At 42.9% G+C, this 67218-nt stretch overlaps 1 protein-coding gene and 1 long non-coding RNA gene across 11 annotated transcripts in view; both read right to left on the minus strand.

Moving 5' to 3' along the window:
• Positions 1-17271, minus strand: part of LOC137301207 (eukaryotic translation initiation factor 4 gamma 3-like) — a 284740-nt gene extending 267469 nt beyond the window's left edge. For 7 of the 10 annotated variants that reach the window (XM_067970674.1, XM_067970671.1, XM_067970673.1 and 4 more), the window contains exon 1: positions 16938-17271. In XM_067970674.1, coding sequence (XP_067826775.1) covers positions 16938-16999 — 62 coding nt within the window. In that variant the 5' untranslated portion in view covers positions 17000-17271. Of the gene's footprint in view, positions 1-14712; positions 14760-15951; positions 16047-16937 lie in introns of those variants that run through there. The other 3 variants (XM_067970666.1, XM_067970668.1, XM_067970670.1) reach the window with 3 other exon arrangements.
• Positions 17272-33091: 15820 nt separating this feature from the next.
• LOC137300867 (uncharacterized) lies at positions 33092-60421 on the minus strand. Its single transcript, XR_010958172.1, has 2 exons — positions 60119-60421; positions 33092-37195 (listed from the first exon to the last, which is right to left on the minus strand). It is a non-coding gene; the product is annotated as an uncharacterized lncRNA (long non-coding RNA).
• Between the last annotated feature and the right edge of the window lie 6797 nt (positions 60422-67218).

Below are 67218 nucleotides of genomic sequence, written 5' to 3' on the forward strand. Positions count from 1 at the left end.
TGAACAGGGGTGTAACATTTGCAATCTTCCAGTCTAAGGGGGATTGGAAGATTGTGGCCAAAGCCTCCACAATTTCCATCCTTACTTCCCTCAGTAATCTAGGATGCATGCCATCTGAACTGGGTGACTTCTACTTTGAGTACTGCCAATCTTTGAAGTACCTCTTTATCTATTTTTATCCTATCCAATAACGCTATGACAATGGCAGCATCCTCTTCTCTAGTGAAGACAGGTACAAAGTACTCATTTAGTGGCACAGCCATGCCCCCTACCGCTACAAGATGATCTTTTTTGTCTCTGATCCATCGCTCACTTCCTTTGACTGCTCTTTTTCTATTTATATGTTTATAAAAGACTTTTGGGTTCCCTTTTATGTTAGCCGCTAATCTATTCCCATACTGTCTCTTTATCCCTCTTATTCCCTTTTTTAGATCTGTTCTGTACATTCTGTATTCAGCCAGTTCTCTACAGTATTTTGAACCTTACATTCGTCATAGGCCACCTTTTTCTGTTTCATTTTAATCTCGAGTCATCCAGGGAGCTCTAGCTTTGGATGCCCTTCCTTTCCCCCTCATAGGGATGTGTCTATTCTGTGCCCGAACCAACTCCTCCCTAAAGGCCTCCCATTGTTCAATTACTGTTTTGCCTACCAATTTTTGATTCCAATCCACCTGAACAAGATTCCTTTTTAACTCAATGAAATTTGCCCTCCTCCAGTTAAGCATTTCCACATTTGATTGTTCTTTGTCCTTTTCCATCCATATTCTAAACCTAACGATATTATGATCGCTGTTCCCCAAATGCTCCTCCACTGCAACATGCTCCACCTACCCCACTTCATTCCCCAGAACTAGATCCAGCACTGTTTCCTTCCTCGTTGGGCTGGAAAAACACTGTTCCAGGAAGTTCTCGAACATATTTCAGGAATTCCTCCTCCTCTTTGCTCTTTACACTGTTACAGTCGCAGTCTGTATTGGGATAATTGAAGTCCCCCATTATCACTACTCTATAGTTCTTGCATCTTTCTGTAATTTTCCTGCAAATGTTCCCCTCTATCTCCTTCCCACTATTTGGTGGTGTATAGTATACAACCAGTAGCGTAATATCTCTATTGTTCCTTAATTCTAACCAAATAAATTCTGTCTTTGACCCCTCAACTACATCAACCCTTTCCAGTGCTATAATAGTTTCTTTGATCAATACTACCACCCACTCCTCCTTTCTTTCCTTCCCTATCTTTCCTGAATATCCTGCAGCCAGGAATATTAAGTTCCTAATTCTCCCCTACTTTGAGCCAGTTCTCTGTTATTGCCACTATACCATAGTCCCATGTGGCAACTTGAAACAAAAGCAATAAAAGCTGGAACACACAAGTCAGTCACCATATGCGGAGCACAGGGTTGTCATTGCCTGCAGCTCACCAACCTTCTTTACCGTGCTATGTGCATTTATGCACATGCACTCCAATCCCATTTTAGACCACCTCGCAATTCCCCGCTGTCTTATCCCTCCTATTTCTGAACTATTCTTTACTCTAGTGCTACTTGTTCCTCTCAGTCCTCTGTGCACTTCGTTTCTCCTCTCTAATGTCTCACCCTGGTGCCCATCCCACTGCCAAATTAGTTTAAACCTTCCCCCACAACATTAGTTAACCTCCCCACAAGGATATTGATCCCAGCTCTGTTGAGGTGCAACCCGTCCACCTTGAACAGATCCCTCCTGCCCCAGAACTGGTCCCAGTGCCCCTGGAATCTGAAGCCCTCCCCCCCGCACCATTGCTCCAGCCACCTGGCTTATCCTACTATCCCTATACTCACTAGCGCATGGCACCACGAGTAATCCACAGATTACTATCTTTGAGGTCCTACTTTTTAAACTTGCTCCCTAGCTCCTGAAACTCCGCCTGCAGGACCTCAACTCTTTTCCTTCCTATGTCATTGGTTCCCACATGAACCACGACTTTTGGCCGTTCCCCTTCCCCCCTCAAAACATTATGCACCCTCTCAGCGATGTCCTTTATCCTGGCACCAGAAAGGCAACACACCATGCGGGATTCACGTCAGCAGTTGCAGAAACACCTGTCTATTCCCTGACTATCGAATCCCCTATAGCAACTGCATTTCTTTTGACCCCATGCAGCCGAGTTTCCCACAGTGCTGTGGATTTGCTCCTGACCGCACTCCTCCGAGGTGTCAACACCCTCACTTGTATTCAACACTGAACACTGGTTTGTGAGTGCCACACTCCCAGGAGACTCCTGCACTGCCTGCCTGTTCCTCCTAGTCTGTCTGGTGGTCACCCACTCCATCTGATCTCTCTATAGCTGCAGGGGGTGACCACCTCCTGAAACGTGCTATCCACAAAACTCTTAGCTTCCCGTATGCACTTTAGTGACGCCAGCCGCTCCCAAAGCTCAGAAACTCTTAGGTCGAGCTCCAGCAGTTGGCGGCACATCCTGCACTTTTTTTTAAACCAAACAATAGAAGTCAATTTACAACTCCTCCCTTCCTCAATAATTGGGGATAACCCTAGGTTCCCTCAGGACAACTTCCATTCAGTCATTGTAAGCTAGTCCACTCCATGGTTTCTGCAGTATCCCATTCCATAATCAACAGTTGCAGTTGGGTCACGGTCTTGAGATGGTCTGCAAAGTCAATTTACAAGGAATATTGAAACTATCTAGACAGCTAATCAGCAAAAGTACTTACAACTATACAAACGAAAGATTCAATGCAGTGCTGCTGCACTCTCCGAGACAGGAGTCAAATCCCAAGAAGAAAGTCAGTATCTCGGCCAAAACTAATCCAGACTATACTCCTGACAACAGATAAGAGAAGCTGTATATCAAACTAGAACTTTCCATGTACTTGGTTTTAACCTCTGCACACACCATGTGCATGGCAGACAAACCTATGCATTAGCCTTAACAAAACATTCTCCTGCTGCTTGTCATGTAAATGATTCAAGGTCAAGATTCATGGAATGACTAGGGAGTGCTTGTGATCAGAGCTCCCGAAAAATGCTTCAGCTTCACTCAGTCCCTTTCAACTTGTTCAGCTGGCTGTTTTTGGTTCTCCCCTGAAAATCAATGCATAATAAGAAGTTGTGGTGGACCATATGTACCAAGCATAGCCATCTGTGACAGGACAGGCCTTCCTACAGGGTTTGCAAACAGGATATGGCATAATTGAAAGATGGATTTTTTTTAAATGAAGTACTTAAAACACTGATAGCTGTTTCTGAGGACGAGAAAGCTAAGCCTATTTATCTAGGGATGACATAAGGTTGGGAGGGGGAGAAACTGACGTGACTGGATTCAACAGTACTCCACCCATTGGTCTACAGTCTAAATTTTTCTTTGCGAACCAGGATTTATCGAGCCTTGCACACATTTAACGTTTGTACTTCGGCTTAAAAAATGGAAATTTCAACATAAGGATTTATCTTTGCGGCCTTAAACATTTTATGGATATTTATTTATCTATCTCACACACAAGACAAAGTATTGACCAGGGGTTAACTAATTATCACACGGTCTTTATCAATTGTTCCAATGGGATGTTTAACAAGTCCAAACTTCAATGTTACTTCAGGTCCACTTTTTACAAAATCCAAAACTTCCAGTGCAGATATGGAATTTTTACTTTAGATAAAAACTATGAAGAATACAGATCCTGTTTTTCCATCAACTTCAATGTGTACAACTACAGAACTATATTTGCTCTTTAAGCTCTGAAATCAAAATATTTACCAACACTGCAATTAGCCATTTTTCATGTAAAATCAAAAAGAAAATCCAAATGGTCAAAGTACTCTGGCACAGATCTGCTGTAAACAACCATATTCTAAAGTCGTAGCATAAAACACTGGTTTTAATTGAACCTTTGGCAGTTGTTTCAGTTCACAGACATTTCCAAACTTCAAGAGGAAACAAACAAACAGACTGTCTGGCTAATATGGCCACAGCAAGGATTGTTTTCCTCACAATTGTGCTTTTTAAAAAAATAAATTCAACTTTTTGCACTCATCATGGCATGCAAGAAAAAAAAATGAACTTGCATGTATGTAGCACTTGCATGTCCTCAGTTTGTCCCAATAAATTGAAAGCCAATAAATTACTTTTGAAGTGTCATCACTGTTGTAATGTAGGCAAACGTAATAGGCAATTTGCACACAGCAAGGATCCACAAACATCAATGAAATAGATAACCAGTTAATCTGTTTAAGTGATGTTAATTGAGGGATAAGTATTGGCCATGACACCAGAACGCCCCTGCTCTTCTTCGAATGGCGCCAAAAGATCTCTTACATCCACCTGAGAGGACAGTTTCTCATCCGAAAGATGAAACCTCTGACAATGCAACATTCCCTCCGTACTGCACTGAAGTGTTAATCTAGATTATGTGCTCAATTCTCCAGAGTGGAGCTTCAACTCAGAGGCGAGAGTACTACATTGAGCCAAGGCCGACCATTAAGATGTGTTCTAGAAAACGGTACTTTTCCAATGAATAACTTGGAAGTGCTGTCAATTTCTATAAAGGCAGATTTGGAGGAGTCTCTTTCCATATTGCTCAAACGCAGTAAGCACTCAAATGTTAGGTCAGCCAAGGACCAGCATTGGTATGATTCATTGATGAACTGTGTGGGGATAGCCCTCTATCATACCAATCTCCTGAACATGAATTGCTGGGGGAAGAGAGACTATCAGGAGCTTTCCCATAAATACAAAAGCTCGGGCAAAAGAAACCAGCACAAACTTAGCACTTTACCTTTAAAGAGGAATAAAAGTTGTGTGTGGAGGTGGGGGAAAAGGAGCAGTTTTTGTTCAAACTACTTCCTCCTTGTTGAAAGAAAAACTTGTATTTATATGGCGCTTTTCACAACCTCAGGACATCCCAAAGCACTTTACAGCTTATGAATTACTTTTTGAAGTGTTGTCACTATTGTAATGTAGGAAGCCCGGCAGCCACTTTGCACACAGCAAGGTCCCACAAACAGCAATGAGATAATGACCAGATAATCTGTTTTGATGTTGGTTAACGGATAAATATCGGCCAGGACACAGGGAATAACTCCACTGCTCCTCTTCGAAATAGTGTTATGGGATCTTTTAGGTCATCTCATTTAAAAATGGGACCTCTCACGGTGCAGCGCTCCCTCAGTACTGCACTGGAGTGTCAGCCTGTATTTTATGTTCAAATCTCTGGACTGGGGCTTCAACCCATAACCTTCTGACTCAGAGGTGAGACTGCTACCAACTGAGCCAAGGCTGACACCTGATTCAAAATATACATTAACATCAAACTTGTCACCTCAATGGAGACCCATCATGTTGGGTCTCCTTAAGTCTCAGCTATTATAAATCAGATAGCCAGGTGGTGAAGGATAGAATACTCGAGACTGGTCTTCAGTTGTTTCCAAACCTTTATTCATAGATGTGGAGATGCCGGTGATGGACTGAGGTTGACAATTGTAAACAATTTTACAACACCAAGTTATAGTCCAGCAATTTTATTTTAAATTCACAAGCTTTCGGAGGCTTCCTCCTTCGTCAGGTGAAGCCTCCGAAAGCTTGTGAATTTTCACATCGTTCACCTGACGAAGGAGGAAGCCTCCGAAAGCTTGTGAATTTAAAATAAAATTGCTGGACTATAACTTGGTGTTGTAAAATTGTTTACAATTTATTCATAGAGATCCCCTTACACACACACCACACCCTAGATAAGTTCTCATATAAAAAGGATAAGAGTCCCTGATTGACACCACCTGAATACAATTAACACTAATTGATATAAATCACAATAGAATTAACATCAGCTGCTCCAGTGGCATCACTGAAGGAGGAACCATGTGCCCTGGAGCAGCTCTACTGATTATAGAGTCACAACTGGACCAGGTGATCCGGATACCAAACTTTGGAAAACACTCCACCAGCTGAACACGCTACACAATTCCAATATTCCCACCAGTACCGAAGCTGCCTGACAGTACCAACAAGGAAAAGTCAGAACACAGGAACCACTTCTAATGAGCATTAAGTAATCCACGTGAAGTGTACAAATAAGGTACATCACTTCCAGGTGAGCTTTCAGACAGATCATTTCACTTCAGACCACAAATGCATGATGCAATAGCACTGCTCACGAACAGCAAGAAAGGATTTTGTTGCATAAAGAAAAAAAATGTATACTACACAGTTAAATATCCAACTCAATAATAGTAAATAATGTGGAGGACAGTAACAGACTTAGGAGGACAGACAGACTGGTGAAATGGGCAGACACATGGCAGATGAAATTTAATACAGAGAAGTGTGAAGTGATGCATTTTGGTAGGAAGAATGAAGCGAGGCAATATAAACTAAACGGTACAATTTTAAAGGGGGTGCAGGAACACAAATCTTTTGACGGTGGCAGGACAAGTTGAGAAAGCTGTTAAAAAAGCATGAGATCCTTGGCTTTACTAACAGAGGCACAGAGTACAAAAGCAAGGAAATTATGCTAAACTTTTATAAAACGCTGATTAGGCCTCAGCTGAAGTATTATGTTCAATTCTGGGCACCACACTTTAGGAAGGATGTCAAAATCTTAGAGAGAGTGCAGAAGAGATTTACTAGAATGGTACTAGGGATGAGGGACTTCAGTTATGTGGAGAAACTGGGGTTGTTCTCCTTCGAGCAGAGAAGGTTAAAGGGAGATTTGATAGAGGTGTTCAAAATCATGAAGGGTTTTGATAAGAGTAAATAAGGAGAAACAGTTTCCAGTGGCAGAAGGGTCGGTAACTTGAAGACACAGATTTAAGATGATTGGCAGAACCAGAGTGAAAATGAGGAAACTTTTTTTTTTAAACACAGCGAGTTATGATGATCTGGAATGCATTGCCTGAAAGGGTAGTGGAAGCAGGTTCAATAATAATTTTCAAAAGGGAATTGGATTATCACTTGAAGGGAAAAAAAATTACAGGACTATGGGGAAAGAGCAGGGGAGTGGGACTAATTGGATAGCTTTACCAAACAGCCGGCTCAAGCACATTGTTCCGAATGGCCTCCGTCTGTGCTGTATCATATTACTATGATAAGGGCCGTGCTGAAGAATACACCATTCATTAGAGGCCTAATGTGATGGTCACTTCATGCATATTGCTCCCCATCACACACACCAGAAATGGCATTAGATTTAAGATAATTTAATGTAAAGGCTTCCTTCTTGCCACAATCATATTCAGCTTGAATTCCAAATTTACATCCAGAAGATTCACATAGGTTAAGAAAATTAAATGTTTCATTTCGATCCTAAACCTTCAGTTTTAAAATGCTCTCCTCAGTCAAACTTCACGATCGGTACTATACTTTAATAGGTCAAACAAACTTTTGACATTTTCTTGGCAAAAATCTATTTGTTCTAAAAGGTAGTGGACAAGCAATCATCACATTCGGTCTTCATTCACAGAAATATGTGCCAAACCTATGTTTAGCAATGGTCTTACTTCTCAACTTTTCCAATTTCTGGATTATCTACAACTGTTAGAAGGAAAATAAAACAATGCAATCTGACCTGCTGCATCCATTGCCATCCAGTTAAAAAATAACAATCGTAACCAGCATTGACTAATTCAATTTTCCCAAGTAATTAGATGTTTTACTACTAATCCCTGGCGCTCCATTTGCCACAATAAGCTGGAGCATCAAAACCTTCATTTCCTGCTATGTCAATTGAAGGGAGTTAAAATTGGGATTCAGAAGTATTACCAACTTTTAACAGAATAGGATGCATAGCTGCAATCTCATTTATACGTCATTGTCAGGATCCAGATTAAATCCATAACCTTAACTGATCTGGGGAGGTGTTTCCTTACTGAGAAAGAAAAGAATCTTAGAATCATACAGCACAGGAGGCGGCCATTTGGCCCATCGTGCCTTTGCCGATTCTTTGAAAGAGCTATCCAATTAGTCCCACTCCCCTGCTCTTTTCCTTTTCAAGTACATATCCAATTCCCTTTTGAAAGTTACTATCGAATCTTCTTCCATCACCCTTTCAGGCAGTGCATTCCATAGCATAACCCGCTGCATAATTTTTTTTTCTCATCTCCCTCGTTTCTTTTGCCAATTATCTTAAATCTGTGTTCTCTGGCTACCAACCCTCCTGCCAATGGAAACAGTTTCACCTGATCTACTCCATCAAAACCCTTTATAAGTTTGAACACCTCTATTAAATCTCCACTTAACCTTCTCTGCTCTAAGGAGAACAATCCCAGCTTCTCTAGTCTCTCCACATAACTGAAGTCCCTCATCCCTAATATCATTCTGGTAATTCCCATTTGCACCCTCACCAAGGCCTTGACATCTAAAAGCTATCAGCAACTGTGCTATTCTCTTGAATCAGGTTAGAGCATAGCAAAGGATTGGAAGGAGATCTCCTACCCATCCCTCCTTCCCCTTAATCCAAGAATGGCACACGAAGGGAATTTAAAAGGATGAGCCTACGCAATACCGTGGTCAATAAATGGTCACCTATTAAAGCAGCCTCAAGATTTAGTGCAAAATTCTGTAAAAAGAATTAAGTAGTTTTCTGTAGACATTATCTGAAAGTTTTTAATTTGCATTTAAATGTACACTATTCACACAACTCAAAGAACAGTACACACGCAAATGAATTTAAAAATCAAAGTACCAACTGAGCATGAGCATACTGATGTTGATCAGAGAAACATTCAGCTGTATACTACAACAAACAACTTGCATTTATATAGCACCTTTAAGGTAGTCCCATGGCGCTTCAAACGAGCGTTATCAAACAAAATTTTTGACACCGAGCCACATAAGCAGATATTACAACAGGTGACCAAAAGGTTTTAAGAAGTGTCTTAAAGGAGGGAGACGCAGCAAGGTTTAGGGAGGGAATTCCAGAGCTTAGGGCCTAAGCAGCTAAAGCAAGAAAGCCTTGCATTTATATAGCACCTTTCACTACTTCAGGACATCCCAAAGCACTTTACAACCAATGAAGTACTTTTAAAGTGTAGTCACTGTTGTAATGGAGGATGGAGCGATTAAAATCGGGGATGCGCAAGAGGCAAGAATTGGAGGAGCGCAGAGATCTCGGAGGGTTGTAGGGCTGGAGGAGGATAGAGGTAGGGAGGGGGGAGGCCATGGAGGAATTTGAAACCAAGGATGAGAATTTTAAAATCGAGGCGTTCCTGGACCGGGATGCAACATAGGTCAGCGAGCACAGGGATGATGGGTGAACAGGACTTGGTGCGAGTTAGGATACGGGCAGTAGAGTTATGGATGAGCTCAAGTTTATCGAGGGTGGGAGATGGGAGGCCGGCCAGGAGAGTATTGGAATAGTCAAGTCCAGAGGTAACAACGGCATGGATGAGGATTTCAGCGGATGAGCTGAGGCAGGGGCGGAGACAGATGATGTTACGGAGGTGGAAGAAGGCAGTCTTGGTGATGGAACAAATGTGTGGTGGGACTCATCTTAGGGTAAAATAAGATGCCAAGTTTGCGAGCAGTCTGGTTCAGCCTCAGACAGTGGTTAGGAAGAGGGATGGAGTCAGTGGCTAGGGTACGGAGTTTGTGGCGGGGACCAAAAACAATGGCTTCGGTCTTCCCAATATTTAGTCGGAGGAAATTTTTGCTGTCGGACAAGCAGTGTGACAAATCAGAGACAGTGGAGGGGTCAACAGAGCTGGATGTTGTCAGCGTACATGTGGAACCTGACGTGTTTTCGGATGACGTCGCCAAGAGGCAGCATATAGATAAGAAATAGGAGGGGGCCAAGGATAGATCCTTGGGGGACTCCAAAGATAACTGTGCTGGAGTGGGAAGAGAAGCCATTGCAGGTGATTCTCTGGCTACAAATGGTTAGATAAGAATGGAATCAGGCGAGCGCCAGTCCCACCCAGCTGGACGCCAGAGAGGCATCATGGTCAACCGTGTCAAAGGCTGCAGAAGGGTGAAGAGGGTTACTTTACCATGGTAAGAGGGTACGGTAGCATAGTGGTTATGTTACTGGACTAGTAATCCAGAGGCTTGGACTAAAATCCAGAGTCATGAGTTCAAATCCCGCCATGGCAGCTGGCGAATTTAAATTCAATTAATAAAATTCAATTAATTAAAATAAAAATCTGGAATTAAAATACTAGTATCGGTAATGGTGGCTATGAAACTACCAGATTGTCGTAAAAACCCATCTGGTTCACTAATGTCCTTTAGGGAAGGAAACCTGCCGTCCTTACCCGGTCTGGCCTATAGAGGCAAGAATTGGAGGAGCGCAGAGATCTCGGAGGGTTGTAGACTCCAGACCCACAGCAATGTGGTTGATACTTAATTGCCCTCTGAAATGGCCTAGCAAGCCACTCAGTTGTAAAATCTCGCTACGAAAAGACATAACAAGCACCATACGGACTGCAGCGGTTCAAGAAGGCGGCTCACCACCACCTTCTCAAGGGCAATTAGGGATGGGCAATAAATGCCGGCCTCGCCACATCCCATGAACGAATAAAAATGGTCAGGATCACAATGGCCACTCACCAATTCAGTACTGAGTTCATATGCTGAAATAAGTTTTTGTTGAGCTAATTAACTGGCCAAAATAGTATAACAGTTTAACTGTATTTAGGGAGTCCAAAAGTCTTGTGTAGACATATAAATAGTAAACAGGTAGTAAGAGGAGGGGTGGGGCAGATTAGAAACCAAAAAGGAGATCTACGCTCAAAGGCAAAAGGGCATAGCTGAGGTACTAAATGAATACTTTGCATCGATCTTTATCAATGAAGATGCTGCTGCCAAAGTCACAGTAAAAGAGGAGGTAGTTGAGATACTGGATGGGCTAAAAATTGAGTTACTAGAAAGGTAGGCTGTACTTAAAGTAGGTAAGTCGTCAGGTCCGGATGGGCTGCTGAGGGAGGTACGGGCGGAAATTGCAGAGGTGCTGGCCAAAATCTTCCAATCCTTAGATATGAGGGTGGTGCCAGTGGACTGGAGAATTGCAAATGTTACACCCTTGTTCAAAAAAAGGGTGTAAGGATAAACCCTGCAACTACAGGCCAGTTAGTCTAACCTCGGTGGTGGGGAAGTTTTTAGAAACGATAATCCGAGACGAAATTAATAGTCACTTGGACAAGTGTGCATTAATAAAGGAAAGCCAGCACGGATTTGTTAAAGGCAAATCGTGTTTAACTAACTTGATTGAGTTTTTTAAAGAGGTAACAGAGAGGGCTGATGATGCTGTGTATGTGGACTTTCAAAAGGTGTTTGATAAAGTGCCACATAATAAGCTTGTCAGCAAAATTAAAGCCCATGGAATAAAAGGAGCAGTGGCAGCATGGATACGAAATTGGCTAAGTGACAGGAAACAGAGAGTAGTGGTGAACAGTTGTTTTTCAGACTGGTGGAAGGTACACAGTGGTGTTCCCCAGGGGTCGGTACTAGGACCACTGCTTTTTTTTGATATATATTAATGACTTGGACTTGGGTTAGGGTTACAGGGCACAATTTCAACATTTTCAGATGACACAAAGCTTGGAAGTGTAGTTAACAGTGAAGAGGATAGTAATAGACTTCAAGTGGACATAGACAGGCTGGTAGAATGGGCAGACACATGGCAGATGAAATTTAACACACAGAAGTGCGAAGTGATCATTTTTCCTGCCAAAATGTTAAGAGAGGCAATATAAACTAAATGGTACAATTCTAAAGGAAGCGCAGGAACAGAGAGACCTGTGGATATATGTGCACAAGTCTTTGAAAGTGGCAGGACAGGTTGAGAAAGCAGCTAAAAAAGCATATGGGATCCTGGGCTTTATAAATATAAAGGCAGAGAGTACAGAAGCAAGGAGGTTATGTTGAACCTTTATAAAACACTGGTTCGGCCACGGCTGGAGTGTTGTGTCCAATTGAGGGCACTGCACTTTAGGAAAGATGTGATGGTCTTAGAGAGGGTGCAGAAAAGATTTACTAGAATGGTTCCAGGGATGAGGGACTTCAGTTACATGAATAGACCGGAGAAGCTGGGGTTGTTCTCCTTACAACAGAGAAGGTTAAGTGATTTGATAGAAGTGTTCAAAGTCATGATGGGTTTAGATTAAGTAATTAAAGAGAAACTGTTCCCACTGGCGGAAGGGTCAAGAACCAGAGGACATAGATTGAAGTTGATTGTCGTCTTTGGTTCTTCTGCCATAAGGAAAAACCTTTTTGCGCGAGTGGTTATGATCTGGAATGCGCTGCCTGAAAGGGTGGAGGAAGCAGATTCGATCGTGGCTTTCAAAAAGGAATTGGATCAATACTTGAATGGAAAAAATTTGCAGGGCCACGGGGAAAAAGCGGGGGAATGGGACTAACTGGATTGCTCTTACAAAAAGCCACCAGCGCTCACTGGGCCGAATGGCCTCCTTCTGTGCTGTAACCATTCTATGATTCTATACTGTTTCTATCCACACAACCTTGCACTTCAAATCAAGCTCACCACACATGCCTACCACATGCTGTTTCTTAGCTAGTGATTAGTTTTGTTTTTAAATATTAATTGCAGACCAGTATTTTTGTCAAGTGCTATTTCTGAAGCCTAGTGGCATTGGATCTTTTACTCCCAATCAACAGTAACATTATAAACTTCGCATCAATGGAAGCCAGGAAGCAGCTCACCTGCACATCCTTTTTGCCACAGGTGGTACATGGCTAGGAAGACCCTCAAAATAAAAAACTCCCCTCAATGGCCTAGTGGATAAAGGCACTGCCCACCGGATCATTGAATCAAACAGGCCTAAAGCTCTCTGGTTCGATCCCTACCAAGTTAGGTTTATCTCAGCCACAGTTAAGTTTATCACACCAATTGTGGTGCAACAATTGGTCTTAGCACCCCAGGGTGAAGCAGCGGAGAGGTTTTCCACTCCTGATCTTTGCCCAGGGACCCTGTTAGAAAGTGTGGACATGGGTGACTACTGGACCGGGCTTGGCCTTTGATGCCTTTTATGAAGAATAGCATGTCGATACTGTGTAGGCTCACAAGAAGAATAGTCACTAGGGCATGGTACTGGAAGGCTGCCACCACTTGTGGAACCACAAGAATCACCACCTTCAAAAGTTGGCAGCGAAAAAAAATTGATAAATAAATGTCCATCTCAATCTAAACTGATGCTTTTAAGTAAAACCCAAATTCTTCCATACTTGTGAAATTGAAACTTGGCATAGTTATCACTATGATCATTATGGGCCGGCTACACTCAACATCATAATTGGACCAAGACAAAAGTAAACAAGAATAAAAAAAGAGAAACAAAGCAAATATTTCATACTGGGTAGCAATGCACACCATCACACTTCGACAACCCATACATGAAAATGGAAGCTTACACAGAACATTTTCAAAACCTCATCAACAATACTATGGCAACTTTGCATGAATTTTGAAATCATAAGAATGTTTTCAGAACAGTATTTTGCATTTTTCAGCACCGGGCTTTCCTCTGCGTAATCTAAACAGCACGTTCCGAATCTCGGCCAGGACGCCTGGGGTAAGGCTTCAAGAAGCAAAGCACTTCCTTGAAGAAACTGCAGATCGAGTCATGCACTGTGCACAATGAGCTTACATCCCACACAGGCTTGGGAATAGGTCACCTGCCTGCTTTTAATTTGGGAATAGTGTGCATTGCAAAGAGGCCTACATTAAAAAAAGGGCTGAATCCATACATTTTGGAAAGTACTAACTTTTATGCCCCAGACCAAATCACTGTCGCCACAAGTGCTTCGATTCCATTTGAAAGCTGCAGTATAAAATATTGTAATCCACGACCTAAGCCAAAAGCCATGAAAAATGCTTTTAGGGTTTTATTACCAAGGTCAAGAACTCAGAAAAGGTGTCCCAAATGAAGGCCCTTCAATAACTCAACTGAAATCTTACAGCAGAATAAAGATCAATATTTATAATCGCCTCCCCCCATCCCAGCAATTCTACTGACTTTCCCCACCCCACATCATTTCCACATTTTTGCAAAATTTTACTTGCAATTGCACAGCTGTGTTTTGTGACCTCAGGATTAAACAATGCATCAGTATGGAACACTGCCATTTAACAGTTTGGTTTTTTTTGCTGCAGCCCTGGTCTTAACCTTCAAAAATGAAACTGCTCAAAGGGGCTAAACCAAGATTACTTCCAACCTCCACCACCACCACCACCACCCCGCCCTAATGGATTTAAACTCAGGTTGTATAACAAAATTAAAAAATCTTACTCTGCGCAATTAAAGAAATTGGTTTTGTATCAAAGTCTTACACATGTTTAAAGACATAAAATATCTAAATTAAAAAATGTTTGGCATTAAGATTTTTGTCCCTAAGGATCCAGCGCAAAACTCAATTCAAACCAACGACTGTAGGCTGTGCTCACATTAGATTTGGGTGGGGGCAAGAGCACAAAATTGTATATAAAAAAATTATATATACGTACATAAATTAAAACCCTGAGCACATTCAAATTGCACACGAGAAAAATTGTTTTCTAACACCGATTACTAACTGAATGCATTACACGGCAGAATTGTTCACATGAACTAAAATAGTAATCCAGATTACTTTGATGCAGAAATCACGCAACAGCCCTTACAGCCTTAACACTGCGTGCAAGCTGAGCCAAACATCTACTGACTAAAGCTAAATACTACTTTGCAAAGCTTATTTTTGCTTCTCAGATTTTAATATAACAGATAAAATGGTACCTGTGTGGCACATCAGTCAGCACCGAGTACATTATTTACCAGGAAGTCTGCATCAGATATGCGCCTGCATGCCTTATGACTATTAAAAGGTTGCACACTATCTAGCAAGGTTAGTGCCTTATTCAGTTTACTGAAACACTATTTAGCAGGAAACTAGTGCTGGGTGTCTGAGCATGCCCAGTGTCAGCTGTGGGGATTGGGAGAGCAGTTATCTGGCACAGAAACGAGATCCTAAACCAAGGCCTAAAACTATAGCCTTGAACTTGGTGCGACAAAATAAAGCTTTTCAAAATGCCATTTAGTAAATAAAACAGCTTCCTCAATGCAAATGAATTAGCTTGTTCTGTTAAAACCTGTAAATTGTATCAAGCTAAAGCATCTACCAACCACACACGTAATTCAATCTAAAATAAAAGAATGAAGAATAGTCCTGCTTTAGTACTCGTATTTAGTATTTTAAAATTAAACACATCAACATTGCTTATTTACAATAACATGCTAAAGGACAATTTAACATTGAACACTTAATCCAAGCCACTATAATGCCACAGACATACTGTACGCTGTGCATCCTGACAAAAGTCTGGCATTTAAATCCAAACCAGTTAATATCCCCATTCATTATCTCTATTAGTGCAATGATTTATTCAATATCACAGCAATCTCTGAATCATTTCCTAATAGCCACGTCCTTGGCTGATCATCAAGCCCCTTCACAATCCAATTCTTACAATTTAAAGTACAATTGGACTAATATACACCATTTTATTTCAAGTCACATTGCAACTGACAAATCAACATTCCTTTCTCCCCCCCCCCCAACCATTTCAAGGAACTATATTCTCAATAATTATATCGCTCATCTGCAATATAAAGCCATCTCAACACAAAACAAGTACTTTATCCTTTAAACTACAAGGCCTTCTACAAATAATATATTATGAAAACAAGAACCGTGAAACAACGAGATTTCACATTACAAATTAAACATGAACAAATCAAATAGAGGTCATCACTACACTCTATTATGACTGGGCTTCACCCCCGGTGGTACATCAGTCTCTCCATTTTGTAACAGGGCTTTTGTTTCAAGCCCGGAAGTGTAAAATGCACACGTTTACACAGTGAAAACGTTCCCAGAAAAAAAAATTAAGATGAAAATGGTCAAACCCCTGATCCCAAATTCAGGGAGAGGCCAGAGTAGAATTTCTGAATCGAAATATGAAATATGCTCCATACTGTAAACTCGCTGTATGTCGCTGCACAGAACATGTAATTGGGTCCATAATTCTCCATCTGTCAGGTTTTCCTTTTTTAAAAAAATCAATCTATATAAAATACACTGTAGATTTAAATTAGATCTGTGGTCTACAGGACTGCAGGTTTTAATGGAGAGCTGCGATCAGGAGCTGCAGACTGACTGCAGTGGAGTTGGTGTCTGTCTGTAACCGGCATTTTCTGAAGACGTGTCACACACAAACACAGTCCCTACCCTACACCCCCCACCCCCCGGAACAACCACAGCTTTTTAAACAATTTCCCAAAAAAAAATCTTTACAAGGAAATGTTTTAATTTTTAAAATGCCACACACGAACGTATTGAACACGGGGAGAAAAAAAAAAGAAATTCTAACAAACCCACCCAGAAATATAACATCTTCACCAAACAATCCCACTAGGTTCCCTTTCCTTCACCGGCTCCCCTACAATGTTTTTTTAAGAAAGTATGAGCCTGTGACTTTTATCTCAAACAGTGGAATAAAAAAAGATGGTTCTAGATGTGTAGCTACGATTTCCCTTTTTTTTTGGGGGGGGGGAAATGGGGGGTGGTTCAAAAGGAAAAATCGAAACAAGGTTCGTCGTTAAGAGCTTCTTCCCCCCTCTCTCTACACTCCTTCTCTTCAATCAACATCCTTTAAATCATCCCAAACACAAAGCAATTTCTTTCCGAAACATTTAACAATCAATCTTATTTTTTTTATAAGAGGAAAAAAACCTTGAACCCATCATCAACACTTGCAACAAGTGCCCAGAAACCAAACAGATCTTAATAAGATTTTAGTTCTAACCCCGAGTAACCTATTGTGTCAACGTTACCCACCCCCTCAAAAAAATGTACCAACATTATTTTTAAAAAAGGTAAAAATCCTCTCAGTTAAGTTACTATTATTTTCTTTTGGACTATATATCGATAAATTGAATGTTTCCCAAAAAGTGAAGGATACGAAGCAGGCTGTTGTAGTCCTCTTATTACAGGCTGTGGTTTGGCTTTCTGTGGTAAGCTCATTTCAGGCTGAGGAAGACAAAAAAAAGGAAAAACCAGGCGGATTTTGTTGTATAGAGAGACAGAGAGATGTACCTCAGGGTGTCCTCCCTCAGAAGGACGTTTCCCACGTGAGTTTACCTGCAAATCACAAAAATAATAGCATTGATAGATGGCCCAGAGTGTGAACTAGCAGCGGGGCTCGTCCTTAGAGTGAAAGAGTCAAGCTTTAGGACGGATGCAAGCGATTTTTTACACACAAACCAACATGGCGAACCAAGCCGCTCTCAGTCCGAGAAGACGGACGCCCGGCGGCCCTCGGCAACTTCCGGAGAACTTCGACGCCGGCTGCTCGGCAACTTCCGGAAAAGTTCGGCGCCCGATCTTCGACCGTTTCCGGAAACGCTCAAGCAATGGCAGGGTCACCAAGGGCAAAACTTTTGGGCAGCCAAATCTTTTTTTTTCTTAAAAAGTGGCTTAGGTTTCAAGGCTATTAACATGTAATAATTATAAACAACAGGAGTGACATGCACTGTAAACCCACATTCATTATTAGTGAGGAAAGAACTTGCATTTATATAGAGTCTTCCACATTCTCAGAATGTCCCAAATTGTAAAAGTGACTTTAATCAAAATAGGCTGTATTTTTAAATCAAAATAAGGGGTACTAACGAATGACACTGGGCAAGTCGGTGACTGATGCTATCCAAAGTCATTGAAATGAATGGAGGTATTTTTTATCTTAAACAAGCAAACACACATGTTCACAAAAAAGTGCCTGTCAGGCGAAATGGGACTTAAAAGCTCTGGAATAGCTGTAAATACAGGTAAGAAGAAAGGTGAAAAGCTGATAGTTGTTTCAGGTCCCTTATTTACTTTATAGGAACATCGAGGCTGTGTTGCAGAGTGTTTATGTCAGTTTAATTTCTGGAATAGCCTGCTCCAAAAAAAAACCTCTTGAACTATCCAATTGACAATGTAACATAGCATGTTGGAGCTTTAAAGCACCACAGCCAGAATGGTGAGACATATATTTGCACCCATGATAATTCCTCATTCAGTAAATTCCCAGCTTCAGCTATGCTGTCACAGGAAGGAAATCCAGTCCCTTGAATCACCAGCATGGCCTCCAAGTAACCAATTTGATTGGTGGAAACCTAGAAGCCAGCCTTCTCAGTAATTATGAAAGCACAGGAAATGTAAAGAAAAAAAGCATAGGAAATAATAACGTAAACGGCAATAAAAAAACACAGCACTGTGTTAAAGTGCCCACATTAAGTGTTGTACTACAGTAGGGGCTGTATACATTGCAACACAAATGTTTATGTTTTCCAATTTTTATTGCAGTTTCTATCAAAAGTAAACCAGCCATATATTTAGTTCTAAAAACAGAAAATGCTGGAAACACTCAGCAGATCAGGCAGCATCTATGGAAAGAGAAACAGAGTTAATGTTTCAGGCCGATGACCTTTCGTCCAAACTGAAAGAAGTAAAGATTTAACAGTTTTTAAGCAAGTACAGAGTCATGGAAAGTTGGGGGTGGGGGAGAAGTGGAGGGGAAGGAAGAACAAAAGGGAAGATGTGTGATAGGGTGGAGGGCAGGAGTGATTAAATGACAAAAGGCATGTTGATGCAAGGCAAAGGGAATGGTAATGGGACAAGTAAAGAAACAAAAGATGGGTCTGGAGGAGCTGTAAATGGCAACAGTAGAACCATTACCAGCACCTGCTGTCCGAAAAAATGGGAGCAGTGGTTATGATCTGAAGTTATTGAAATCAATGTTAAATCCGGAAAGTTGTAAATTGCCTAATCACTCACCTGACGAAGGAGGTAAGCTCCGAAAGCTTGTGATTTAAAATAAAACTGTTGGACTATAACCTGGTGTTGCGCAAGTCCTTACATTTGCCTAATCGAAAGATGAGGTGCTGTTCCTCCAGCTTCATTGGAACAGTGTAGGAGGCCGAGGACAGAGAGGTCAGAGTGGGAGTGGAACGGAGAATTAAACTGGCAAGCAACCAGAAGCTTAGGGTCACGCTTGTGGACTCAGCGGAGGTGTTCAGCAAAGCAATCACCCAATCTGCGTTTGGTCTCCGCAATGTAGAGGAGATCGCATCATGAGCAGCGAATACAGCATACTAAATTGAAAGAAGTACAAGTAAATCTCTGTTTCACCTGGAAGGAGTGTTTGGGGCCCTGGACAGTGGGAAGGGAGGAGGTGAAAGGGCAGGTGTTGCATTTCCTACGCTCGCACGAGAAGGTGCCGTGGGATGGGGAGCGGGTGTTGAGGGCGATGGATGAGTCGACCAGGGTGTCGCAGAGGGAATGGTCCCTTCGGAATGCTGAAAGGGGAGGAGAGGGGAAGATGTGTTTGGTGGTGGCATCGTGCTGGAGGTGACAGAAATGGCAGAGGATGATCCGTTGAATGTGGAGGCTGGTGGGATAGAAAATGAGGACAAGGGGGAGGGAAGGGAAGGGGTGATGGCAGAAGTGCGGGAAATGGGATGGACACGGTCGCGAGCCCTATATAGCACAGTGGAGGAAAATCCTCGGTTGAGGAAAAAGGAAGACATGTCGAAAGCACTGGTGTGGAAGGTGGCATCGTCAGAACAGATGTGACGGAGATGGAGAAACTGGGAGAATGGAATAGAGTCTTTACAGGAAATGGAGTGAGAGGGAGTCGGTGGACTGATAGCAGATATTGGTTGACAGCCTATCCCCAGGAATGGTGATAGAGAAGTCGAAGAAGGGAAGAAACGGAGATGGACCATGTGAAGGCGAGGGAAGGGTGGAAATTGGAAGCAAAGTTGATAAAATTTTCCAGTTGGGGTGACAGCAGGAAGCTGCACCACCACAGTCATCAAAGTACTGGAAAAAGAGGTGAGGGAGGGGACCTGAGTAGGACTGGAACAAAGAATGTTCCACATATTCCACGTAAAGGCAGGCATAGCTAGGACCTATACGGGTTCTCATAGCAACACCTATTATTTGGAAGAAGTGAATGGAGTCAAAGCAGAAGTTGTTCGATGTAAGAACAAGTTCAGCCAGGTGGAGGAGGGTGGTGGTGGATAGGGACTGGTTGGGCCTCCATTCAAGGGAGAAGCAGAGGGCCCACAGGCTGTCCTGGTGGGGGATGGAGGTGTAGAGGGACTGGATGTCCATGGTGAAAAGGAGCCGGCTAGGGCCAGGAAACAGGAAACTGTTCAAGTGGTGGAGGGTGTTAGAAGAGTTGCGGATTTAGTTCGGAAGAGACTGGACAAGCGGAGAAAAAAGAGTTGAAATAGGAAGAAATAAGTTCCGTGAGGCCATAACAGACTGAAACAATGGGTCTCCCGGGGCAGTCCTGTTTGTGAATCTTGGAAAGTAGGTAGAAGCGGGCTGTGCGGTGTTGGGGGACTATGAGGTTGGAGGCCATGGGGAGAAGATCTCCAGAGGAGATGAGGTCAGTGACGGTCTGGGAAACAATGGCTGGATGTTCGGTGGCGGTGTCATGGTCCAGGGGGCGGTAAGTGGAGGTGTCGGTGAGTTGGCGTACAGCCTCCACAAGGAACATGACTGGCAACATAAAGCATAATCAGAAAGGATAGGGAAGGAAGAAGGGGGGTGGAGTAACTGTACTAATTAGAGAAATCATAATGGCAGTAGAAAAAAGAGACATAACTAACAGAAAGATAGAAACAGAATCCATATGCATTGAAATAAAAAATAGGAAGGGATCGATCACGCAAATGGGGGTATACTACAGACCACCTGATAGTGGAAAGGAGGTGGAGGAAGAAATATGTAAGTAAATATGTGAAATGAGTAACGGACTTAGAATAATAATCATGGGAGATTTTAACTACCCCTAAATAAACTGGCAAGAAGAGATAAGTAAAGCAGTATAATGAATGGAGTTTTTACAATGTGTGCAGGACTCCTTTCTTACCCAGTGTGTAAAAAGCCCAACAAGCCCACTGCTGGATCTAGTAATGGGAAATGAACTAGAACAGATAAGAGAAGTAAGTGTAGAGGAACATCTAGGCAATAGCAATCACAACATAATAAGGTTTAAGATAAAGATTGAGAAGGGCATAAGTAAGACAAAGACCAATGTGATAAATTGGGAAAAAGCTGATTTTAAGGGGATGAGAACTAGGGAAAATAAACTGGAAATATTTACTGACAAACAAAGAAATAGAACAGTAGTGGGAAACATTTAAAATGGCGATCAATGGATTCCAGGAGAAATATATCCCACTAAAAAGTAAGAACAAACTAGCTAGCAATGGCACACCATGGATGAATAAAGAAATAAGGGCAAAATTGAAACTAAAGAAAAAGGCATACACTAAGTACATAGACAACAAAGGAGAGGATGACAAAAAGGAATATGAAAAGGTTAGGAAAGAAATTTAAAAGAACAATTAGGAAGGAAAAGAGAAACTACAAACTTAACTTATCAAGGAATATAAAAAGAAATAGTAAAGTATTCTGCAGATACTTAAATAACAAAACAAAAATCAGGATAGGGATAGTGCCATTAAGGGATACACAAGATAAAATCACAGGCAATGACAGCGAAATGGCAGAAATATTAAATAATTACTTTGCCTCAGTATTTATCAGGGAGACTAACATTGTGGGCATGACATTAGAAGAAGAGATCAAAAAAGTTATAAAGACATTTAAGGTAGGGAGGGGAGAGATAATTGATAAACTAATCAAATTTAGAGACTATAAAACCCCTGCTCCGGATGGATTGTATTAAAAGAAGTTAGGGAAGAGATAGCAGAGGCACTATTATATATAAAATTTCATTAGAAAAGGGAATGTGCCAGAGAATTTGCGACAACTAATGACAACTAAGTGGTAGGAAAGATAATGGAATCCTTACTCAAAGATGTTATAGAAAAATATCTAGAAACTGAAAATACAATAAGGTGCAAAAAAGATTTACTAGGATGATACCAGGACTGAGAGGTTATACCAATCAGAAAAGATTGAACAGGCTGGGGCTCTTCTCTTTAAAAGAGAAGACTCAGAGATGACCTGATAGAGGTCCTTAAGATTATGAAAAGGTTTGATAGGGTAGACATAGAGATGATGTTTCCACTTGAAGGGGAAACCTGAACTAGGGGCCATAAATATAAGATAGTCACTAATAAATCCAATAAGGAATTCAGCAGAAACTTCTTTACCCAGAGAGTGGTTAGGATGTGGAACTCGCTACCACAAGGAGTAGTTGAGGCGAATAGCATAGATACATTTAAGGTGAAGCTAGATAAACACATGAGGGAGAAAGAAATAGAAGGATATGCTGATAGGGTTAGATGAAGTAGGGAGGAAGGAAGCTCATGTGGAGCATAAACCTGTTGGGCTGAATGGCCTGTTTCTTTGCTATACATTCTATGTAAAGGTGGAGGTCTATTCGCCAAACAACAGCAGCACCTTTGTCAGCAGGTTTAATGACAATGTCAGGGTTGGACCTGAGAGAACGGAGTGGTGCAAGTTCAGACTAGGGTAGGATAGGGTGAGTGAGGGCCGTAGAGAAATTGAGACGGCCAATGCCACGCCGGCAGTTTCCAATGAAAAGATCAAGAGAGGGTAAGAGGCCAGAGGGAGGGGTCCAGGTGAAACGAAAATTCTGAAGACCGGAGAAAGGATCCTCTGTGCAGGGGGAAGACTCCTGGCCAAAGAAGTGGGCATGGAGGAAAAGACGACGGAAGAAGAGCTCAGCATCAGTTGAGCTCGAAATTCATTCATTAAAGGGATGAAACTGAGGCTTTCGCTGAGGACTGATGGTTAGGGGTCAGAGAGAGGAAGGTCAAGGGGATAGTGAAAACAGGACAAAGGGTGAGATTGGAAGGAGGGATGGGGTCAGAGGAAAGTGATGGGGAAGAAGGATCAGGAGGGGCATTGGTATTTAAAAATTGTTTAAGCTTGTGGTCCTTGACACCTGAAAGGAAGAAAAATGGTTTTTTGTTAAAGCGCTGGATGAGGCAAAGGATGAAATGGAACTGCGGACCAGGACAACTCTGAAGTAGAGTGAGTCGGTGCTGCTGGAGAGAGAGGTCGAGAGTGTGCATGTGGCGGCGCATGGCGTTGAGAGTGGTTCTCAGGAAGCGGTGAGAGCAGTGGTTCGAGGAACATTGAATATCATGGAGATATCTGGCGGGGAGGGGGCAAGGTCATGGAGGGATTTGTAGGCGAGGAGGAGAATTTCTAATTTGATGAATTGGGGATCAGAGGCCAATGGAAGTTCCCCTGTAAGAAATTGACCACTCACCACGCTGTACCTCCTCCTGACACATTGCCCAAAATTGGGAACTCATTTTTAAAAATTCCAGATGCAAACCTATTTCCTACCACCTTGTAGCATTGTTACATCAGCTCACTGGGCCAACAATTAGTCTAGTTTTAAATTTTCAAACTTCTACCAGCTTTGTTGTTGCCAGCGCGGTACCAAAGGGTGGCAGTGAATGGATTGTGACAAAAATTATATCTTAATTAGTGGCTGCCCCTTTAAATCCCGTCACAGTACATAGACAGTTTAATAAAAACAATCACAGTTCTAATCTCTGTACCAAACTTATTTTAACACATATATCGCAAGGTGGGTTCAAACTGGCTTTCAAACTGTAGGCTTGAGTTAATGAACAAATACAGATGGTGCGATTTGTTCAGTTAAATGCGTGACAGCCAATTATTTTGAATCCAAATGTCAACTGTAGAAAATCCAAACAAGTCTTGGCAACCAGTGAAAGAGTATTTAGGTGACTGGATCTTACTGGGTGAGTTATCAGAAGGTAGTCAACCCAATTGTAAAGTTCACAGGAAAACATATGGTAGACGAGCTAACTCCCGTAGGCAGAAAATATTGTAAGAAAGAAAAAGTCTAAAGAAAGACAGAACTTACACATATGTGGTGCCTTTCATATTCAAAAGCACTTCACAGCTAATGAAGTAACTTTGAAGTGCAGTCACTGTTGTAATGTAGGCAAACATGGCAGCCAATTTTCTCATAGCAAGGTCCCACAAACAGCCATGAAATAATTGACTGTATACTGTATTTTGGTTGTGTTGATTGAGGGATGAATGTTGGCCAAGACACCAGGAGAACTCCCTTGCTCTTCTTCAAATAGTGCCATGGAATCTTTTTTATCCACCTTGAGCAGGCAGACGGGAGCGTCAGTTTAACATCTCATCTGAAAGACGGCACCTCCAACAGTGAAGCACTCCCTCAGTACTGCACTGAAATGTCAGCCTATATTGTGTGTTCAAGTCTCCAGAGTGGAGCTTGAACCCACAACCACTGACTCAGAGGCAAGAGTGCTATTTACTGAGCCAGGACTGACATCTATATGTTTACAACAACAACTTGCATTTATATGGCACCTTTAACATTGTAAAACATCCCAAGGCACTTCACAGGAGCTTTATCAGACAAGATTTGATACGGAGCCACATAAGGAGATATTAGGCTTAGTCAAAGAGGTACGTTTTAAGGAGCATTGTAAACGAGGAGAGGGAGGTGGAGAGATTTAGGGAGGGAATTCCAGAGCTTAGGACCTAGATGGCTGAAGGCACAAGAGGCCAGAATTGGAGGAACACAGAGTTCTTGGAGAGTTGTAGAGCTGGAGGAGGTTACAGAGATAAGGCGAGGGTGGGGGTGGTGAGGCCATGGAGGGATTTTAGCACAAGGATAATTTTAAAATCAAGGTGTATTTAGATTGGGAGCTGATGTAGGTCAGCAAGCACAGGGGTCGAAGGTGAACTGGCCTTGGCGCGCATTAGTTTACAAAAGTTATCAATAAAAGAACTGATTAGTATTAGATTGCAACTCTTATTATCTTATCCATTCAGGGAGTTAGATAAAAGACTTTCTATTGTAAATATATAATTGTGTTATAACTGTTAGATTGTTCACTTGTTCATTATTTAATTAATTCGCTTGATGTCTTAAACAAAACAATTTAGTTCTGACGTGATGCACTACTGCTTTCGAAGACCGAAGCTACATGTTATGGAAGATATAAGACAATAGCAATTACCAAACAGGGTTTGCTGTTCATTTTCCTGTTGCCAAATGCTTACCTAGATCTCAAGGCAAGGATAGACACTTTCAAAGGCATGGGAAGTCAGGACTGATCCATAAGAGTGATCTAAGATACAAGAGCCAAAATAATCTAGAGTAATAAGGTTTAAAAAGAAACAAAAATACAACAGGATTCATGGCGGTGATTTTCCATGTGCAAACAGCCTAATCACAGCCATGCCATTAGAACGAGGTGTAAAGAGGAAGCCAAGTGCCTCCCTACAAGAAAAACTGGAAATCAAATCAACCCAGGCTGCTCTTGTATGCTCAATAATAACTGACCCAAAGTGATATCAGTCCAAGCTGACGAATAGGTTATCTGCCTACCTTCTCACTTGGGGAATAGCGTATCCCACATGGGAATAATGGGGACAAAAAAGACATTTAGAATGCAGGCGCAATCAGTAAATACCATCATCTCACTGTTATACTTAAAGAATTTCATTCTCCCATTTCTCTCTATGCCACAATCTATCTGCATGTTATATGATGAGTTGCTAGTCTGCTTGTAGGCCTCTTCCAATGTTGTTCTATTGCCCTGCCTCGAGGAGGTGTCCAGGAGGACCCAGGGTTGAATTTACCTCTGACATTCTCTTCTATTCTGTGGAGAAACACCCGGGATGAAGGTTCCCTCTTTTTTACCAGGTGTAACAAAGTCATAAACCTGCCTGTTATAAGGACATTTACAATTTTATAGAGGAAATTCCCTCCTGATATCTGCTTGTTTGCACTTTCCTCACACAAAAGCACAGTTTAATCTGCAATTCATCACACGGGTAACAACAGGCATGAACCCTTGTCCTACCTCTCTGACACAGCATGTTGATGTTCCAATGCATCACATCACCAAGATAATAAGGCGTATAAGTGTCCCTTTATTTTACATTGTGAATTTTGTGCTTCGGAATGGAACACTCTTTCTATTTAAGGCACACACGATCAACATCAAGCACTTCCAGCTCAGTTCTAACATACTTTGATGCAGAATATAGCTCCCTCTACTCTGTTACAAGAATGTGCTTCAGCTACTGTACCTGTGATATTTTTGTTCATTTTTAAAGACTAGCTGTTGGTCTTTAAGGCTTGTGGAATTGGTTTGATAAGACAAACAAAAACAGTGACATAAGGAATTAAGTTACTCATCTTTTAATTTAGCAACAGACCGACACAGTAACAAGCACAACTCTGGAACTCAGTGTGCTCCAAGACAGCTCTCCAGTAATTGGCATCAATAACTAATTGAGGCAGATACTAATTAAAAAACATTCAAAAGGTTCAGCATGCAGTGTCTGCCGGCATGCTTGAGGCTTTCCACGATCGGTGTTTACCGCAGGGACTGGAGTACATCATCGACAAGGATAATAAAAATTCTTATTTAATTGGGTGTGGTGATTGATCAGTTAAGATGACATGGGGTGACCCAGTGTCATTGGTGGAGGGACACCTTTGTGCCTAAACCCCCCCCTTTTTTTAAGGGGCTTAAACAAAAAAAAAGGTTACTTTTGGAGTGGTGAGTCCAGCAGTTAATTGATCTGTGGGATTGAGCAGCTACTGGAGTTTGGGATGCAAGCAAAACCCAAATGGCATTGACAAATTAAGAAGGGACATTAAGGGCTGTTGGATGAATCAATTAAGGTCTTTGGCTTCCAGGTCCTCTGGCATCCAAAAGATCCCGACATTGTTGCAGTGGGAGTGACCTCAATCTTGTCCACATGCAAAGAAAATGTCCACTAGCCAGGTAGATTTCATTTGTGGCAGCCTGGTCCTATTCTACTTGCACTAGTCTGTTGGGCACGTTAAGACATTTGGGTTTATTTTAAGTGGGTATTGTAAAAAATTGCGAGCCACAAATCAACACGATGTACCTGGAGTTAAATTTGGACCCTGTAAAGATGCATTCAAATCATATATTTCACAACTGAAATAGCAGTAACTATTCCATTACATAGAATGGAAACAGGCCATAGAATGGAAACAAGCCATTCAGCCCAACTGTTCTATGCGGCGTTTATGCTCCACACGAGCCTTTTATCCAGGACACTTTTTTTTTTGGCTTGAAAAGCAGAATTAACAATTGAGTCAAAATGCAACACTGTGTCAAAAATCAAAACTTTCTGAGGGTGGAGCACATCCCCTTAGAAAATAAATGGCACACCTTCAGGGCCTGCATCCTCTTCATAAATTTCTATATCTGCCACTGCTGCAAACCACTTTGTCCACTTGGCTTCTTTTTAGTCTGCATTTATTGTTGGTTGCAGCTTAACTTAAAAGCAGACTGTGTCCCGCTGTACTTTCATTGTGACTGCTTGTTTTCAATTATCATAAGCTTATATTCAGTTATATTTTGGATTTGGCAGCTCTTTTGTCCTTTTTGTCAGCTTTTTAAAAACAATTGGTCAGCTATTGCTACTTTGCTGGGTTGGTTCATCCATCTTCTTTGTGAATAGATTGGCTCCACCTCACCAAAGTGGCCATTCTTTCTGTGTGAGCCTTGACAGTTTGGTGTTAGTGGGGTGTTCAACAGCATGGGTGGGGTGGGGGGGAATGAGGGAGTGGCAGGTGATTAGGCCAAATGTCAACATATTCACTTTTAGCAGGGGTCACGAGTTAGCAGCGGTCGACAGATAGCAGTCGTGAATGGGAACTTGCCCAATATTTCACTCCATAACCTTAGGCCTGCAGAGGCCAATTGGAGCATCCCAACTTTCCTAGTTGAGATAAGCTGATTCAGCACAGACTGGCAATTGACTCTAGGAACTTCCTGGTCTATATGGCTCGGCAGCTTATAAACACTATAAGCCATTGAGGGAAGCTACATTGCCACAATAACACTCATTGTGTGCATCATCAAGTCCCGTTCACCCATCACCCCTGTGCTTGCTGACCTACCTTGGCACCTGGTCTGGGAACTCCTCGATTTTAAAATTCTCATCTTTGTTTCCAAATCCCCCCATGGCCTCACCACTCCCTATCTCTGGAACCTTCTCCAGCCATATAACCCTCTGAGATCTCTGCGCTCCACCAATCCTTGCCTCTTGCGCATCCCCAATTTTAATCGCACCACCATTGGTGGCTGTTTCTTCAGCTGCCTACGCCCTAAGCTCTGGAATTCCCTCCCTAAACCCCTCTGCCTCTCCACCTCTCTCTCCTCCTTTAAGATGCACCTTAAAATCTACCTCTTTGACCAAGCTTTTGGTCACCTGTCCTAATATCTCCTTAAGTGGCTCGGTGTCAAAATTGTTTGATAATGCTCTTGTGAAGCACCTTGGGACATTTTACTATGTTAAAGGCACTGTATAAATTCAAATTGTTGTTGTTGTTGGCAGGATGCCAGGATTGTCCCTCTCCACTGTGGAACAATGCCTGCTGAGCCTCCACTTGGCATCTCCTGGCACAGTGCAGGTGAAAGTGAGAGCTCAGAGAAGTGGAGCACAGTTTCAAATAGAGTTCCTTTACTCCGAGTAAGAAGGTTGTGGGTTCGAGTCCCACTCCAGTAACTTGAGCACAAAATCTAGGCTGGTACTCTAGTACTGAGGGAGTGCTGCACTGTCGGAGGTGCTGTCTTTCGGATGAGGTGTTAAACCAAGCCTGCCCTCTCATGTGGACGTAAAAGATTGCATGGCATTATTTCGAAGAAGAGCAGGGAAGTTCTCCCCAGTATCATGGCCAATGTTTATCCCTCAACCAACATCATTAAAACAGATTATCTGGCCGTTATCACATTGCTGTTTTTTGGGACCTTGCTGTGTGCAATTTGGCTGCTGCATTTCCTTCTTTCTTTCCTTCTTTCTTTCTTTCTCTCTGGTATTCCAGCAAAAGCAATTATAGAATCATAGAAAGGTTACAGCATGGAAGGAGGCCATTCGGCCCATCGAATTCGAGCAATCTGGCTAGTCCCATTCCCCCGCCCTATCCCCGTAACCCTGCTAATTTTTTCCTTTCAAGTACTTATCCAGTTCCCTTTTGAAAGCCATGATTGAATCTGTCTCCAACATCTGCACCTGCAGTGCATTCAGATCCTAACCACTCGTTGTGTGAAAAAGTTTTTCCTCATGTCACCTTTGATTCTTTGCAATCACCTTAAATCTGTGTCCTCTGGTTCTTGACCCTTCCTCCAATGGGAACAGTTACTCTCTGTCTACTCTGTCTAGACCCTTCATGATTTTGAATATCAAATCTCCTCTCAACCTTCTCTGCTCTAAGGAGAACAACCCCAGCTTCTCCAGTCTATCCACATAACTAAAGTCCCTCATCTCTGGAATCATTCTAGTAAATCTCTTCTGCACCCTCTCTAAGGCCTTCACATCTTTCCTAAAGTGCGATGTCCAGAATTGGGCAACACTCCAGTTGTGGCCAAACTAGTGTTTTGTAAAGGTTCAACATGACTTCCTTGCTTTTGTAATCTATGCCTCTATTTATAAAGCCCAAGATCCTGTATGGTTTTTTAACTGCAATCAAAACCGTTAATAAAAACCGATGTATAATGAATTTTTAAGTTAGGACTTTATTTTATTCTGTTTTCTAATTTTAGCAAAAAATTAGATGAAGTCAAAAGTAACTGTATGTCAGTAGAAATCACTGATGCATTACTTGTCTATCTAGGAACTCCTACCATATGAGGTTTCGGAATCCCTTCTTCATGGTTGCCTGTAACTGTTCTCCAAGTAAGCTGAAGTTAACCATGATTGCATCATGGAATTCAGACCCCAAAACTTCCATAGTAACAGTATGAACATTTATGACAGCCGCTCCTACTGTGTCTATGGCCTGAGTAACTGAAGTTTCCACTCCACATGTCACTGGAATTGCCACACGCTCAATTGGCAGACTGCACTTCAGACAACCAGTGCACCATATGCTATCAATCATGTCCAAGAAGGTAGTGCAGGAAGGTTTCTGAGACTTTACAGATGCCTTTGTTCTGATAGTTCAGTGGGTCTTGTGAGGAGTTGCCCTCCAGCAATGGCACGTTTTGGAGCAGCCAGCTGAAGGGTATTGGACGTCCCTGCATTATTCAGCCAACTTTCCACTTTTGTATGTAAGGAGTCAAATGATGCCTCAACACAATCCTGGTGCTATACCTGCCTCAACCTGAAAGCAAGCCCACCAAAGCCTGTATCATTATGCAACCAGGGCTGAATACAAAGGGGAAGAAGTTATGCTTCTGTGGTATAGAACCTTGGTCAGACTCCACCTGGAGTATTGCGTTCAATTTTGGGCACCCCACCTCAGGAAGGATATATTGGCTTTAGAGAGGGTGCAGCGCAGATTCACAAGAATGATATCGGGGCTTAGAAGATTATATTATGAGGACAGGTTGCAGAAACCTGATTTGTATTCCCTTGAGTATAGAAGACTGAGGAGTGGTCTGATCGAGGTGTTTAAAATGTTTCAAGGGTAGATACGGAGAAACTATTTCTTCTGGTGGGGAAATCAAGAACAAGGAGACATAATCTTAAAATTAGAGGTAGGTTATTCAGGGCAAAATCAGGAAGCACTTTTTCACGCAAAGAGTAATATAAATTTGGAACTCTCTCCCTCAAAAAGTGATTGCCGTGGCAACGGGCAGTTGCAGGGGCAGTCTGTAAACACCATGTATTGTTCTATATGTAAAAATGCGTAGGCTTCAAGGAGATCCTGAACATTTACCTGAGGAAGGAGGAAGTCTCCGAAAGCTTGTGAATTTAAAATAAAATTGCTGGACTATAACTTGGTGTTGTAAAATTGTTTACAATTGTCAACCCCAGTCCATCACCGGCATCTCCACATCCTCAAAAAGCTGTGGATGCTAGGAAAATTAGAGCTTTCAACACTGAGATAGATAGATTTTTGTTAGGTAAGGGTATCAAGCAATATGAAACAAAGATGAGAAAATGGAGTTGAGGTGCAGTTCAATCATGATCTAATTCAATGGCATAGCAGGCTCGAGGGGCTGAATGGCCTACTCCTGTTCCCAAAGTTAGCTATGTTGCTAACTGAAGAATGGCCTGAAGCATGATGAGAGTACACCCTATGCAAACTGGCTCCTCGTGAACCACCATAGCCACTGCTGCTCCTTCTTCACTGGTCCTCAATAACTAACTCTACCATTCCTCCTCAACACTAGTAACTACTTACTTTTCTGATGCTAGTGAATTCATGATGGTCAGTGATGTGCTGAATGGTGGTCTTCAGCTTCAGATGGAGAGTGACTATATTCTCCTCACAGTAGATGATACCTTGGCCCCGAAAATCCACGTGCCAGCCACAATCCCTGCAGTTACGATGGTATCGCATACGCTGGTACCCTCCCACATTGAACCTGCCGGAGTTTGCAGGGTAGGCAGGAGAGTGCGTCTCTTGCATGGGACTTGCGGATGCATCTCTGGTGCCTGCCAGCCCCATCTGTAAGGGAGTCCAGCACCTGCTCAATATCGGGCGGGGGTGCCCTGGTCCCCCAACCCCGAGACCCCATCCAGCTCACCCCCTTGGCCCTTATGCAAGGGAGCTGATCTAATTTATTTTTAAAAAACAATTGATCCTTCTTTAGTGGTCCAGGCTTCTTTCCTTGCCCAGACTCCCCCAGTGGGGTCCACTTTCACCCATCTGAAGGCCAGTATGCCTCATCTCCCTTTGCATTCCGGTCTCTAGTAATGCACCAAGAGCCTACTGAAGTGGCATAGGGAGTCCTCACCCCAGGCTCCACCCCAATGGCATCATTGGCCTTGTAAGGGGAAGGCAGAGTTTCTACCCCTCACACAGCCGACCAAGAACTTCCCGAGGCAGTGGGGACCTGGCATAATCGGGTCTCTGCTTTATTTCCCATCAGAGTAATGGCAGGAGTCCAGGAGAACCCTTGAGAAAATTCAGGGCCATTATGATTAGTAAGCACACCAAACTATTTGCATTCTGTATTGTCAATGCACGAACATATGCATGTCCACAATATTGTGTAATTCATAGATCATCTGGTTATGATGGTACATATCATGAGTACTGCTGAGTAGACTCTAAAATCATGCAAACTTTCACTCCCAAAGAGATTAACAGTAGTTTGCTCGTAAGAAATGAGGTGTTTCATGCCTCGGGATCTGCCACCCATTCCATGCTACCATCTCCGATTATGTGCCAGCTTTGCCTTTAAACACAGTACAGTGGGGATAGAGACAGGTTGATTTGGCCCATGGAAATTTCTTCCTGCAGTACGTTGCTTGTCCCATCATGGCACGTATAATGTAATTTGTATCTCCTGCCAGTTTCACATTTACTACCTTAGGTGCTGCATCCTTGCTGACATTTCTCTGTCTGTGCATTTGTTATTCGAATATATCTTTAACAATTATTACTTTCTTTTGCTTCGTTTTATGTCCTGTTGTTCTATTTTACAGTAACATTATATTTGTGCTATTTTAAGGGTATAGCTTATTCTAGAACTCTTATCGTGCCCTCAAGTTGCTGACACTGTGTGACATTCTGCCTCCTTGTTACTTCCAATCTATAGCTGAGGGTAATCTTCTCCCCACCATACATTTCCTCGTTTCCCAGGTGTAGTGGCTATCGGTGCATTCAGGGTCCGGTTGTAAAAACCGACTTTTGAACTTGGCATTGAGCCATTTCACACAAATATTGGAAACTCCACAACTGCATTAACTAATTGTTTGACTATAGTAGTGGTCAAATGACATGTCACCTTCTTGAGAAGTGTTAAACTATCATCATTGCAGGTGCATCATGATTGGCCATTGTTTTAATTCTATGTAACAAAGTTGTAACCTCAGGATCTGCGCATCTCTAACCTGCAAGTCCCAACAATCTTGTTACTAAGAAACGGACATTTCTCCCATTTTTCACAAAGGAAAATATAGCCCCTAGTTTCAGTTATACATGGGAAGTGATTTATAATGCCCACAGTGAAGATTTTGCAGTTGACAACTTCATTCACTTAAAGAAGCTACGAAAACACGGAATGTTAAAAGGTTATTCGGCCCACGAAGCCTGAGTTTTCCACAGACCTTGTACAATTTGCTTCATCAAGAAATCCATTCCAAAGGGAGCTCCCCCTGCTCATCAAAGGGCTCATTTATTGCTCATCAATAAAACTCCAGAATCTTGCAGCCTACATTATTTGGCCCCACATTTCCTCGGGGATTCCACTATAATGCTGGCAGGAGTCCGGTGGAACCCCCTGGAAACAGCTTTTTTTTAAATTCAAAATATACTTTATTCCATAAAATGTAAAGATACACATGGTTTATACACAGTTCAAATAGATGACACAAAATGCAGCACAGCAGTTCAAAGCAATACAGTACAGATCTATACACTATGATCTCATTGTTACAATTTTAAAAACACAGTACATATTTTCTGATACATGCTGTACAATACAAGGTGGGGTGGTATTATACGGTGGCCTTTCCCCATAGAGCCTTTGTGTAGGCCGCACCTCGCTTCAGTACGTCCCACAGCACATACTCCTGGACCTTGGAGTGTGCCAGTCGGCAACACACTCGGTTGTGGACAGCTCCTTCAGCTGGAAGACCAGCAGGTTTCAGGCGGACCAAAGGGCTCCTTCACCAAGTCGATGGACTTCTAGCCGTAGGTGATATCCGTCTCGGTGTGCGTCCCGGGGAACAGACCGTAGAGCACAGCAGCCTGTGTTACTGAGCTGTTGGGGATGAACCAACGCAACTCTCTCCACACCCTCTGTGCGAAGGGGCAGTACATCAGGAGGTGGACGATGGTCTCCTACCCGCCGCAGCCTTGAGGGCAGCTCGCGGTGGCTCTGAGATTCCGTGCGTGTAGGAAGGACCACACTAGGAGGGCCTTTCTCACCACCATCCAGGCTACATCCTGGTGCCTGAGGGTCAGTTCTGGTGACGAGACGTTCTGCCAAATGGCATCGACCATCTGATCGGGGAAAAGCCCGATCGAGTCCATCCTCTCCTTTCCTTGCAGAACTCTCAGGATGTTTTGTGTCGACCACTGTCTGACAGCCTTGTGGTCGAAGGGGTTCCTCCTCAGGAACTTCTCCACCCGGGACAGGTGGGACCCGGTTGCACTGAGTCCCCATCATTTCCGGGATTTTCCAGTCAGCCTTGCAAGGGGCAGAACCTCAGCCTACCCTTGCAAAGTTAATATCAGCATACAGTGTAGATGTAGATTCACCAGGATGATGCCAGGGAGGGGAAACTATAGTTTTGAGGCAAGACGTAATACTGGAACTATTGCCAGTAGAGCAGAGAAAGCTAAGAGGAGTTTGTGATATCTGTTCATTTAACTTATTATTCAGTGTTCCCTGCATGGATTGTACCACTTGTGGAGAGCATGCCTACTACAAAGGGTGTGTTGGGGGGGGTGGCATTGAGCACTGCAGCAGATTTAAAGGAGCAGGCCCATTTGAGCAGTTCAACCCTGGAGCTGAAGTAATTGCACAAAATGCTTTAGAATAGATGGCTGAGCGCAGAGTTTGGGCCCAGGGGAAAGGACGAATTGCTCTTTTACAGCAGAGCCCTGGAGGTAATGCTGAGGGAGGTGCGTTAAAGGATGGTTGCCATGCTTGGTGCAGAAGGTCCTTTTCCTCAAAAGTTTGTTGCCTTGGCTCCCTGGGAGGAGATGGCAGGGCAGGTGGATACCATACAACAGCAGAGACCATTGGCACCAACGAGAAGTTTAAGAAAGAAAGACTTGCATTTATATAGCGCCCTTTCATGTCCTCAGGATGTCCCTAAGCACTTTACAACTAATGAAGTACTTTTGAAATGTAGTCACAGTTGTAGTGTAGGAAACACCCAGCACCAAATTTGTGCACAGCAAGGTCCCATAAACAGCAATGTGATAATGACCAGATAATCTGTTTTTAGGTGTTGGTTGAGGGACAAATATTGGTCAGGGCACCAGGGAGAACTCCCCTGCTCTTCTCTGAAATAGTGCCATGGAATCTTTTACGTCCACCTGAGAGGGCGGAGAGAGCCTCAGTTTAACGTCTTATTCCGACAGTGCAGTGCTCCCTCAGAGTTTTAGCCTAGATTTTGTGCTCAAGTCTCTGGACTCAGAGGTGAGAGTGCTACAGTTTAACACATTGAAGAAGTTTGACAAGGTAGTGGTATCCTGAAGGTAGCTGCTTCGAGCTAATTCTCTTCCACCACAACCATCTGCACCATGATTTTGGGTGATGGGTTTAAATTTTCCAATATGTGCACCCAATACACAAAACTCTTTGACAGGAGCACTAAAGACTAAAATGCATCCAATTGGGGAGCGATCTTGTGTAGCGCACCTGCCCAATGAAGCTGGCGGCAGAACTATGGCAAATCCACTTTCCTCATTAGGCTGGTTGGGCCTGTCGTGACCCCAGAGGTCATGGGGGGGGGGGAAGAGCGAATTCTGCTTGCTCGGACTCCGTCCGAGGGTCTCCGGAGAGTTCGAGGGGAGGGGGGCAATCAGGAGGGGGTTAGCAGCCCGGGGTTTTAATGTGGATCCGGGAGGAGCACACCGCATTTAGGTAAGTATTTTTGTAAAAATAGCAGCCTGCCTAACCAGGGGTCCTTACGTTGACCTAGTAATCCTGAAAACAGCCAGCCCGACACCTGCTACATTCAGGATGAACCAATTTCCAGCCTGGGTTTTAAAACAGGCGTTAGGTCCCTTGTTAGAATATTCAAGTGGCCTAACGCCTGTTTTAGGCAGCCACCAGGTACATCTCTACGGCGCCCAAAACAATTTGACGTGGCACGTGTTTCTGACGCAGTTCTGGCGTGGGAGTTTGGCTCCCTAAATTGGACCTCTTTGCACCTGCTTTCTGCGTGGAAAACGGGTGTAACAAGGTCCAATTCCAGCCCTGTTGTATTTGCTTCAGTGGAAGCAGAGATATTAATTGCATTTCACTTCCTGCACCAGGCTATCTTGATGTGGGGGCCACCATTTTGGCATATTTGCTTAGTTTCATTACCAACTGTTCCTACAGCATTGCTGACAGCTAGGCTTGGCACTCAGTGTCTGTTTTCCAGGACATAGATATAAGATTAAATGTAAGAGATATAGGATGGAGAACATGAGAAATATTTCTACATGGAGGGCTGTGAACCTGTGGAAAGCAACACTGGAGTTTGTGATTGTATCAGAGACCAGGGCTGGGTATTTCCACAGAGCTGCTACTGCTTGGCCACCATAAAGTCACTGGAAGTGCGGCAGGAACTTTGTTTCCACAAGTAGATGAGTTTCCAATGCACTTCTGGGATATTACACTGGTGGAGCGGGACCGGCTCCGTAGGAAATTCCCGGCCCATGTCAACATTTAAAAATAGGTTAGATAGGTGGTTGAAGGAAAAGGGGATAAAAGGATATGGGAATAGGCTGGGCAGATGGATTATGACTGTTGCTCATGTAGAAGATGAACACCAACACAGACTGGTTGGGCTGAATGGCCTGTTTCTGTGTTCTAATTTTTATGTAATTTCTATGCAACTGGGAGCCTATTGCAATTAATGGGACGAGTTATTGTAGTTTTTTTGGCAATGCCAGCTCTCCTCCCCACTGCCTCACCGAAGATGGTGCAACCCTGAAATTGTCAACATCCAATTTTAAGGTAATATCCCAGTTGAAAAAAAGCATATCGTCCTGCTTTATTCAAAGAGTTACTAAAATCCAAATGGGATAGACAGACTTTGGAACCCAAGATATCTATGGCATCAGTTACGGAGAACGCCCACTGCATTTAGAACCTTTGTTAAGAAGGTCTCTACAGTGGATGGTCCTGGAAGTGCCACACGGTACTATGAAGAGCTCAAACACCACAGCACAGATTCAGCTAGCGGACTCCACAGTAGCCATCATACCTTGCAGGGTGCATTGCCCATTCTCAAATCCCTCCACGACTTGACGGAGCTCAAAAAGCAGCATTCCTTTGTATTAAGGCTCTAGACAACACCAGTCCTGGAACTTGGTGCCTGAGGGTGGCTTTGAGCTGGTCCTGAGGTCGATAGGTTCCTGCTCCTCTACTGCCATCTTCACTTGTGCTGTGTGTTTCGCTTCCTCAAAGTCTAAATCCAAATCCCTTGAAGTTGATTTTCCTGTCCTAGTGCTTGCAACGGGTGGAGTAAGTGCCACTCTGAGATGGTGGGCTCAATATCCTATCTGGCTGCATTGGTAGCTTCTCAGAGACACCTCTGGAATCACAAACAAGTATTACAATGGCAGCAACAACACAATCTTTGGGCAAACGTGATTGTGACTGTATATAAATTTGTGAATGAAAATGTGTGTAAAAGATTAACAACAACAGCAACTTGCATTTATATAGCACCTTTAATGTAGTAAAACATCCCAAGGCGCTTCACGGGAGCGACTATCAAACAAAATTTGACACCACGCCAAAGAAGGAGTTATTAGGATAGGTGACCAAAAGTTTCGTCAAAGAGGTAGGTATTAAGGAGCGTCTTAAAGGAGGAGAGAGAGGTAGCGAGGCGGAGAGGTTTAGGGAGCTTAGGGCCTAGGCAGATGAGGGCACAGCCGCCAATGGTGAAGCAATTAAAACCGGGGATGCGCAAGAGGCAAGAATTGGAGGGTTGTAGGGCTGGAGGACGCTACAGAGATAGGGAAGGGAGAGGCCATGGAGGGGAATGAACAATGGACAGGGCAAGTGCCAACACTGGAGCTCGTCCAAACAATATGGGACCTCTTTAACGTAACTGCTCCTTTGCAAGGAGATTGATATTGACCAGCCATGCAGCCTTCCACTTTTTTTTCCGTAACAAATTGCTGCACAGAGTTACTTGGATGTGTATCCAAATTTCTGACCTATGCTCCTCCAGGACAAGGTCCTGCATCACCTCCGGAGACTTACAATTATGAGGTTGATGTCTCCGAATGAATTATCAGACCCTAGATTAAGACATTGAAGGAATGTATCTATATTCCTGGATCTTCCTCTTTTTCTTCCCCTTATTTGGTAATCTTCTCCCCTCCCTTCTCTCCAGTAGGCTTTGCTCCCTGCTGGGGCACAGATCCAGTAGTGCCAGGTGCCCTCTGGTATCTCATAACTCTTCATAATTTTAAAAACCTTTATAAATGTCCTTTTTGCCTTTGATGCTCCAATGGAGATAGACCCAGTGTTTAAGAATAAAGAAAAAAGATGCAAAATAGATTAAAATGGTAGGGAGAAATTATACGGTAGTTAAAATGGATGTACTGAAAAATTGCATGAAATTGTATTTTGCAAGATTTTATATCATTGTGGAGATTCATGAAAAAAGGATGTAATTTGAAGGAAATTAATGTAAAATATATAAAATAATATATTAAAATATATTTATGCAATCTGCATCTGTCCAAAAAGGTTGCTTCCTGTAACATTTTTTAAGGTCAATATTTACAATGGAAACTTCCTATGTAAACATTTATAATAGAATTCTGATTGTAAACATTCTAGAATGGGAAAACCATGTGTAAACAATTCACCATGAATGTTTGTTGGTGAACTAATGGGATCACTTTTTTTTAAAAATTTTTTTGTCTATATATAAAATCTGTGCACAAGCAAATATTTTCAATTAATGAGTATGTTTGATTTAATTGTATGGAGTATTTTGAAAATAGGTATGTAATAAAAACATGTATAGAATGATGCATGTGTGTGAGTATCAGTTTCTGGTGGACTGTAGCTGTGAAGTTGGATATGTGATGGTTGGAGGAGATAGGTTGGGAGTTTGAATTGAATTGTTGGAAGGTATGAAACATGAGGGAAGCACAGAGGAGGTAACAGTTGGAGATGCCGAGGGTGGTAAAAGTTGAGTGATGGGGAATGGTGAACGATCTGCACTTATTGGCCTTTCTATAGATTGGTTACATCTATAGATTGGTCACCTTGATAGACTGGTCACCTCAATAGGCAGTCACTTCTGTATAGACTGGTCACCTCTCTATAGACTGGTCATCTCTATAGACTGGTCAAGCCTATAGACTGGTCACCTCTATAGTCAGGTCACTTCTCTATAGATTGGGCACCTCTCTACAGACTGGTCAAGTCTATAGACTGGTCACCTCTCTATAGACTGGTCACCTCTCTAGAGACTGGTCAAGTCTGTAGACTGGTCAAGTCTGTAGACTGGTCAAGTCTGTAGACTGGTCACCTCTCTATAGACTGGTCACCTCTATAGACAGGTCACCTCTATAGACAGGTCACCTCTCTATAGACTGGTCACCTCTCTATAGACTGGTCAAGTCTATAGACAGGTCACCTCTCTATAGACTGGTCAAGTCTATAGACTGGTCACCTCTCTATAGACTGGGCACCTCTATAGACAGGTCACTTCTCTATAGACTGGTCACCTATCTATAGATTAGTCATTTCTCTATTGTGGCCATGTTCATGGATCAAAATGACTTTCCGTTAAGGGGAATGTAAAATGTCCTCCTCAGTCCAGTCATCTGCACTTTCACATATTATGGGACTTTTTTGGCTGTTTTGTATACACTATTGTATACACTAGCTGTATATTAAACCTGTGGGCAATAATCAGTAGCTTGAAAAAAAGGGAGTGCAAAATAGCTTCTGCATAATACTTTTCAGGTGGTAATTTTAAAACATTAATTTTGATTCTGGTTTGATCCACCCTTTTACATCCATGTCATTTGCTAAATATAACTTGAGACATCCTTAGTAGTCCTATTTCATTGCCTTGACTGTCATTTATTCTTTATAAGTCCTTGCATTTAATTAGTTTACAGATTTTGATGATGTGTCATTTGGTTTACATAAGAACATAAGAAATAGGAGCAGGAGTAGGCCAATCGGCCCCTCGAGCCTGCTCCGCCATTCAATAAGATCATGGCTGATCTGGTCCTAACCTCAAATCTAAATTCATGTCCAATTTCCTGCCCGCTCCCCGTAACCCCTAATTCCCTTTACTTCTAGGAAACTGTCTATTTCTGTTTTAAATTTATCTAATGATGTAGCTTCCACAGCTTCCTGGGGCAGCAAATTCCACAGACCTACTACCCTCTGAGTGAAGAAGTTTCTCCTCATCTCAGTTTTGAAAGAGCAGCCCCTTATTCTAAGATTATGCCCCCTCGTTCTAGTTTCACCCATCCTTGGGAACATCCTTACCGCATCCACCCGATCAAGCCCCTTCACAATCTTATATGTTTCAATAAGATCGCCTCTCATTCTTCTGAACTCCAATGAGTAGAGTCCCAATCTACTCAACCTCTCCTCATATGTCCGCCCCCTCATCCCCGGGATTAAGCGAGTGAACCTTCTTTGTACTGCCTCGAGAGCAAGTATGTCTTTTCTTAAGTATGGAGACCAAAACTGTATGCAGTATTCCAGGTGCGGTCTCACCAATACCTTATATAACTGCAGCAATACCTCCCTGTTTGTTAGCAGACTGTGACCCCTGTCAGTTCTGCCACTTAATTTGCTAAGGCCAGCCCAGAGAGAGTGGAGGGTTTCATGTATGTCTCTGTTGCTCTTAGTTTGACAGATACAGAAGCAGAGAGCACAGCACAAAAGATGGTTTCTGAAACTCAAACAAAAATGTCATAGCAAAGAGGCTGAGGACAGAGTTAGTGATTGCTGAATTCTCTGAGAAGGGAGAGGAAGAAACTTGCTGAACAGTTAAATGTGGGAGGACACGAATCCAGCAGATCACCGTGAAAGACAAGAAGATTAATTTCTTGCACCACAAATTGTGGCAAACAATCGCAAAAGCAAACTGCACCGTACAGGCAATGAGGATGTTAGTGAATCTGGAACTCAAAGCTTCCAATGACACTGGATTCTTTCAAGAAATGTCATAATATTGCTGCTTTTAACATAGGTGGCGAAAGTGCAGATGTATCAGAGGAAGATGTGACTGATGGAGAAATTGCTATCCATAGCGGAGGAGCCTGTGCAATCAAAGCGCGGGAGAAGCGGCTGAGCGGAGCAGAAAGCGCGGGAGAAGTGGGTGAGCGGGACAGAAAGCGCGGGAGAAGTGGGTGAGCGGGACAGAAAGCGCGGGAGAAGTGGGTGAGCGGGACAGAAAGCGCGGGAGAAGTGGGTGAGCGGGACAGAAAGCGCGGGAGAAGTGGGTGAGCGGGACAGAAAGCGCGGGAGAAGTGGGTGAGCGGGACAGAAAGCGCGGGAGAAGTGGGTGAGCGGGACAGAAAGCGCGGGAGAAGTGGGTGAGTGGGACAGAAAGCGCGGGAGAAGTGGGTGAGCGGAGCAGAAAGCGCGGGAGAAGTGGGTGAGCGGGACAGAAAGCGCGGGAGAAGTGGGTGAGCGGAGCAGAAAGCGCGGGAGAAGTGGGTGAGCGGGACAGAAAGCGCGGGAGAAGTGGGTGAGCGGGACAGAAAGCGCGGGAGAAGTGGGTGAGCGGGACAGAAAGCGCGGGAGAAGTGGGTGAGCGGGACAGAAAGCGCGGGAGAAGTGGGTGAGTGGGACAGAAAGCGCGGGAGAAGCGGAGCAGAAAATGAGCAGCACGAGGAATGAAAAAATCAAGAAAAAGTCAAAAGTGACATTACAAGAAGGAGCACCGAGGGTAAGTCAGTAAGTATTCAGTTCATTAGTTAGTGTATATAGTGGTTATTGTTCTTGGTGGTTGGTGTCTTTAGTGGTAGGTTAGTGTTTTTTAGTGGTTAGTGTTTAAGTGTAAGATAAACAATAAATTGCCTTAAACATAAACAAACAGTTTAAATAACTGTTAGCTAACAGAGCGGGAGAGCTGAGGCCTGTAACATGCACATCATGTGCCATGTGGGAACTCCAGAAAACTTTGTGTATCCTGGAAAACCACATGTGCAGGAAATGTCACCAACTGTTCGAGCTGAAGCTCAGAGGCAGAGAGGGAGTGGTTAACCAACAGACAGACTAGGAGGAACAGGCAGGCGGTGCAGGAGTCTCCTGGGAGTGTGGCACTCACAAACCAGTGTTCAGTGAGTAAAAGAAGAGTTCAGAAACAGGAAGGATCAGACACGGGGCAAATGCGAGGCAGACTAAGATGAGTTTGGAGTGCATGTATGTGAACACATGTAATGTAGTAAATAAGGTTGGTGATCCGCAGGCACAAGTCGCCAAATGGGATTACAATATAGTGGCAATAACAGAGACCTAGCTCAAACAACGGGAGGATTGGGTACTTAAAATTCCTGGCTACACGGTATTCAGGAAAGATAGGAAATGAAAGAAAGGTTGGGGGTGGGAGGGTTGGCAATATTGATCAGAGAAACTATTATAGCACTAGAAAGGGCTGATGTAGTTGAGGGGTCAAAGACAGAATGTATTTGGTTACAATTAAGGAACAATAGAGGAACTATTACGCTACCAAATAGTAAGAAGGAGATAGAGGGGAACATTTGCAGGCAAATTACAGAAAGATGCAAGAACTATACAGTAGTAATAATGGGGGACTTCAATTATCCCAATATAGACTCGGACAGTAATGGTGTAAAGGGCAAAGAGGGGGAGGAATTCCTGAAATATGTACAAGAGACGTTTCTGGAACAATGTGTTTCCAGCCCAAGAGGAAGGAAACAGTGCTGGTTCTAGTTCTGGGGAATGAAGTGTGGCAGCTGGAGCATGTTTCAGTGGGGGAGCATTTGGGGAACAGTGATCATAATATCATTAGGTTTAGAATAGTTATGGAAAAGGACAAGGAACAATCAAATGAGAAAATACTTAACTGGAGGAGGGCTAATTTCAGTGAGTTAAAAAGGGATCTTGCCCAGATGGATTAGAATCAAAAATTGGTAGGCAAAACATTAATTGAACAATGGGATGCCTTCAAGGAGGAGTTGATTTGGGTACAGTGTAGACACAGAGTAGAGCTCCCTGGATGACTAAAGACATAGAGATTAAAATGAAACAGAATTTAAGGTTCATAATACAGTAGAGAACCAAGCTGAATACAGGTAGTACAGAGGAGATCTAAAAAAGGGAATAAGAGGGGTAAAGCGAGAATATGATAATAGTTTAGCGGCTAACATAAAAGGGAATCCAAAAGCCTTTTTTTTATTCATTCATGGGATGTGGGTGTCGCTGGCGAGGCCGGCATTTATTGCCCATCCTTAATTGCCCTTGAGAAGGTGGTGGTGAGCCGCCTTCTTGAACCGCTGCAGTCCGTGTGGTGAAGGTTCTCCCACAGTGCTGTGAGGTAGGGAGTTCCAGGATTTTGACCCAGTGACGATGAAGGACGATGAATATGTTTATAAACATATAAGTAGCGAAAGGGTAGCCAAAAGAAGGTGGGACTGATTAGGGATGTAAAAGGAAATCTTTTTGTGGAGGCAGAGGGCATGGCTAAGGTACTAAATGAATACTTTGGACATGGAGTAAACAATGCAGAGGATAGTAACAGACTTCAGGGGGACAGAGATAGACTGGTGAAATGGGCAGACACATGGTAGATGAAATTTAATGCAGAGAAGTGTGAAGTGATGCATTTTGGTAGGAAGAATGAGGCGAGGCAATATAAACTAAACGGTGCAATTTTAAAGGGGGTGCAGGAACAGAGAGACCTGGGGGTGCACATACACAAATCTTTGAAGGTGGCAGGACAAGTTAAGGAGGCTGTTAAAAAGGCACATGGGATCCTGGACTTTAATAATAGAGGCATAGAATACAAAAGTAAGGAAGTTATGCTAAACCTTTATAAAATACTGGTTAGGCCTCAGCTGGAGTATTGTGTTCAATTTTGGGCACCATACTTTAGGAAGGATGTCAAGGCCTTAGAGAGGGTGCAGAAGAGATTTACTAGAATGGTACCAGGGATGAGGGACTTCAGTTATGTGGAGAGAATGGAGAAACTGGGGTTGTTTTCCTGAGAATAGAGAAAGTTAAGGGGAGATTTGATAGAGGTGTTCAAAATCATTAACAGTTTTGACAGAGTAAATAAGGAGAAACTGTTTCTAGTGGCAGAAGGGTCGGTAACCAGAGGGCACAGATTTAAGGTGATCGGCAAAAGAGCCAGAGGTGACATGAGGAAACATTTTTTTACGCAGTGAGTTGTAATGATCTGGAATACACTGTCTGAAAAGGTGGTGGAAGCAGATTCAATAGTAACTTTCAAAAGGGAATTGTATAAATATCTGAAGGGAAAAAATTTACAGGGCTATGGGGAAAGAGCAGGGGAATGGGACTAATTGGATAGCTCTTTCAAAGAGCCAGCACAGGCATGATGGGCCAAATGGCTTCCTCCTGTGCTGGATCTACTATGATACTGTGATATGATAGTTAATGGTTATGATTCTTGCTGACTTTTTAAGAATACTTTTTCCAAAGCAAACAGGGTATTGGGTTGTATTAATAGAACCATTCAGTACAAATTAATAGATACCATTCTGTCATTATACAAACCATTCGTTAGACCGTATCTGGAGTACTGTGCCCAGTTTTGGTCCCCTCACATAGTTGGTGATATAGTGGCCTTGGAAAAGGCGCGGAAGAGAACTACAAGAACGATCTCCAGCTTAAAGAACCTTCGTTACTCAGATAGGTTTAAAGTACTGTATCTATTTACTATAGAGAAGTGTAGACTTAGAGGTTTATAAAATAGTGAAAGGGCTGGATTGCGTGCCTAGTAACAGATTATTTCAGTTTGACAGATTGGGGAGGACCAGGGACATGTGTAATCTATGCCGAAGTTGGAATATGCTTCTTTTCCCAGAGAGTAATGAGCCTCTTGAATACATTGCCGGCTGGTATGGTGGGTGCTGACTCTCTGCATGACTTCAAGAGGGAGCTGAACCGATGCTTGACTGGTGCAGAGATCATATCATACAAAAGGTAAGCGGATTAACAGTTAATGTACGCATGGTCAACTTGATCTCATCCAAAACTCTGCTGCCCGTATCCTAACTCACACCCCTGTGCTCACTGACCTACTGACCATTGACCTCCCAGTCCGGCAACGCCTCGATTTTAAAATTTGCATCCTTGTTTTCAAATCCCTCCATGGCTTTGCCCCTTCCTATGTCTGAAACCTCCTCCAGCCCTACAACCCTCCGAGATATCAGCGCTCCTCCAATTCTGGCCTCTTGCGCATCCCCTGTTTTAACTGCTCCACCATTGGCGGCCGTGTCTTCAGCTGCCTTGGCCCTAAGCTCTGGAATTCCCTCCCTAAACCTCTTTGCCTCTCTACTCCTCTCTCCTCCTTTAAGACGCTCCTTAAAACTTACCCCTTTGACCAAGATTTGGTCAATTGGTCCTAATATTTCCTTCTATGGCTCAGTATCTATTGTGTTTGATAACCACTCCTGTGAAGTGCCTTTGGATGTTTTACTACATTAAAGGCGCTATATAAATGCAAATTGTTGTTGTGGTCTCCTGGACCAGTTTTGATCACCTGAGGGGGTCGGAGAGGAATTTTAGAGTTTTTTCCCCTTATTGGCCCTGGGTTTTTCTGGCCTTTTGCCTCTCCCAAGAAATTACATGGGGGGGGGGGGCGGAGGGGGAAGGGGAAGGAAGTGTCTAGTCATGGTGCTCTAGCCATCATGAGTGTGGGGCTGGCTCGATGGACCAGCTGTCATTTTCGAATCGCTCAATATAAGCACAAAAGTGTTGTGTTCTTTTGTGTGCTCTCAGACAAAAGCTTATCTTTTAAAGGGGAACTCTGCAAAGGTGAGAAAAAGAACAAGGAATGCCTAATGATTGCAATTCTGTGTAACGCTAAGAAGAAAAATGCTGGTACAATTGAAAAATCCACAAATCCTTGTTACTTCAAAATCCTTGAAAGTCATGGTGACATAGTACACAAAGAAACAATATGGATGACCAGAGAAATGGTTCAAGGAATTTGTTTGAAAATAATCACACAGAAAGGCAAAATTCTTCTGTCTGTTGACAATGCTGGCGACTACCCTGTAACAGACTTAAACTTCGGAATGGATTGCACCAAGGTGTTTAAAGTGTGTGGCGATTGTCTGTTGAGAATTTCTGTTGTAGTCATTGCTTTCCAATTTAGATGCCAGTAACAGTGTTATAGATGTGCTGAAGTGCATTACAGTCCATTCATTAGATGAAGCAAGCATGGAACGAGGTCAAACCTTCATCAATTGCTTCCAAGATTCTGGGGGATTTCCACGTTGAGGATGACAATGCTCCAAAAATAGCAGTTGACAACCATAAGCTGTCCGAATTGGTGAATGAAGTTGCCAGATTCACTGCCAATCAATGGGCTTCTGACATTGACTCTTATGCCAACTATCATTTGGAGGATTCAGTAAACGACCTTGTGGATAACCAATACATGAATGAACAGTCACAGTCGGAGCTTGTTGACAGTGAATCAGAGGAAGTGCATGTAAGTCCCATTTGTGCACACCTGTTTTATATCCAGACTGTGGGCATATGATTGAATCACTAAAAGAATCTCTAATCGAAGCTTGAAAGTTAGCGACTGTCAATGAAAGCTTCAACTCAATTCATTAGCAAACAATTAGATTTGTAGCAGCTCGCAGCCAAATACATGAGACAGTCTATGCTAGAGACATTTTACCTTTTGAAAACAGTAATGCTATAATGGCCTTTTAATGTTTTTCTTTAAATTGCTAGTTAAAGTTAAAAGTAAAACTGTAAAAGTTTTCTTTTTAAAATGTTGAAGATACAATTAAGAAGACAGCACAATATGGTAAAGTTTCATTTTGAAGCTGATTGCATTGTTGGTCGCACTATTAATCAAAATAGAGGTTTTAACATGGACTACCTTTAGTTGCCTGTTCATACTGATATGTTTACACCATTGTTTTTTAAGACATTCCACCCTTACAGAGCAGCCAGCTGTAAACCACGGCTAATTGGTCCAACCTGGGGGTGACTGTACTGTTGGGATCTAACTTCACGCTTGCGGAGTTATACAGAAATAGCTGTAAGATAGAGGGAGACACATATTTTAAAGCTTGTGATTAAATGTCAGTGTTGTGTTTTTTTGCAAACTGGTAATTTTCCTCTGTACAGTTGCACAGTCAAGGTTTAGTTAACCACTAATCTGTAATCAAATCAGAAGTCAGTACAATTATGAATCATACACATATAGAGAGCAAAGCAGAGGCATATTTGGGAGCTAGAATTTCTGCCCATTGACTAGGCCACTGATACAATTTTGGCTTTTAATTAAGCTTTTCTCTTTCAACGCTTGTACAGTGCCTCCAGTGTGTGCACCTTGTTCTCATGAATAGGATATATCGTCTAGGTTAAGCAGCCCAGGTCTAACAATTCATCCAATTTTGCTAAATTGCATACTAGGCTCTGCGTAGGCTTGCACTACTTCCTCAGTCTCCTTCAAATGGCACAAACATCGGGGGGTAATTTTGACTTTGGATGATAGTGTAAAGTGAACGATATTGAATCAAATGCCTGTTTTATGTCTCTCAACTTCAATTTGACCTCAATGGAAATGAAAATCAAGAGCGATGTACAACGGGCCGTTGATCTGATATCGCCTGTTTTAAACTATAGCCCAAAGTCAAAATTAACTCGACTCAAATTCAGGCTAAAATAACTGCAAATCTAAAGAATATACCAGTGACTTCTGTAACGGAGTGCTAATACTTTCGATTGGACATATTTAAAATGTCAGAACATTTATTTGTGTATATTTTACAAACGATTGTATATATTTTGCTGGGTTTACTTTTGAACGACTGATGCTAATCACAATGAAAAAATATTGTGTGATTTCTTCTGGTCCTCCCTCTAGGTGCTCTGAATAATCAGAGTTCTCTCGTTCAATGACATATAGTCACACTTTCCTTCCCTATTAAATTTGGGAACTGCCCCAACCCCCACCCCCCAACACCCCCCTCCCACCAAATATCTGTTCACATTTCTCTGTTACCGTGTTCGACAAGTACCTGCAGCCAGGATCTAATTACTAAATTGGGCTTTTCTCTGTTGTTGATCCTTTTTTCTCCAAAATTGCACACTTCACAATTGGATTTATACAGGCACCTTAAGTATCTCATCAACTATTTGAGAAGCATGAAAGGATCATTGTTGTGATTGACTGCTGGTCTCTTATTCTTGCTAACAAAAAATTGTGCACTGTGCACTTGGGATTTTGTTAATGGGTCTTAAATTACACCGAATAATGGTAAGTTAACCCATTTTTTGTGAATGTTTAATTATTTAATTTTATTAAATTATTTTCAATCAGGACCTGGTCTTAATGTTTATATCCAGGAGGGATCCAAGACTAAAAGGTTGAAATCTCTGATAACCTATCCACTGTTCTTATAGCACCTTGTGGCATATTTACACCATTGTGTGAACAGACTTCTGAAACTGCCAGTAATAAGGGGCTAATTGCTCTCTAACACCCATTGATGTTAACAGCTGAGGAACAAGCTTTTCAGTCTTGTTAACACTAAAATTAGATGCCATATAGAGTTAGATATTTTTGCATGAGGCAGATTGAAGAGAAGTGTCACCTTCTTCAAGTGAGAGTATATATTGTAACAGAATTATATTAAGGGTCTCCAGTTCAGTGTAAATCGCAGTCAGTCCCATGTTGTTTACTTCCCATGAGCTTTGTCTTTATAGCAGCAATTAACACATTAAGTCAGTACAGTGAAATATTCACAAAATGCACTGTAAAAATAATAAGGGTTTTGATAGAGTAAATAAGGAGAAACTGGCAGGAGGAAAAAGAACCAGAGGGGAGAGGAGGAATTTTTTTTTACACAGCGAGTTGTTATAACACTGCCTGAAAGGGTGGTAGAAGCAGATTCACTTGTAACTTTCGAAAGGGAATTGGATATATACTTCAAAAGGAAAAATTTGCAGGGCTATGGGGAAAGACAGGGGAGTGGGACTAATTGGATAGCTCTTTCAAAGAGCTGGCACAGGTACGAAGGGCCGAACGGCCCCCTTCTGTGCTGTAAGCACAATCCAATCAGGTTTCCCTCCAATCAGGTTTCCGTCCCTGACACAGTATTGAAACGACCCTTATAAAAGTCACAAATTATATTCTATGTGACTGTATCCATGGTAAACTATCCATCTTTATCTCCCTACTCAACCTGTTTGCAGCCTTTGACACGGTTGACCACACCATCTTCCTCCAACGCCTCTCCTCCGTCGTCCAGCTGGGTGGGACTGCTCTTGTCTGGTTCCATTCCTTTCTATCCTGTTGTAGCCAGAGAATCACTTGCAATGGCTTCTTTTCCCACTCCCGCACCTTTACCTCTAATGTCCCACAAGGATCTATCCTTGCTCTCCTCCTATTTTTCAACTACATGCTGTCCCTTGGCGACATCATCTGAAAACGCAATGTCAGGCTCCACATGTACGCTGATGACACCCAGTTCTACCTCACCTCTCTCGACCCCTCCACTGTCTCTGGTTTGTCACATTGCTTGTCTGACATCCATTAATGAATGAGCAAAAATTTCCTCCAATTAAATATTGGGAAGAGCAAAGCCATTGTCTTCAATCCCCGCCACAAACTCCGTTCCCTAGTAACCAACTCCATCCCTCTCCCTGGCCACTGTCTGAGGCTGAACCAGACCGTTTGCAACCTTGGCGTCCTATTTGACCCTGAGATGAGCTTCCGACCACATATCCGCTCCATCACCAAGACCACCTACTTCCACCTCCATAACATCTCCCGTCTCTTCACCTGCCTCAGCTCATCTGCTGCTGAAACTCTCATCCATACTTTTGTTACCTCCAGACTTGACTATTCCAATGCTGTCCTGGCTGGCCTCCCATCTTCCACCTTCTATAAACTTGAGCTCATCCAAAGCTCCGCTGTCCATATCCAAACTCACACCAAGTCCCGTTCACCCATCATCCCTGTGCTTGCTGACCTACATCGGCTCCCGGTCCGGGAACACCTCGATTTTAAAATTCTCACCCTTGTTTTCAAATCCCTCCATGGCCTCGCCCCTCCCTAACTCTGTAAATTCCTCCAGCCCTACAACCCTCCGAGATCTCTGCGCTCCTCCAATTCTTGCCTCTTGCACATCCCCGATTTTAATCGCTCCACCATTGGCGACCGTGCCTTCAGCTGCCTAGGCCCTAAGCTCTGGAATTCCCTCCCGAAACCTCTCGGCCTCTCCACCTCCCCCTCTTTTAAGACGCTCCTTAAAACCTACCTCTTTGACCAAGCTTTTGATCACCTGTTCTGATATCTCCTTATGTGACTCTGTGTCAAATTTTGTTTGATAACGCTCCTGTGAAGCGCCTTGGGACGTTTTACTACATTAAAGGCGCTATATAAATGCAAGCTGTTGATGTTGTAAGATTCAATGCAAAATTAGAAATAACTTGCCATTCTGTCTTTGTCACTTTTAGTTGTTTGCTCCTCCCTTGCCTTTATTAAGCAGAAAATGTCTTCACATTTTAACTTTTCCATTAAAACATATTTACCAATTTCTCTTCATTTTTTCTGCTAAATTAGAAGAACCTTTTTCTATATTTCCACCACATCTTTCTTTTCATCTCATTCCCTTCGCTCATTGATATTCTCCCTAGAATTTCAGTCATTTCTAATATTTGGCAATATATTTGCTGCCAGTCAAATGATAGGTGTAAACATGAAAGGAAAAATATATTTTAGCTTACAATTTATCCTGTGGATGGTACGCGCTACAGCCACGATGCGTCGGTGGTGAAGGGAGTGAATGTTTAGGGTGGTGGATGGGGTGCCAATCAAGCGGGCTGCTTTGTCCTGGATGGTGTCGAGCTTCTTGAGTGTTGTTGGAGCTGCACTCATCCAGGCAAGTGGAGAGTATTCCATCACATCCTGACTTGTGCCTTGTAGATGGTGGAAAGGCTTTGGGGAGTCAGGAGGTGAGTCACTCACCGCAGAATACCCAGCCTCTGACCTGCTCTTGAAGCCACAGCATTTATATGGCTGGTCCAGTTAAGTTTCTGGTCAATGGTGACCCCCAGGATATTGATGGTGAGGGATTCGGTGATGGTAATGCCGTTGAATGTCAAGGGGAGGTGGTTAGACTCTCTCTTGTTAGAGATGGTCATTGCCTGGCACTTGTCTGGAGCGAATGTTACTTGCCACTTATCAGCCCAAGCCTGGATGTTGTCCAGGTCTTGCTGCATGCGGGCACGGACTGCTTCATTATCTGAGAGGTTGCGAATGGAACTGAACACTGTGCAATCATCAGCGAACATCCCCATTTTTGACCTTATGATGGAGGGAAGGTCATTGATGAAGCAGCTGAAGATGGTTGGGCCTAGGACACTGCCCTGAGGAACTCCTGCAGCAATGTCCTGGGGCTGAGATGATTGGCCTGCAACAACCACTACCATCTTCCTTTGTGCTAGCTATGACTTCATCCACTGGAGAGTTTCCCCCCTGATGCCCATTGACTTCAAATTTACTAGGGCTCCTTGGTGCCACACTTGGTCAAATGCTGCCTTGATGTCAAGGGCAGTCACTCTCACCTCATCTCTGGAATTCAGCTCTTTTGTCCATGTTTGGACCAAGGCTGTAATGAGATCTGGAGCCGAGTGGTCCTGGCGGAACCCAAACTGAGAATCAACGAGCAGGTTATTGGTGAGTAAGTGTCGCTTGATAGCACTGTCAATGACACCCTCCTTCACTTTGCTGATGATTGAGAGTAGACTAATGGGGCGGTAATTGGCCGGATTGGATTTGTCCCGCTTTTTGTGGACAGGACATACCTGGGCAATTTTCTACATTATCGGGTAGATGCCAGTGTTGTAGCTGTACTGGAACAGCTTGGCTAGAGGCGCAGCTAGTTCTGGAGCACAGGTCTTCAGCACTACAGCCGGGATGTTGTCGGGGCCCACAGCCTTTGTTGTATCCAGTGCACTCAGAAGTTTCTTGATATCACATGGAGTGAATTGAATTGGCTGAAGACTGGCTTCTGTGTCGGTGGGGATATTGGGAGGAGGCTGAGATGGATCATCCACTCGGCACTTCTGGCTGAAGATGGTTGTAAATGCTTCAGCCTTGTCTTTGCACTCACGTGCTGGACTCCGCGATCATTGGAGATGGGGATGTTTACAGATCCTCCTCCTCATGTTAGTTGTTTAATTGTCCACCACCATTCACAACTGGATGTGGCAGGACTGCAGAGCTTTGATTTGATCCGTTGGTTGTGGAATCACTTAGCTCTGTCTATAGCATGTTGCTTGCATGTAGCCCTGTGTTGTAGCTTCACCAGGTTGGCACCTCATTTTTAGGTACGCCTGGTGCTGCTCCTGGCATGCTCTTCTATGCTTCTCATTGAACCAGGGTTGATCCCCTGGCTTGTTGGTAATGGCAGAGTGAGGAATATGTCAGGCCATGAGGTTACAGATTGTGCTGGAATACAATTCTGCTGCTGCTGATGGCCCACAGCTCCTCATGGATGCCCAGTTTTGAGCTGCTAGATCTGTTCTGAATCTATCCCATTTAGCATGGTGGTAGTGCCGCACAACATGTTGGATGGTCTCCTCAGTGTGAAGACGGGACTTGGTCTCCATGAGGACTGTGCGGTGGTCACTCCTACCAATACTGTCATGGACAGATGCATCTGAAACAGGTAGATTGGTGATGACGAGGTCAAGTAAGTTTTCCCCCTCGTGTTGGTTTGCTCACCGCCTGCCGCAGGCCCAGTCTGGCAGCTATGTCCTTCAGAACTCGGCTAGCTCGGTCAGTAGTGGTGCTACCGAGCCACTCCTGGTGATGGACATTGAAGTCCCGCACCCAGAGTACATTCTGTGCCCTTGCTACCCTCAGTGTTTCCTCCAAGTGGTATTCAACATGGAGGAGGACTGATTCATCAGCTGAGGGAGGACGGTAGGTGGTAATCAGCAGGAGGTTTCCTTGCCCATATTTGACCTGACACCATGAGATTCCATGGGGTCCAGAGTCAATGTTGAGGACTCCCAGGGCCACTCCCTCCTAACTGCATACCACTGTGCCGCCACCTCTGGTGGGTCTGTCCTGCCGATGGGACTGGACACACCTAGGGATTGAGAGTAGGAATTAGGTGCAGATGGAAGGAGGTGTTAAGTAGACTAGCTAATAGTATAAATTTTTTTAAAAACTCATTCTCGGGATATGGGCATCGCTAGCAAAGCCGGCATTTATTGCCCATCCCTAGTTGCCCTGGAGAAGGTGGCGGTGGGCCTCATTGTTGAACCACTACAATCCATGTGGTGAAATGTTGGGAACTGGGGAGTTCCAGGATTTTGACCTAGCGATGATGAAGGAATGGCGGTATATGCCCGAGTCGGGGTGATGTGGGACATGGAGGGAACTTGGTGGTGATGTTGTTCCCATGCACCTGCTGCCCTTGTCCTTCTAGGTGGTGGAGGTCGCAGGTTTGGGAGGTGCTGTTGAAGAAGCCTTGGCAAGTTGCTGTAGTGCATCCTGTAGATAGTTCACACGTGCGTCGGTGGATGTTTAAGGTGGTGGATGGGCTGCCGATCAAGTGGACTGCTTTGTCTTGGATGGATGTAAGTAATATAAATTTTAAAGTAGAGCAAACTAACAGAACCTCAAAATGGCTGCACGGAAAGTGACAGTGAAGTGTCATTCCTGTAAGCACTAGGAGTTTCAAGCACCAGATGCTGACTTGGGAAAACACTTTGGTGGGAAGTGTCGCCAATTCACTTTGCTCAAGCTGAAAATCTCAGAACTTGAGAAGGAGATGGAGACAATTCGCCTGATCAGGGAGGGACATCAGTTCTTGGAGCGAGAGTTTGAGAGGGAAGTCACGCCAATGAGAGATAGGGATTGTGCAGTCGAGGAGAAAAGAAAGGTGACTATCCGAGGGGTGGGGACAGACAGGAAGGAAAGGTTGGAAAAGGAGTGTCCAGAGCATCTTACACTCGCAGAGATTTGAAGCTCCAACTTCCTGTGGGGCAAATGAGGATTCTGGACACCAACAAATAAGTGATGGTTCAAGGGGGTGGGGGAGATTAGCTAGAAATGCAGTAGTGATGGGGGATTCAATAATTAGATGGGCTGATACAAACTGTTGCAGTCTAAACTGACAATTCTGAATGCTCTATTGCCTCCCAGGTGCGAGGGTAAGGGGCATATCAAATAGACTGGAAAAGATTGGAAAGAACAACGCAGATTATGGGGCGATATGATAGAAATGTATAAAATTATGAAAGATTGAGACTGCTTAGACAAAAGCAGACTGTTTCCAGTAGTTGAAGGTTGAAGAATGAGGGGACATAGATACAGGATTAAATGCAAGAGATTTAGGACAGAGGGCAGCAGAAATTTCTTTACACAGAGTTGTGAGGCTGTGGAATTCACTTCCAGGGTTAGTGGTTGAGGCAGAAACTATGTCAACATTCAAAATTAGATTGGATAGGTGGAGGAAGGAATATGGGAACAGGCGGGGTAAATGTGATTCGAACTATTTGCTCGTGTGGAGGGTAAACACCGGCACAGGTTGGTTCGGCCGAATGGCCTGTTTCCGTGTTGTAACTTCCATGTATTTCTAGGATGGAAGGAACTTGCGTTTATATAACGTCTTTCATGATCTCAGGTTGTCCCAAAGTGCTTTACAGCCAATGAAGTACTTGTGAAGTGTAGTCACTGTTGTAATGTAGGAAATGGGGCAGCCAATTTATGCACAGCAAGGTCCCACAAACAGCAGTGTGATAATGACCAGGTAAACAGTTTTTTAGTGGTGTTGATTGAAGGACAAATAATGGCCAGGTCACTGGGGAGAAATCCCCTGCTCTTCAGTGCTGAGGGATCTTTTACGTCCATCTGAGAAGGCAGACGGGGCCTTGGTTTAACGTTTCATCTGAAAGATGGCACCTCCAACAGTTCAGCACTCCCTCGGTACTGCACTGGAGTGTCATAGAAACATAGAAAATAGGAGCAGGAGGAGACCATTCGGCCCTTCAAGCCTGCTCCACCATTCAACATGATCATGGCTGATCCTCTATCTCAATACCATATTCCCGCTCTCTCCCCATACCCCTTGATGCCTTTTGTGTCTAGAAATCTATCTCGCTCCTTCTTAAATATATTCCGTGACTTGGCCTCCACAGCCTTCTGTGGTAGAGAATTCCACAGGTTCACCACCCTCTGAGTGAAGAAATTTCTCCTCATCTCAGTCCTAAATGTCCTACCCATTATCCTGAGACTGTGACACCCTTGTTCTGGACCCCTCAGCCAGGAGAAACATTCTCCCTGCATCCAGTCTGTCTAGCCCTGTCAGAATTTTATATGTTTCAATGTGATCCCCTCTCATTCTTCTAAACTTGAGTGAATACAGGCCGAGTCGACCCAATCTCTCCTCATACGACAGTCCTTCCATCCCAGGAATCAGTCTGGTGAACCTTCGCTGCACTCCCTCTATGGCAAGTATATCCTTTCTTAGATAAAAAGAGACCAAAACTGCACACGATACTCCAGGTGTGGTCTCACCAAGGCCCTGTATAACTGCAGTAAGACATCCTTGCTCCTGTACTCAAATCCTCAAACCATTTGCCTTCCTAACTGCTTGCTGCACCTGCATGTTTGCTTTCAGTGACTGGTGTACAAGGACACCCAGGTCCCTTTGTACATCAACATTTCCCAATCTATCGCCATTTAAATAATACTCTGCCTTTCTGTTCTTCCTTCCGAAGTGGATAACTTCACGTTTATCCACATTATACTGCATCTGCCATGTATTTGCCCACTCACTCAACTTGTCTAAATCGCCTTGAAGCCTCTTTGCATCCTCCTCACATCTCACAATCCCACCCTAGTTTTGTGTCGTCAGCAAACTTGGAAATATTACATTTGGTTCCCTCATCCAAATCATTGATATATATTGTGAATAGCTGGGGCCCAAGCACTGATCCCTGCGGTACCCCACTAGTCACCACCTGCCACCCCGAAAAAGACCCATTTATTCATACTCTCTGTTTCCTGTCTGTTGACCAATTTTCAATCCATGCCAGTATATTACCACCAATCCCACGTGCTTTAATTTTGCACAGTAACCTCTTATGTGGGACTTTATATCAAAGGCCTTCTGAAAACCCAAATAAACCACATCCACTGGTTGTCCCTTATCTATTCTACCAGTTACATCCTCAAAAAGCTCCAGTAGCTTTGTCAAACATGATTTCCCTTTCATAAATCCATGTTGACTTTGTCTAATCCCATTGATATTTTCTAAGTGTCCTGTTATCACATCCTTTATAATAGACTCTAGCATTTTCCCTACTACTGATGTTAGGCTAACCAGTCTGTAGTTCCCTGTTTTCTCTCTCCCTCCTTTTTTAAATAGTGGGGTTATATTTGCCACCCTCCAATCTGCAGGAACTGTTCCATAGTCTATAGAATTTTGGAAGATGACAACTAATGCATCCACTATTTCCATGGCTACCTCTTTTAGTACTCTGGGATGCAGATTATCAGGCCCTGGGGATTTATCAGCTTTCAATCCCATTAATTTCTCCAGCACTATTTTTTTGACAAATACTAATTTCCTTTAATTCCTCCTTCTCACTAGTCCCTTGGTTCCCTAGCATTTCTGGGGAGTTATTTGTGTCCTCTTCCATGAAGACAGAACCAAAGTATTTGTTTAATTGCACTGCCATTTCCTTGTTCCCCATTATAAATTCTCCCATTTCTGACTGTAAGGGACCTACATTGGTTCTTTTCTTTTTACATACTTGTAGAAACTTTTACAATCCACTTTAATGTTCCTTGCAAGTTTATTCTCATACTCTATTTCCCCCCCTCTTAATCAGCCTGGATTATGTGCTCATGTTTCTGGAGTGGGACTTGAACCAACAACCTTCTGACTCAGAGGCAAGAGTGCTACCACCGAGCCACGGCTGAGTCTGTGCGTATCCAAACTCCAGGGGCCTGGCCTGACTATGCTAATGACCCTGCTCTTGCAATTTTAGTGTGTGTCATCAGGCATCGGTGGGGTGAACCGATCGGAATTTTGGAACCACTGGCTTTACCAACTGAGCCAGAAAGACCAGCATTCTTTACTCTAATCAACTGTTTGGATGAGAAACAAGAAGAAATAAAATTATCCCGTTGAATATAACACCCTTTTATGCAGCTTATCGAAACAGGAGTGTTCCTCACGAGTTGACAGTGGGAATCAGCCTGCCTACCGTACTGTTAACAACCAGATCCGTGCTCACAGTGGTGTGGTTCTTGGGCTGCTTAGTCCATTTTTGCTGCAATTACCTCAGCTTTGCTTTCTTCTCAATAATTATCACACACAGACTAAAACAATAATCAGACTAATTAAGGTGGGAGTAAACTAAAACCACCATATACTTTCCAATTTTGGATTAAAGTGCATAAATGGGCATATTTGCTGACTGGCACTGTTCCTGGATAAACATTTAACCTATTTGTGCTAATCCCTCTATGAACATTTTTGACATTGGTGCTAAATGAATAATGTCTGCATTAAAAGTAAAACACACAGAGGAAATTGTTTTGGTGCACTAAGTGTTTGTAAGGGAACAGAGCAAGTAGAAAAATATACCCAATAGTCTATGCTATGGAATATGAAATAGCATCATAATCTGAGGGTCATTTTCTGAGTGCCCCTGCCTCTGCACATTGGAAAATCATGTTGCCCATAATTTTCTGTCTATTGAAATCAATTACCCCCTGTATGTCCACTTTAAGTTAGAATTGCCTGATAGGTAGGAAAGTACCACTGACTAATGGTTCAGTTCTGTGGCACTTCTGGTTCTGTTGCCCTACAGAAAATTATATTGACTTTTGTTTTTAGCATTCATAAGATTTGAGCGAGGTTAGAGATTAGAAAAAAACTAGTTTTTCCCAGAGGAGAGTGGACACTTGGATCAAACCCGATGGACGATAACTGATTCAGCGTTAGTTGGGACCATTAAAAAGAAGCTGATTGATACCCGTTGAGAAGTGGGATTGAGGATTATAGATTATAGACTTAACAACGTTGCTTGACTTTTTTCCTCCAGGGAAGTCAGGGAAGGAAATTAGTGTTTCCTAAAATGGGGGATTAAGAAATGGCATAGCAGGAAAGTCCATGACAGAATAGTCAGACATGAGCTCTGGTGGAATGGGTGCGATGTGCTGAATGGCCCTTTCTCACTCTGGATTTTCTTATGTCTTCAGCATAAGGGATTTGTAACATGAAGTAATCATCTTCTTGGCAGTTGCCTGATTCTCTTTCTGAAGCTCTCCTAGGTCCTTTATTTTATTATGAAAGAATGTATTTAGTTGCTCAGCAACTTCTTCCTAGAAGAACTGTGGACTCTGAAGTTTGGTATTTTCATGGCCACCCAGGGCAGACTGGATCCCCCGAAAGGGCGCAGGATTATTCGGAATTCTCATGGGAAAAGGGGGACTGATAACACAGCGCTATGGAACCATTCACAGGGGCATCTCCTGGTTTCCTATACGGCCAGTCCACCATTGTGGCCCCCTCTTCACCACATATTCCTCCATGTTTTCTATCTCAGGCTCTGCAAATCTTGGTTTTTTGGCTCTGTGTAATGATGTCCTTTTGTGGAATGTTATGCTGTTGATATTACTGCACGGTGAAATACACTGATTGAAGGCCTAACATCAGTTAGTGAGGTGCTTAATACAGTTATTGAAAAGAAGCTTCACCGGATGGTTTAGCTTACCATTGGAATTACCATGAGGAAACAACAAGTTATATTCTCATGGTTTGACCATAACTATTCTCTACTGGCCATGATTTCTGGCAAAATATTTCCAGACATTACAATTCCTCTGAGTTGGAGCAAGGTGTAAATGATTACATTCACAAGAGATGAACAATTGCTAATTAACAATTTGCCATTTCTCTCCCTCATTATATTTACCTCCACACATTCTCCCTCAATTAAGTAACAATTCTCTCCCCTCCCACAAAATGGAAAACTAATTTTATGTACAGCATATGACCTAACGGTTCCCCCAACTGAGTGACGATAATAAAGGTTGGTCATCATGTTTTTTTAATAATTACTCCATTATCTTTCAGAATGATTCTGGTTTGTGTCTCTCATGGGTATTGAGATGACTTATAATACCAATCTACCTGTGACAGTCATAATCGCTGGCCGTGCACAGGAAGTGTTCTGCAAATTGACCCAACACTTGTTGCGTTCTGCTACTACTCAGAGTTTCCTCTTTTCCTTGTTTAGCTGGGTACATACTAATTTGAATGTACGAGTGTCTTGTTATTTTTTACTATTACTGATTTGGTGGTGTTTTCCAGGGATCAGTGCACCCTTTAGATACTGTTTAAGACTGTCCTTGTACCTGTGATGTTGTCCTCCTTGGCTGCATTTGCCTTCCTTTAGCTGGCAATAAAGCACTTTCTGTGGTAGTCACCAATCAACTGTATTAACTGCATGTCTGCCCATCTGAACTGTGCTCCCTGGATCATGGCCCTGCCTTCTCTCCCTCTGTGTGGTAACTAGCGCATTTCAATAACAAGGTTATGGAAAACTATTTCATGTTCTCAAAGTCAGCTTTATAACGGTCTTATCAATTTGACAGATTTTATTCATGTCAATGAGATATTTCAGCCATTATCAATGGTTGCTGCACATACACATACCAGCAGACAGGGGTACTGTTCTAGTGAGTGCATTCAGGCCTGACTAAGTGATACCAGGGACACAGAGAAGGAGTGAAATTACACGCAACAGTGAGTGTTGAGATCTAACAAACCCAAATGTCCTGTGAATTAGGAACATAAGAACAGGAGTAGACCATTCAGCCCCTCGAGCTTGTACTGCGATACAGTTAGTTCATGGTTGATCTGCACCTCAACTCCATTTACCCGCCTTTGATCTAAATCTCTTAATACCCTTATGTAATAAAAATCTATTCATCTCAGTCTTGAAAATTTTAATTGAGGTCCCAGTACAGTTCCCTGGGGAACACCACTTGTCACATTCCACCAAGCAGAGAACCTAACCTTTATTCCTACTCTCTGTCCCCTACCTTCCAACTAATTACTGACCCATGTCATAAGGTCACTTCCAATTCCGTGTGCTTTCATTTTTGCTAATAATCTCTTGTGTGGGACCTTATCAAATGCCTCCTGGGAGCCCATATAAACAACATGCATAGACACTCCCCTATCCACCATGCTCGTGACCTCCTCAAAAAATTCAAAGGTATTAGTCAGATATGACCTACCTTTCATAAATCCATGCTAACTCTCTTACTTGTCCAAGTGCAGTCACTCTTCCCTGATGATAGATTCCAGTAACTTCCTCACAACTGATATTAAACTGACAGTTCTGCCGTGACCTGGTTTCTCATTCCCTCCCTTCTCAAATAACGGAGTGACATTTGCAATTTTCCAATCCAAAGGCACAATTCCTGAATCTAGAGAACTTTGGAAAATTATGGCTAACACATCTGCAATTTCCTCACCTAATTGAAATAGGATTAACCTTTATTTTAAAGTGACCTGTTTAACTAAGATTAAGACGACCATGGAAGTCCTGTGAGAAGAATATCTGGGGCAATGTCCCCTTGCCTTTATAACCTACCAGTGATTTCTAACCCATGTCTCATTGGCCAGATGGTTGAACAGTTGATTACCAATAGGATTCAGTGCAGTTAATAAGCAGTATCCATGGTAGCCAAATACCACCTCACAAATGTTTCTTTATAGACCCTTTAGAGATAAACACATACTTGGTAGGGAGAGTTGTAAATATATTAATGGATTTGACCTCAAGTCACACCGTTCAAGGTCTGAGTGAATGCAGTATCTTGGATTACCTTACTGCCTAATGAGCTGTATTGGGTGATGATGTGGTTGGCTCCCTGGAATCTGGCTGACAAGGTGCTTATTAATAGCTGGGGAGATCATTGAAATAGTGCCAGCTTCTGTTTCAAGCAACATCACATGGCAACCTGCTGTATCACTCTATCCACAGCTGTGAAAGCAGGGCCCAGCACCAACATTGAAATAAGATTTAGTTTATTGCCTGGTTCAAATGGGCAATTGTTTTGAATAAACTTTTGTATGATTAAAGTATAAAAAAGCATATATTTAACTGTAGATCACAACTCAGAGAACCAAAGTGACCCAACAAGACACTTGACTTGTGCAAATGAGTTTTCCCCACTCTGCACAGTTAGTAAACAGTGCAAAAAGGCATCAAAACGAGATAGACAGTAGAAACTAATACTGTCATTCATTGCACTGAAACTTCTGGGGAGATAATGCAAGAAACCACTGCATACGTTTCTTCCTATAGTAAAACACATGGCTATAATACAGAGCCACTGAATGGAATAACAACTGGTTACAAAAATAACGAATAAGAATCTGGGAAGTTTTGTGAGTGATGTTATTGGATGAGTGCTTTAAAATAAATGAATTAACGCCTCCACTAAAATAGCTGAAAAAGGAATTTGGTCCAAGTCTGTTACACGTTGGTATGAGAACACAGTCATTACCAGGCTAAAGTGTGCAGAGTGGGGAAACTCATTTGCACAAGGATAATCATCCTTGTTATATAACAGACATCTTCATTCCACCTGTAACATATTAAAAGCCCCTGAAAATTCTCGGCCCTGGTGGCCGAAAAATTGCATGAGCTGGGAGGGCAGGGGAGGAATTTGGGGCAGGACACGGTTACTCCACGTCTCCGCTCCTTTTTTCTCAGATCATGCGCCAGAAGTGGGGCAGGTGCTTCTTGCGATGGGAGGACAATGTCGTCCACTGGAATTCCCGCTTGTTCCGCCTCCCTTGCCTCAATGCCACGTGTGCCTGTGTGAAGCAGGTTTGTCAGGATCGGACCTTGTGGGTATTTTAAGGCTGATTTCCCTAAAGCAATTGATTACTGGGTGACCTTATACGAATGTCAAATAAGAGTCTACATACTCTTAATTGGCCTTAAAGGGGCACAATAGCACCCAAGCAGCAGAAGGAAACAATCTGAAATGGGGCGGTAGGCAGGTGATTTTTTTTTGAAAAAGGTATTTACTGTTCCCCGGCCACCTGAAACCCACCTGACTCAATATTCAAGGGAGGGGGGGGGGTCTCAAAATGGGCGGCCAGCAAACTCAGCCGAAACAGGAAAGACCCGTATTATTATATTTTTTGGTACCAATAGGCAAAGCACGCCCCGTGCACGGTCCGCCTGTTGGCACCGGACGTAGGGTGACCTAACCAATGGTCCTTAAAGGGACTGCTGCAGGCTCTTTCAATATGGGCACAGAAAAGTGGTGTGAGTGGGAGGCAGGGGGGGAGAGGGGTTTTGGGGTCTGGCTGGAAAAGCTATCAATAAAAGCATTGAGAAAAAGTGTTTCAGTGAACTCAAAAAGCTTTTTGAAACTTAAATTTCTAATGTTCAAATTAAGGTTTTAAACAAAATAAAAAACATTTAAAAATTACATATTTTACAACAACATGATTACATTAATTGTCGTTTGTGTCTTCTAATACTTTTATTAAAGGTTTTACTTGAAGGCCTCAGCCTCTTCCAGAGCCTGGGCTCTAACTGAATATTTGTGCCCAGAGCTGTGTCTCTATTCTGAAAGCAAATCCTACAGTCTGAGCATGTGAGGTGTGCACAATTTCATAGGATGTATCAGTGGCATTTAGTCAGCTCAAATGCTCCAATGTGTTGCTTCAGCTTCCAACAGTACCTACCTGCTTGTTTTTACAAATAACTTGAAGAAAAGCTAAAGGATAGAATTCAACAGCTTTATTGAAGTAAAGTTTATATTCTGAGTGACGTTACCACTCACATTTTAAAAAAAGGATACAAGCCAGGGTCGTGATCTGCAGTTTGAGGAGGAAATATATTCTGATCTTACCCAGTGTTTATACAATAATTAGACTTTGTGGCCTTAAAGGGACAACTTCACCTCAGCAGTAGAATAATACATACTGTGGTCCTTATAAAACAGCATATCATCTGATTTGCCATGGGAGACACAGTGGGGGTAATATTGCTGGGCAGATCGTTCGTCCATTATAGAACTCGTCCGATTTTAATCTCGTTGATTTCAACAAGATGAAAATCGGGTTAGTTCAATAATGGTTGAGTGATCCAATCTGCTATATTACCTCCCTGCCATTAAAGTTGAAAATTAAGTCTTGCACACCACAGACGTCACATTTCCAAGTGACGCATTTTGTTACAAATGCGAAAGAATCTTAAAGGGACAGTCCTGGGTCCCTAAACATCAAACCTTGCTCCACATCCCAGACCTCCCGTAAACGACACGAGGGGAGATCCACTGCTTGTGATAGCGTCTACAACCCTTTAAATTATGTGCGAATATGTTTGGACCATAATTATTTAATATTTTTCAGAAGCTCAATGCAGTCATGATCTGTGTTCAAAATTTGTGCGAATTCTTATTGTGATATGATCCTGCCTGCATCAATGCATAGGATCAGTAAAATAAAATGTACGTGCAAGTGAATGTTCAACAGCCATGTATTGAAAGTTTGGGATCATTATATAATTCTATACATCTCCAACCCTTATCCGGTAAAGGAGAATTATTAAATCTGCACCTAGTGGACTTTGTTTTGCATGTGCCTGACAAGGATGTTATAGATGCAGGGACAACACCTAAGAGAACGATCAATAACAACAACAACTTGAATTTAATGTTCACAGGATCTCCAGCCAAGCCAAAATGATCTCACTGCAGAAATGCATCGCAGCATCATTTTAACTGAATATATATTCCTTTGCCAGTACTTAATATTGCCCGTATATTGATAATCTGTTGATTCACACAATAATAAGTACAGTCCGCACTGACCTCGCTTATCCTGGGCAGCCACCTATATTGGGCAAATGGCGCTAACCATTTGCCATTTCCACTGAAGTCAATTACAAAGGCGCTGCTTATAACACGATGGGCCAGAATTTGCTGTCAAAATAATGGTGAAGCTAATGGCGCTCGCTGTTATTTACGTGTAAATGGTACAGCAACGGGCAAATCGTATTAGCACGAACGTGCCTGATATATGCAATGAAAGCTGTATTGACAGAGTGAACACTGAGGATGTTGGACACTTCAGGCTAAGTCCATACCCCCCCAAGTCTAACAATTCACCATTAAAGTCATCAGCTCCATGATATCAGACCTGTGGACTGAGATATTGCCACCCCCCAGAATTTTCCCCTATCTCTCCTGAAGCAACTAACTCTTGCTGGGGTACAATTCTACAGACGCTGACAGCAAAGTGCCAAGTGACTATTCGTCATGTGTGACCATGGATAATTAGTATCAGCAGTTAATTCTATAATGGGGTGCATCACAACTGAGCCAGATCTGACCCACAGACGTGTTTTTGCAGTAGGAGTCACTGGATAATGAACAGGAGCAGTTAATTTGACATATTGCGACAGATTTTCCTGTGAAAATAATGGTGAGGCTAGCAGGGCTCACCGTTACTCCTGTGCAAATGGGAGAGCAACTTCCAGCGACTGCTTATGAGCAGTCAAACGTGGAAATCTGGAAGTTGCTGTACCAGATGCAACCCTCCTCCATAAGCTGCGCGAGAACGCCACCTCGCTGGCTGACTCCCCGTTCAGATGAATGAAAGGGGGTGAATGTCCAGCACTGCCCTGATGGATACAAACTAATCTCATCAAAAAAAATAAGTACGTCAAGTCATTTCAAGTCTAACGGCGTGGTAAGTCTTAATGACGGCCAAACTACCTCCCTGGCACTGAAATTAACTTTTACAAGTGTGGAGTCTCTTTCCTTCAGATTTTAGTTATTGTTGGACATTTAAAAAAAATTAATTACAATTTTTTTTAACTTTCTCTTTCTGTGTCTTTTATCTCTGTCGCTTAATTCACTATTTCTTACCCTTTGTTTTACCCTCTCTTTATTTTGCTATCTGTAACTGATTTGGCTTTAAATTCCCTATTCTGACTTACACTTCCTGGTTCAGTCTCCGTGCGGCTTATTAACATGCTTCAATCCGATTGGTTAAGAGGATACACAGCTGCTTGCCCTGTTCACACAGGTCCCAGATGCCCGGGAGAGGGGGCCGTGCTGGACTGAGGGTCCCATGAGAGGAAGATACCGTGCCAAAGGCTATGGGCAAGTGCAAGTTTACCGAACGGCAGGCGCCATTCACAGCATAATCCGGCCGAATGACTCAATCTACCTTTGGGTTTGAACTGAATTAGAGTAATTGGTGCTAACTGATCTGAGTTACAGACCTAGTATTTGATGGAATTATTAAATTATGAAATAGTGCTGACCTGAAACGATTTAAAGTCGGCAAGGGGTGGGGGGCTTCTAGGAGACATGGGTAAGAAAGGGTTAAAATGTAGCTTCAGCACACAGTGAAACTCAGTGTATCACAGCCAGAAAGGTTCTCTCCCTATACCAAAGCACTTGAGATAAACACCTGCATCTTTATCATGGCATGGACCATGAGAGAGAACACTGCATGAGACTCGTCCATTGAGATGTAATTAAAATGGTGACCTTGGGACTGAGATAAGGAAGTTGAGAAAATTGAAAACAAAGATGATTGACGGATTGAGTCATCTCCATCCATGTCAATCAGTATTATAATTATATCCATTGGTTTTATATTATATATGGTAATTTAGAAAGGTAGCTGCATGTCTTAGAAGGGGATTTAGATTGGTGATTTATAGTCATGAAAGGTATACAAACCAGCAACATGTAACGGGAATTTAGATTAACCTGGAAAGACTGAGCTCAAGGACTGTATGCTCGCTAGACCTTGTTCCACCAAATTAAGTTAGCTGATTTATAAGTACTTTACCTTACTTGGAAGATTAAACTTTGAATAAATGAAACTTTGCTTGTGAGCGCATTGTTTTACCGTCATTGATTGAATATTACCAGCTAGCTAACACCCTCAGAATGATGTGGAGATGCCGGTGATGGACTGGGGTGGACAAATGTAAGGAATCTTACAACACCAGGTTATAGTCCAACAATTTTATTTTAAAATCACAAGCTTTCGGAGATTATCTCCTTCGTCAGGTGAGTGACTCATTCACCCGACGAAGGAGATAATCTCCGAAAGCTTGTGATTTTAAAATAAAATTGTTGGACTATAACCTGGTGTTGTAAGATTCCTTACATTTGTCCACCCTCAGAATGGGAAGAGTTATTCTCTTGTCTCTCTCCTCTGTTGGTTATTTCTTCAGCTATTCCTTAAACAGCAAGACGTTTATTACAAATATTAACAGTTTGTCAGGCGAGATGCCATCGAGCCCCTTTCCCCTTTTTAATTAGCTATTAGTCACCAATCATAGGAGCAGGAGTAGGCCATTCAGCCCCTCCAGCCTGCTCCGCCATTCAATTAGATCATGGCTGATCTGTACCTCAAATCCACTTACCTGCCATTGATCCATATCCCTAGACACCATTACCTAATAAAAACCTGTCGATCTCAGTCTTGAAAATTTCAATTGTCCGTCCCAGCTTCCACAGCCTTTTGGGGGAGCGAGTTCCAGATTTCCACTACCCATCGCGTGAAAAAGTGCTTCCTGATATCACTCCTAAATAGCCTAGCTCTAATTTTAAAAGTGTGCCCCTTCTTTCTGGATTTCCCCATCAGCAGGAGCCCACTGCTTCTATAAAGCTAGGTTAGTTTGTGTAGATTTCAACAACAACAACAACAACAACTTGCATTTATATAGCGCCTTTAATGTAGTAAAACATCCCAAGGCTCTACACAGGAATGATTATCATAGAAGGGTTACAGCACAGAAGGAGGCCATTTGGCCCATTGAGTCCCGCCGGCTCTATGCAAGAGCAATCTAGCTAGTCCCAGTCCCCTGCCCTATCCCCATAGCCCTGCAATTTTTTTTCCTTTCAAGTATTTAACCAGTTCCCTTTTGAAGGCCATGATTGAATCTGCCTCCACCACCCCCTCAGGCAGCGCATTCCAGATCCTAACCACTCGCTGTGTAAAAGAGTTTTTCCTCATGTCACCTTTGGTTCTTTTGCCAATCACCTTAAATCTATGTCCTCTGGTTCATGACCCTTCCGCCAATGGGAACAGTTTCTCTCTATCTACTTTGTCAAGACCCTTCATAATTTTGAACACCTCTATCAAATCTCCTCGCTACCATCTCTGTTCCAAGGAGAACATTCTCCAGTCTATCCATGTAATTAAAGTCCCTCATCCCTGCAATCATTCTACTAAATCTCTTCTGCACCGGCAGGCATCCTGTTCCATTGTTGGGGTCTGCAATGATGGATTGATTTCAACGTCATCCTTCAGCAGCTCAGCCAGAGGGAGCGAAATC

Source organism: Heptranchias perlo, chromosome 32 (assembly GCF_035084215.1).
Source record: "Heptranchias perlo isolate sHepPer1 chromosome 32, sHepPer1.hap1, whole genome shotgun sequence".
In the NCBI taxonomy this organism is placed as follows: Eukaryota; Metazoa; Chordata; class Chondrichthyes; order Hexanchiformes; family Hexanchidae; genus Heptranchias; species Heptranchias perlo.